This window comes from Wolffia australiana, chromosome 15 (genome assembly GCF_029677425.1).
Source record: "Wolffia australiana isolate 7733 chromosome 15, ASM2967742v1".
Classification (NCBI taxonomy): domain Eukaryota; kingdom Viridiplantae; phylum Streptophyta; class Magnoliopsida; order Alismatales; family Araceae; genus Wolffia; species Wolffia australiana.
The window spans coordinates 7,612,908-7,684,996 of NC_135849.1; the positions used below are offsets into that span (position 1 = coordinate 7,612,908).

Below are 72,089 nucleotides of genomic sequence, written 5' to 3' on the forward strand. Positions count from 1 at the left end.
CTGCGTACGTAGTATCAAATTGCTGTACCTTCTTTGGAGGTTTAAGTGCATCAACATGCGTTGATGTATGAACCAATCGTTGATAACCAAATTGTGCTTCTAAAAACCATGAAACCGTCTAGAGGTTGTGCCCCGCCCCAAGACTACTCTGGGGTAGGAGCCAACTATCCTGAAGGTACCAACGTGGGAACATCTCATGCCGTACAGAGTCAAACTCGTTTGAACCGTTCAGTCATCATTGAGTACTTATAACACATTGGTGATGGGTACTACACATGCTAACTGTGCCGTGAGAAGAATCCGCACAGTAAGAAAAAAGCAATCAAGTGGCAAGCTGACAAGAGCACCAATGTATTTTGGAGACATTTCCAAGCTTGTCATCATGCTCGTCATGTAGAGATAAAGGGCTTGGTGGTGGTAGACCATGATTAACCGCATATAACACATGCAATGCATGACCAAAAACAGGGAGAGCCAAGCCGATGAGGACCTATAGGCGGCCGCACGCTTGATGAGACGAAGAATGTCATTGCACGATACATATGTTTGACGGATTTACCGTGGAGTATCGTTCAGAATGTCACATTCAGGGAGTTGTGGTGCTACACAATACAGTTGGACTTGGATCCCCCCTCTGCAAACGTCATGAAGCAGTGGACAATCCAAAAGCATGGACACATACTGGAAGAGGCAAAGAAGCTATGGGAGAATGTGGACCAAGTGTCCCTCACTATGAACACGTGGACCGTGGAGAATGGCACTGGACTTCTAGGTATCACCGTTCATTGGGTGGACAAGAAACGGGTGTACTGAGAGTAAGTACATGCCATGTAAGAGATCGTTGACAAGCATGATGGGGACACCATGGCGTCCATCGTTCTCCAGGTCTTGGAAGAATTCTGCCTGCAAACAAAAGTCATCATTCAACATCAAACTGCTCTTCGTAATTTAAACATTTTATTTTATATGTGACCTGTGTTTATGCAGGTTTATGCTCTGACTACTGATAACGGCTCTATGAATAAGAGGATGTTGTCAGTGATTGCGAAGAAGATAAAGAGTGTCAACTCGACATTTAGCGCCAGAAGACATGTCCCATGTGTTGCACACCTTCTGAACATTGTCGTCCAAGAAGCAATTAAAAGCTTCGGCATTCCTTCGGCCTAAGTAGCAAAGACCAATAAAGACGATGTGAGCAGGACAACAGAACAATATGACAACGATGAGGCGAACGTGCATGGAGATATATACTCTGCATCTGAAGACAATGATGGAGCACGTCATCTGTTATATTTGGGTGATGTTGTTGCGATAGTGCGGACATTAGTGCGCAGTATTTGGAGCTCTGCTCAATGGAGAGAGGAGTATGCGAAGGCCTGTGAAAATGACCCCGAAGTGGAAGATTCTAACTTCGTCGTGTTGGACTACCCGACCCGCTAGAACAACACTTATGCTATGTTATTTGCTGTCGTGAAGAAACATGATGTGTTTCATGAAGTGTCAAAGAATTTTGGCCAGAAGGGGAAGTCGACGAAGATGTCGAAGGACGAGTGGGAGTTGTTGAAAGAATTATAACGCATCCTTGGGCGGTTTGATGTATCCATCAATCAAGTTTCCAAGATGGTGATGCAGACCATATGTGATGTATTATTTCTTATAGATGGTCTCATGCGTCACACGGAGGAGGTGGTCCAAAAAAGGCTCTTTATTCATCTTTGTACGGCGGTTGCATGAAGGAGATCATTCTAACATGGCGCAAGCTTGTAATGCGATGCATGGCAAGCTAGCGCAGTATGCAGAAATCTTGTGGGAAAAAGATGCAATTACCGGTCCAGCATTGATGGACCCATTCCACAAAGGGTCAATGCTCTGTGAGGGCGTCAGAGAGGCAATCATTGTATATGTTTGGTCTTTTTTACCATGTGACTCGCCGAGGCATGCAACGGGTGGGCACTTTGAAACTACGCACCCAAAAGGTAGTGAGTTGGACTCTTGGCTGTAGAGAACGATGCAAAATGTCCAACCGGTACTTGTGTTGATGAGGTCGACACTAGAAGTTCAACCAATACCTAACAGAGGTTGTGCATAATGAGGGAGTGTTCACCCCACTATCTTGGTGGGCCAACACAGGGGCGAAACATTTCCCCTTGCCTCCATTAAAAGGGAGCTATTGTCCATATATGCAAAAAATGCTCTTGTTGAGCGCATGTTCTCGGCGAGCAACGCTATTGTCACGTACAAGAGAGCACGTATGTCATTGATAAGCAATGAAACACTCATCATTGTGAAGTGTTTTTTGTGTTTAGACAACAAAGGATGATACAATGATGTGGAGCTGGATTTGGATGGCGAGGATGGCCAATATGGGGTAGTCGCATCTGCTCGAGGTACACATCCCTTACATTGTCTATCTTATAATGCACATGGTGATTTATTTGTTCTCTTTCACTATACAAGTGATGACCAAGTAAGCACAAACCGTTGACAGAGCCATGGGGAAATTCTAACGGGAAGGGCGAATTTTGACCGTCAAATATTACAGAAGTAGTCAATTTTGTTGCACAATTTTTTTAAATTTTTTTTCAAGATTTCTCTAACAATTTCTAGATTTTTTCAACGTTAAAAATGTGTAATTACCTATTGTAGATCCTGAAAAATTACTAATATAAATATTTAAAATTTGCACTTAATTCACTAATATAAATATTGGGTATTTAAATCATGTTTAAGATCAAGATAATATGGGCATTATTGCAGAATTTTCAAGATTTCCCTAAAATTTTTTAGATTTTTCCAATAATAAAAAATTTACAAATACCCATTGAAGATCAAACAAACTTACTAATATAAATATTTAAAATTTGTACTTAATTCACTAATATAAATATTGGGTATTTAAATCATGTTTAATTGCAGAATTTTTAAGATTTTCCTAAAATTTTCTAGATTTTTCCAACATTGAAAATTTACAATTACCCATTATAGATTCTGAAAAATTACTAATATAAATATTTAAAATTTATACTTAATTCACTAATACAAATATTGGGTATTTAAATCATGTTTAAGATCAAGATAGTATGGGTATTAATTGCAGAATTTTCAATATTTACCTAAAAATTTCTAGATTTCTCCAACATTTAAAATTTATAATTACCCATTGTAGATCCTGAAAAATTACTAATTTAAATATTTAAAATTTGCAATTAATTCACTAATATAATTGTTGGCTATATTGTGTGTATGTATTTATTTAAATCATGTTTAAGATCAACATAGTGTGGGCATTAATTTCAGAATTTTCAACATTTCCCTAAACAGTTCAAGATTTTTACAACGTAGTAAATATTTAATTATAGAATGTTCAACATAGTGTGGGCATTAATTGTAGAATTTTCAACATTTCCCAAAATGTTTCTTCATTTTATCAGGGATTTATTGGTGGATAAGGAGACATCTTCCACATACATGATATAACTTTAATAATAATAAGCTTCTAGTTTAATTCCTAATTTTGAGAAAAATATTTTAAATATTCCTTAGTCCCCTTTAAAAAATTAGGTTACACGTTGAACTATTATGAATCCAAATAAATTATTTATAGGAGCTTAATGAATAAATTTTGATTTTGGTATAGCTTTCCTAGTCAAATTTGGAGAATATAAAGTCGGAGGGGCATTTCTCTAATAATGTCACAGGCATCATTTGTTTGTGCGCGCAACATAATAAAGGGGTTTATATGAAAAATGGTTGGACAATATTTAAACCTTAAAAATCTTCCATATATGGGATTGCAACAGTTTTGAAAAATATATTAGGATATCGTTTTCGATATCCGGAGACTGATAACCGATATCCGGTATCCGAGATCTGTCTCGTCCTTAGACAACCGATATTCGTCACCGATATCAGCCCACACCTCAAAGACGGATATCAACGGGATATTCGTCACCAAACAAACAATGGGTTCGTTAGTGTTGGAAGGAAGATAACATTTTTTAACATCCCCAGAAGAGGAGGCCTTCACTTCTGTCTCTCTCTCTCTCTATATATATATATCTCTGTCTCTTTCTCAGCAGTAATATGTCAATCAGTCAATCGATTTCCATTATTGGGGAATATGAGAAAAAGAGGGAGAAAGAAGAGAAGAGAAGAGAAACACTATTCGATAGCGTTGGAAGGAAGATAACTTTTTTACCATCCCCTGAAGAGGAGGCCTTCACTTCTCTCTCTCTCTCTCTCTCTCTCTCTCTCTCTCTCTCTCTCTCTCTCTCTCTCTCTCTCTCTCTCTCTCTCTCTCTCTCTATATATATATATATATATATATATATATATACATTATATATAATATATATCTCCATATAGATATAATATATATATCTATATATTTAATATATATTATATCTATATGGAGATATAATATATCTATATATAATATATATTATATATAGACATAATATATATATATATATATATATATATATATATATATATATATATATATATATATATATATGTCTCTTTCTCAGCCATAATATGTCAATCAGTCAATCAATCTCCATTATTGGGGAATATGAGACAAGAGGAAGAAAGAAGAGAAGAGAAGAGAAGAGAAAAGCTCAGGCGGAGAGCTCAACGGGCGCGACGACGACGCCGTCGCGGTCGGCGCAGAGCCACTCGCCGTCGCGTACGACGGCGCCGCCGACGCTGACGGCGACGTGGCGCTCGCCGCCGCCCTTCTTCCCGGACTTGACGGGGCAGGAACCGAGCGCGCGGACGCCCACGTGGCAGGCGTTGATCTCGTCCACGTCGCGCACACACCCAACAACGACGATCCCTTCCCAGCCCTTGGCGGCGGCGAGCGCGGCCAAGTTGCCGCCGAGCAGAGCGCAGCGCGCGCTGCCGCCGCCGTCGACGAGGAGGACGCGGCCGGCGCCGGCGGAGGCGTCGAGCAGCGCGCGCAGGAGGACGTTGTCGTCGAAGAGCTTGACGGTCTCCACCACGCCGGCGAAGCGCGAGCGCGCGCCGTAGGCTTGGAAGATGGGCGGCAGAACGCGCAGTTCGCCGCTGCTCAGCTTCTCCGCGTGCGCGTCGCAGATGTCCGCCGTCGCCGGCGGCCCCGCCATCCCCTCCTCCGCCTACCTCTCTGTCTGGCTTGGAGATTGGATGGCTGGGTAGATAGTTGGATAGAGCGACAGAAAGATTGCTGGATAGATGGCAGCGAGAGAGAAACAGAGAAATAAAGAGAAATAGCGAGCGAGCGAGAGCGAGAGAGAGAGAGAGAGAGAAATAGAGAAATAGAGGGAGAGAGAGAGAAATAGAGAGAGAGAGAGAGAGAGAAATAAAGAAATAGAGAGAGACAGAGAGAGAGAGATAGAGAAATAGCGAGAGAGAGAGAAATAGATAAATAGAGAGAGACAGAGAGAGAGAGAGAGAGAAATAGAGCGAGAGACAGAGAGAGAGAGAAATATAGAAATAGAGAGAGAAATAGAGAGAGAGAGAGAGAGTGAGAGAGAGAGAGAGAGAGAGGAAGAGGGAGAGGGAGAGAGAGGAAATTTATGGGGTGGGAAGGATAAGGTGAGGAATGGGCTGGGGGGAAAGAAACAAGATTTTTAGTTAATTGCCTCGGAAATCGGAATTGGCGTTTACTGATTTATTTTTTGCCGGTCTGATATTTGACAGATGGGATATCGGGTATCAGGATGGATATCAACAACCCATCAGATATCGGATATCAGGCTGGCTATCATAGGCCTCCAGACATGGCAAATGCCAGTACCGGATATCTAATCTGATGTCAGATATATTTATATTCATATGTCAAATATAAAAAAAACTCATATCTAACAAGGATATCTGATATCATCATCCAACCCTTGAGAAGAAGACAGATGCTGATGTCAGGAGTAGGATAGGGTGAGGAATGGGCTAAGGGGAAAGAAACAAGATTTTTAGTTGTACTAGACGTTGTCTAGGAATTGTTTACTGATTATGTGACCTATTTGTGCGTTTGGCTTAGGAACATAACTGACATCCAAATTTCCTTTCGTGTTAAAAAGGATGGCCATGCATAGAATGAAAAAAAGGTGAGAAATCAAAAGTGACAAGAACAAAGCTAGTAAACATAAAAAGGTAAAGAAAGCTACAACATGGTAATTTATTTTGTATTTTGGTATGAAAACAATATCACATTTGGATTTAATAATCTGAGTTGTATTTTGGGATGACAAGAAGAGGAATATTGAAAATGTTGGGAGCTAAGAATACATTGAGAGTCTCCTAGAGGATTGCGTACAATGAGTGCCGTTGAATGACTTTAAATTTCACATTTTTGATCCTGGGAAAATTTTTCTGCAAAGTAAATCTAAATATTAAACTTGTGAAGGAGTTGGAGGAACATGAAAGAAGGTCATCTAAGAATACTGTTGATTTGAGCTCATTGTGAATTGAGATTTTGTGGATTTAATTTGAGAAGCTGAAATAGGGTGACTTTTATATGACAGACCTGAAATGAAATGACTTATTAAAAGTGGTCATTATTATCGAATGAATTAAAACCACTTTATTTTAGGATAAATAGACATTGTTGATTTGCCATAAGTAGAGGGTTCAATTGTGTTTTTTCTTTAATTTGATGTTGATTAAAATGTAGCAGTTCTAAATAGAATTGGAACATCTAGATTCATGATATATTGAATTGAGATCAAGTTGATAATTATATGAAGTTGGAATATTAAGTGTTGAGATAAAAATATCATATTTGAGAACGAATTGGCATTGTTGGTATTCAATTATATTGAGACCAGATTAAGGGATTGAGAGTATATTGACACTGACATATATAGATGGAATGATTTCATATTATATTATGGAATTCAAGTTTTTTTACAAAAAACATTTATCTCAATTAGATAATCTTCCTCAAAGGCTAAGGAGGTTAATCTACTTCAACTATGGAAGCTTTGGTCAGGGACAAGAAAAATATTTGCTCAGAGGTGTGTTTGTAATTTCTATTGAATCAGTTTTAATTTTCCTTATTTACATTATAATGGATTTGTATTCTACACTATTGGTAAGTTATTTGTAGGAAGAAAATGTAGTATATGAGAATACCCAAGACAGGAGAAGGGGCTCCATTAAATATGTTAAAATATAAAAGTCTTCCTTTTATTCTAATAAAATTTCATAGATAGTTATTTTTTTATTTATTTGTTTAAGGTGTAATAATAGTATACTAAGTATACTTTAAATACCTCATCCAGCTATTATATTTAGTATATTTCCAAGTTATGTCAATCCTGGCCCACCTTTTTGAAATGTTCATTTACATTTTTTATTGTATGCGCGCTATCACATTTTACCTAATTATTAGGGATTCATAAGACCTCAATTTTAATGTATGTCCAGAGGTCTATATTCACGAATATGAAAATTATTTGTTTACATATCTAATGAGTGAATCGTTCATTAGTATCAACTTAAAAAAATGCCACTTGGGGCGGGGTAAGAACCCCAAGTGAAAATTATTTATTATTTCACTCCAAATAGAAATATCCATATCTCAAAAGGTGTGAACCATAGTAAAAAAAACTCAAAACATATTTGCTAATAATTTAGACATTTTAAATCATAAAGGGACCCATTAGTTGAACCAAATGCAGACCATTTAGGTTAACAAAAGTATTCTAATTTCACTTTCTTTATCAAGTATGTACTGGAAAGGTAAAAGATGGATAAGAAAAATCAAGTTAATGGAAGGCTGTCGCTTCGGGATCATTCACACACTTATTGTATATGCAATGAGGTAAAATTTGGGAGAAGTTCCTGATGAACTCAAAATTTTGTTGTTTAATTATTCATTGATAATTGAGTTGATTTAAATAAGACCTTGAACACTAAAAATACTATTGAAAAGTGATGAGTGAAAATAGTGAAAGAAATTATGGTTAGATCAGAAGATAGTAAATAATAATAAATATTATCAATATATGGGAAAAGATGGAGAATATAGAGAGAGTAGAGACACGAGGGATAAAATACAGAAATTTGAAGGGATGAGAAGGATGATAAATACTGATGATAAGTAGAGCCCCTCCTGTTCTTTTTTCACTTCTAACTTCTATCAATGACTTACACTTGATGGATCTCAAATACACTTTCTTAAACTCATCCTACCAATGTAACAGAAAAATCATAGACATAATGAATAGGTATTCTATAGGCAGATAAATATTCCCTAATAATTTCAAGCCAAAACTCCTTATGGCATCACATTTTTAAAGTTGGAACCTTCTGAGACATTTTGATTTATCTCTCCTCATTGATCCACGTGTCAGATTGCCAATGAATTTTCTAAAATGTGTCCTTGTTTTGTAATATGTGGTTGCCCCCATTACACTACATATACAGATATTTTTGGGGACTTGGAGATGCATGTATAGAAATCTGAATCACCAAATTTTGTGACGCTGACATTTGTCCTGACCTTCTTGTTGCATATGGAAATTTTAGTCATTGAATTTTGTGAGGCTCAACGTTTCCTCATTTTCCATAGCAGTTATTAAAAATTGAATCAAGTATTTTATTATGATGCCATGTGTCCCTGCACATTAATAAAATAAATTACCAGAAAAGACTGACTTATCGGGGCACAGAGAATAGTGATCCCATGAGGGTAACTTTCACTATGATTGGGGGACCAATGATTGGCTGCAACTGATGATTGACTGTGATTAATCATATTCCAAAGTTTGGCAAATTAAAAAAAACCAAAAAAATACTAAAACCCCTTTATTAATCTAATAAAACTCCATAAAAACCATAATATTATTCAAATAATAACTTTGATCATTTTTATCATGATGACCCACATGTATGATCATGCAAATGTCAATAAGCATGCAAGATAAATGATAAAAAGTAATTTATGTGTTGTAGTAATTCTATTTTAAATTTCAAATGAAAATAATATAATTATGGATTGTCCAACCGATATCCGTCCGATATCCTGTATTGGACATTCGATATCCGATATCCAGAAAAAAAACAAGATGGTGTCGGATATTGGATATCAAACAATATCCGACTGATAGGTGAAAACAGGTATCGGAGATGGATATCGAATGGGTAAGGATGAGACGGATATCGGAATCCGATATCTGGATATCAGAACCGGAACCGGTATACGGATATTGATATCCAGTATCTAGTGAAAAAATAATATTGATCACAAGTTTAAATGATTTATGTTAACAACGCGACAAGTTTTAATTTACATTCTACCTCGTTTATTATATACCTCTCAAACTTTTTGTTTTCTTCCATATGGAATAACAGGATTCAGAGTTTAACATTAAACTCTGAATCCATTGTCCCATACGGAAGAAAACAGAAATTTTGAGCTGTATATATTGAACGAGGTAGGATATATTAAATGATTTAATAATATTTTAATAAATAATTACTATATTACCTACTCGTTTAATAAATAATAAAGATATATTTAATATATCACTATCTCGTTCAATAAATACACCTCAAAATTTCTTTTTCTTCCATATGAGACAATAGGCTGCGAAGTTTAATGTGAAACTCCAAATCCTGTTATCCCATATGGAAGAAAACAAAAAGTTTGAGATGTATATATTAAACGGGCTACTTATGTAATTTAGAAAGCTCTCTGCTAAACTGCTGGCCCACATAAATCCTCTCCAAACTGTTGCATTGTGATAGTTAAATTATATTTTTACACAGCCCTTGTAATTTGGATATCAAAATCCGATATCCAACTCTGATATCCGATATCGTCATCCTCCTCGAGAGACGGAGGCAGATGACGACATCGAGACGGATACTGATATCGGATATTAGTACTGTAGCAACAGATATCCGATATCGTTATCAGCTCTCCGGATATCGAAAAAATGGATACTGAAAATTTGATTTTCGGTATGCAGTACAGCATCTGTCCCGATACCGTAATCCGATACCAGTAAAGGGAAGGGCTATCCCTAAATATAATATTGAAGTAAATACTATCGACACAGATTTAGGTCAATACGATGCAATGAATCAATCATGTTATGCATAACAAGTCATTATTTGAAATAATCATTGAATGAAAATTATATATTGCTAAACAAAATAAAGTATATTTAAACTAGTTATTAGTATTTTTTCATCAAATTGGGAGGTTTAAAGGATTTTATTTCATGATGTTTTTTTCCGATTTCAAAATGTTTTAGAATTATATTTGTGGGGGGAAAATGGAAAATAAAAGAAAATAGATAAGAAACTGGCCTGGTATGCATGAAGAAGGGCTCATCAAAGACAAGCCCATGCTGAGGATGAACTAAGGCACTTGCTCCATCACAACGATTTCATTAAATGTATGATTTCGTTAATGATGCGTTTTTATTATTATTATAAGTTAGTCATGATTTTATAGTATATGTTTATTGTTTTCCAACACTCGGCATACTACATTCGCTTCTCCTATGATTTTGAAAAAGGGAAAATATTGTAGTGATTAAAACCTAAGATGTTTAGCTAAAAGTTATTGTAATTTTATTGATGTGTGAAGTTCAAAGTTTCTTTAAATTTTAGATGAGTTCAGCTCTTGAGGTGAGATGGAAAAATCTGTCCTAAATCCTCTCTTCCAAGTGGAAAAAACTAATGCTTATAGAAGACAAATTAGAAAGTTGTGACAAAGCTATAATGAATCATGCGATGAAGCACAGTACATACATATTTTTTATGTTTAAATGACCATAACAATAAAATGACTAATGCAGCTGATGGACCATTGTTGATAAGAAAGTATGATATTTAATCTTTAATCTCATGGAGAATGTGGATGAGAATCACTCTCCTCATGACCTTGTCCTGAAAGAGCCAACTCATGCAGCTAACCGGATGAGAACTTCTAGATGCCAAGGCTTTGAAATCAACAATGTTGATGGATAAGATTGATAGGTAACAGCATTAATCTTAGGTAGAGAGTGTCTCTCAATTGGAATGTACATACAGGTCAACCTCTTGCATTTATGCTAAGCTCTTTAGCATGCAGAAATAAATTGCCTTCTCTAGAGAGAGATTGCCATAAAGGGTAGTCAATATAGATATCAAGTGAGGGTTACAGAGGAGGAACAAATACTCTAAAAATTATAATAATAATATAAATATAACCTATCTTGGAGAGTTTAGAGGCAACCAAGAAAAATTGTAAAATTTGTATCCAGTATTTTCTTATCTTCCAAAAAAATAGCCTTCCTAAAAATGTGTTTTAAGGTTAGATTAACCTTCTCAAGGGGTATAATCAGAATTTTTGGGGACACTATATCTTTTGCACAAATTTTCTGATCAAATATAAGTGATCAATGGGAAAACTCATTCACTTGGTATCATTCTGCTGTGTGATTTTGGCCCGCATTTGTCACTTCACCACTATAGCAACCACAACGAAGACATGGAGTGATTTGTCAATATATAACCATATTTCATAATACAACCAACAAGACGACTAGAATTCCCAAATTAAGATTGGGTATTGTTAGATTTTGAAAGCTTGACGGGGAGCTATTTCTATTCCCAGCTCTTTTATTTCTTTTTTCCATATGTAACCCCCTTGTAGGATTATTTTGACATATACCCCTGTAACATTTCTTATTTTTTACTGTTGTAAATGGGTTCAATTTTAAAGATCCGAACCCAATATGTATCTCTATAAAAGGGGTCTCTCCCCTATCAAATAATGCAACGGGAATTTTCTCTTTACTTCCTCTTCCTCCAAGTCTTTCTCGTTCTTCCTCTTGCTCTTTGATGCCCTAACCAAGCACGCCTGGAAAAGCTTTGGGAGAGAGATCCAAGGGACACAGGAAAAACTACATGGTATCAGAGCGACATACATGTGCTACCTCTCTTATCCCTCTGTGCTGAGTGTATATTGCCCGTACGATCCTTGTGAGACTGGTGGCGCCCATCTTGCAAACTGCCAGTTTTCTCGATTGTCTAAGGGAGAGCTCCTTTTAGAGCCATAACCCTCCTTTAATTTGTGGGGAGAGCTACTGGATAGAGCTGTATTCCTTATTTTGTGGGAAGAACTCCTGGATAGAGTCATTACCCAGTTTAGCACTTCACCTATTGTTGGAATATTCATTAGAAATATCACTCTTTTGTGTGTCGGTAGTTACCGACCAGCATTTTGCTCATCAAATGGCCTTCGACCTACCCATCCTTTCTCCTGTTCCAGTCCTCTCTTCATCTGAATATACAAAAAATGTTTCCGAACTTCCAAAAATTCCAGAGCTTTACAAGTTAAAAGGCCCAAACCTTCTAGAATGGGCTGACTATGTCAAGATGATATTACTTGGATGGCGCAAGCTTAAACATCTTTCTGATGATCCTCAAAACCCTTCTAATCCTCTACACGAAGGCTGGTTAGAAGCTGATGCATTGATTAAGGGATGGATGTTGGATACAAAAGACACCACTATAGGCCGTCACCTCCTAAGGCTTCCTTCAGTCAAGGATTTATGGTACAGAGTAGATCAAATGCATTCTAAAAGAGATGATAAATCCCACATTGCATACCTAGTGATGAAGTCTATCAGTCTTACTCAAGGTGATATGAGTGTAGTCGAATATGCCTCTACCTTGGAGTCGATATGGAATGAGTTAGACTATTATCGCCCTGTCAAAAACCCAGAATCCGAAGAGCGGTCTCATGTGCTAGAATACCGAGTTCACAAATTCATTGCTGCCCTCAACGCCCAATTTGATACTTGAAGACTATGTTACTGAATAGAGAGATTACACCTACCTTTACTAGAGGAGAGTCGACTGAAATCGTTAGGAGGACATGACCTCAGCACGACGACCACTGCTTTTGGATCCCGGTCCATCAGTCAGAATTCTGCCAATCTGGCTCAGACTGTCTACTGGAGGGGGAACATCCCAAGCTCATCAGAATGCTACGGGAACTGTCAACTAAATAGATGATCCCAAGGCAAAACTTTGGTGTTCATATTGCCAAAAACCCAGACATGTTCACGAGACATGTTGGAAACTACATGGGAAACCTCAATTCAACCCAAGGAATGCCTTCATCAACCCAATTGGAGATAATCCAGCTTGGCACTTTGCTCACAACCAAGGCCTGCTTCCTGGGCCGGTCTCTGATGAAACTGCTTCGGTACAAGGTAAGTCAGCTGCTCCTTCCGTAGCGAGACCAGCCTCAACTACATCAACAGAAGACGTGGAAAAATTGCGCAGGGAACTGGAACAACTTTGACAACTTTTAACTGCCACGTCCATTGCAACTCCATCTGGTAAACTCTCTGCTTGCCTTCATATTTCATCTATTAAAGTACCAGTAGAGAATGTAAATAAGTGCTCATTGCAAGTCAAACAAACCAAATATTGTACTAAACCTGCGGCTTTTACAAGTTTCGATTTTATATCTCCTGCTAGTAATATCGGTCAGTGGATTTTGGATTCTGGTGCGACCAACCATATGACAACCCATAGACAGTTATTCATTGATTATAAACCATTTACTTCGGATAAGAGTGCCCTTAAAGCTAATGGAAATTGAGCTCCTATTACTGGTCTAGGTACCATACTTGTTCCCAGAATCAGGAAATTAGAAAATGTACTTCATGTACCGTGTTTAGCGAACGGCACGTCCGGGACGTGATGCCCCAGACATGACGGAACAGATGACGGAACGTGACGGACGGTGACGTGATGAAATTGTCGTCCCGTCACGCATCCCAGCATATGCAAAAATTCCATCACATTACGTCACACGTCCCTCTGTTGGGCGTCCAGTCACGTCCACGTCACCATGACGGCATCACCATCACTGGTGACATGAGAGAACCCTCCCTCTATTGCTCCTCTCTCTCCTCTCATTCCTCTCTCCCAGTGATGTGCGATTATGTGGGATTTCGGCGACTCTCTCTCCTTCCTCTCTTGCACACTTCTCTCTGTGTCTCTCTCGTTCCTCTCTCTTCAGTCTCTCCCTCTTTCTCTCTTGTCCTTTGTTCTTCTCTCTCTCTCTAGTTCTTCTATCTCCGTCTTTCTTTCTCTCTGCATCTTTCTCTCTCGTTCCTCACTCTTCTCTCTCCCTCTTTCTCTCTCGTTCCTTGTTCTTCTCTCTCTCTCTCTCCCTCTTTCTCTCTCGTTCCTCGTTCTTCTCTCTCTCTCCCTCTTTCTCTCTCGTTCCTCGTTCTTCTCTCTCTCTCCCTCTTTCTCTATCGTTCCTCGTTCTTCTCTCTCTCTCCCTCTTTCTCTCTCGTTCCTCGTTCTTCTCTCTCTCTCCCTCTTTCTCTCTTGTTCCTCGTTCTTCTCTCCTCTCCCTCTTTCTCTCTCATTCCTCGTTCTTCTCTCTCTCTCCTCGCTCTTGTCTCTCTCGTTCCTCTCTCCCTCTCTCTCTCTCTGTGTCTCGTTCCTCTCTCCCTCTTTCTTGTTTCTCTCTCTCTCTCTTGTTTCTCTCTCTGGCATTCTTCTGTAGCTTTCTTGTTCCTCTCTATGGTGCTCTTCTGTAGCTCTCTCGTACCTCTCTGGCGCTCTTGTGTAGCTCTCGTTCCTCTCTCTCCCTCTTTCTCTCTGATGCTCTTCTCTCGCTCTCTCGTTCCTCTCTCTCCCTCTTTCTCTCTCGTGCTATCTTCTCTGTCTCTCGTTCGTCTCACTATTGCTCCTCTTTCTCTCCGGCGCTCTTCTCTTGCTCTCTCGTTCCTCTCTCTCCCTCTTTCTCTCTCGTGCTATCCTCTCTATCTCTTGTTCCTCTCTCTATTGCTCCTCTTTCTCTCCGGCACTCTTCACTCGCTCTATCGGTCCTCTTGTTGAAGATCCTCCATGACTCAGCAGAACTCAGCAGAGGACAAGACGGAATATAGAGAATATAGAACAGGAAGCAGTAGAGATAGGAGGAGCAAGAGGAAAGGGGAAGAAGCTTAAGCTTATAGGAAGCTAGCTGGTCGGTCTTTTTCCCTCGCTCTCTCTCTCTGTTTGTCTCCCTCTCATGATCCTCTCGCTAGTGGCTATGTGTGCCCTTTCGTCTTTCTCTTTTCTATCTTTGTCTATCCTTCCTCTCTCTGTCTATCTATCTCTCTCTCTCGATATTTTGTTCTATCTCTCTCTCCACAAACTCACTCACTCACTCACTCTCTCTCTCTCTCTCTCTCTCTCTCCGTTTGTTGATCTCTCTATATCTCTTTCTATCTTTCTCTTTTAAATTTATTTAGAAATTTAACGTTACGGCCATCATCCGTGACGGCCGTTCCGTCACGTCACGCATCCAGGGCATCTCGCTACTGTCATGTCACCGTCACGTAAACCTCGTCACGCGTCATCATCACCGTCACTACCTCTGAATTCCGTCACCGTCACCGTCACGTCATCCCTCACGTTTCCGTCACAGTGATGTGTGACGTGGCGGATGACTATTGCCGTTCCCTAACCGTGTTTATCTGCTAACCTCATCTCCCTTAGTCGCCTACGAAAGTCCCTTACACATGATTTACTCATCAGAAAGCATGGGTGTTTTCTGGTGAATAAGACGAGAGGGTGGCAGATTGGACTCCTCGCTGAAGAACGACATGGCTTATACTATATCGTGGAGCAGCCACCGGAGAAAGCTATTCCAGTGATTCCGACAGCTCTCCACAGCAACACCACACAGACACACAAGACCATTTTACTTCATCGCTGTCTGGGAGTGTCCATGTTGCGACTTCTATTTCCCCATTTATCTCATGTTCTAAATAGACCTCATTTGGTTTGTGATGCATGTCAAAGGGCTAAGCATACACATGCTAGTTACCCATCTAGTTTTCATCTTTCTCCCTTACCTTTTATGTTAATTCATAGTGACATTTGGCCCATCTCCAACCTCTACTTGTGGTGGGAAGCGTTGGTTCATCACTTTTATCAATGATTGTACAAGGATGACCTGGGTATATCTAATGGCCCATAAGACAGAATCAACCCAAATTATCATTAATTTCTTCCAAATGGTTAAGGTTCAGTTCAACAAAGGGATATTGTGCTTGAGATCAGACAATGCAAAGGATTATACAAATAACAATCTTAAATCATTTGTTGCAACTCAAAGAGTAATCCAAGAGATGACATGTGTCAACACACCCCAGCAGAACGGGGTGGCAGAGAGGAAAAATCGTCATCTTTTAGATGTTGCTAGGGCTCTGATGCTTCAAAGTAATTTACCATAATTCTTATGGGGAGAAGCCTTATTGACAGGTACTCAATTAATCAGTGGCCTACTAAGATCCTGAATGTGGGAAGTCCCATTCAAGAACTTGGGAAACATGTTCCCACAATCCGAATACAATCTGAGTTACCTCTCAGGGTATTTGGATGTGTGGCATATGTACACTTATTCCCCGCCACGAAATTATCTCCACGTGCACTGAGGTGTGTAGTTCTAGGTTACTCACTCACCCAGGAAGGATATATGAGCTATGACCCCCTCGGGAATAAATATTATGTTACAAAAGATGTCACATTCTATGAACAACAATACTATTTATGGATTAACTGGACATAACTATGGAGGTCCCATCGAGATTGGAGCAATTGAGGGTAACTCATCACTTGAGGGGGAGCGTAGCTTGGATCGAATTCCTTCTACACTACAGAGTGCCCCTTGTGATACAGGGACAATCCAAAAAACCCTTGAACTCATCCAACCTACAGTCAAGATCTAGGGCAAGGTATGGACAAATGTATTTGAGGAAAAGGCCACAACTTAGCACAATGAATGTGCCTCCGGCTGATCCTCCTTTAACAGTGACTCCTAACAAATCTTATGCCCTTCTCAACCAACTTGTGGGTGACAGAGGAAAATCACCCTATCCCCTTCACAAATATGTTTCTCTACAGAACTTGTCGACTCTGTATCAAGCATACATCTCCAAAGTGGGGTCCATTAGGATTTCTACAAATGTATCAGAGGTGAGTCAAGATCCAAATTGGAAAGCTGCAATGGACACAGAAATGTGAAATGAAGCTCTAACTAAGAATGGAACGTGGACCATAGTTCCATTACCCGCAGGAAAGAGACATGTAGGTTGTCGTTGGATTTTCACAGTAAAATATCAATAGAATGGAGATATAGAACGATACAAAGCCAGGCTAGTAGCTAAAGGATATACACAACAATATGGGATTGACAGTGAGGAAACCTTTGCACTTGTGGCCACAATGACTACAGTACGAATGTTAAGGGATGGAACCTGCACCAGCTTGTCGTCAAAAAGCCTTTCTCCATGGAAATCTGGAGGACATCTATGTGCAAATCCCACCGGGATTCAAGAATGAACAAAATCAGAATTTAGTCTGTAAATTGAACAAAACCTTGTACGGACTTAAACAGTCTCCAGGAGCCTGGTTTGGCGAATTAACAAAAACTATGAAATCCATGAATTATCAACAGAGTAATGGGGACCATTCACTATTTGTAAAACATTCTCCAAAGGGCATTGCTTTATTACTTGTATATGTAGATGGCATGATCTTGACTAGAGATGATACTGCAGAAATTCAGCAATTGGATGAATGACTCTCCATGGATTTTGAGATCAAGAGACTGGGTAGATTAAAATACTTCTTAGGAATGGAGGTTGCTTACTCCCCGCAAGGCATTGTACTCTCTCAATTAAGATATCTACTAGACCTATTGCAAGAAACTGGCTTATTGGGTTGTAAACCAGCCCTTACACCTGTTGACCCCTATCATAAACTTGATATGGCAAAGGACAGTCCACCAGTAGATATAGAACACTATCGAAGAATGGTCGGTAAATTACTCTACCTAACCCACACTCAACCTGATATTTCATTTGCAGTCGAATTTGTTAGTCAATTTATGCAAGACCCAAGGGAAGTCCATGACAGAGCTTTTCATAGCATACTTAGATACCTGAAGGGTTCCCCGGGACTTGGCATATTTTTAAAATCAAATACTACTATTGACATTGAGGTTTACACTGATGCTGACTATGCAGGTAACATTGTCGATCGACGATCCACGTCAAGGTATTGTGCTTTCCTTGGGGGTAACCTTATAACATGGAAAAGCAAAAAGCAAGCGGTCATCTCTAGATCACGTGCAGAAGCAGAACTTCAGGCCTTAGCTTTGGGAATTTGTGAAGCATTGTGGATCAAACATGTACTGGATGACCTGCCAATTCATCGGACCAAGCCCATAATGCTGATGTGTGATAATCAGTCGGCAATAGTGATCGCTCACAATCCAGTTCATCATGCACGCACCAAGCATGTTGACGTCGACCGACACTTTATCCAAGAAAAATTAGAAGGCGGGATCATCAGCACTTCTCATGTCAAGTCTAGAGAACAATGTGCTGATCTTCTTACAAAAGGGATACATAGCCTGTTGATGAAGAAACTTCTTTTCAAGGTCGGAATGATAAACATTCATTCCCAGCTTGAAGGGGAGTGTTAGATTTCAAAAGCTTGAGGGGGAGCTATTTCTTTTCCCAGCTCTTTTATTTCTTTTTTCCATATGTAATCCCCTTGTAGGATTATTTTGACATACGCCCCTGTAATGTCTCTTATTTTTGACGTTGTAAAGGGGTTCGATTTTAAAGATCCGAACCCAATATGTATCTCTATAAAAAGGGTCTCTCCCATATCAAATAATGCAACGGGAATTTTCTCTTTACTTCCTCTTCCTCCAAGTCTTTCTCGTCCTTCCTCTTGCTCTTTGATGCCCTAACCAAGCACGCCTGGAAAAGCTTTGGGAGAGAGATCCAAGGGACGCAGGAAAAACTACAGGTTTTGATCCAATCTGACCAATTACCATCGCTCAACAATTGAGCAGCTCTGCTTTTTGTTTTTTGAAACAAGTATTGAGCAGCTCTGCTAATAGGCTTCCAATGCCATCATCCTCTTTCTCTGTCTCTGTTCGTCTCCCGTATTTCTTAATTAGATTATGATGCCAAGTTATCTCAGGCGCATTTGTCATGAGGAGTCAAACCAAATGGTCGAGTTTTGAAGGGTATAATGTAAGGAAAGTAAGTTAAAAAGTACCTTGAACAAATTATGCCTATACTTTCTCAATATGTGCACAAGGCAGCTTTAGGTTCCAAAAAATGAAAACTATACACAGGTTTTTCACTTCATTACAGTATGTGATTATTAACAAGATGTGGCAAAAGTTTTCATTGCTGTTGACTCCAGAAAAATTGTCACCCCAACGAAAGCTAGCTTGGTAAACAAGCATACAGTATTCCCTTTTGTTCCACTATTTCAGAAAAAATGAAGCTTCACATTCATTCATTCTTTGTGCACAGCTTTAGAAGAAGCCCATAAAGTAGTTGGAAACAAAGACGAAATGTTATTTTCCCGAAGGGTGTACGTCGCAAACAAGTGGGTGTCATTTTTTGTTATTTCTTTAGACATGAAATATATCTCAACGAAATTGATGGTATATATGTATTAAAGTCTATCTAAAATATATCAAAAAGGATATAACAAAAAAGTATCTTACTTTTTATAATTGTCCCTCACTTGAGAGGTTTGTTCTTTTCTATCTCAGCTCTCAGAAAAGAGAATGTGTTTCCCGAGGCTCTAAGACCTGCATGATAAAAAAAGTGCTTGCGGTTCTCTCCATTTTTCCAATAAAAGAGAAACTACGAGCAAGGTTCGTCAGGAAAATAACCTGCATGTTTGGCCATCATGATTTTACATTTGTGCAATCTTGTTGCACATTGCTTGAAAAAGCAATCCAAAGAGTTCCAGCCACTCCACGTCGGAGGACAAGTCTGAAAGGCAACCCATAGAACTTTAATTAGGACATCATATTTTATTTAGAACGTGATGTTCCTTTTGAAAGAGTGGTACCCTTGAGCAAAAATACAAAAATAACCCTCTGGATGACAGAAACGATGGAAATACTCCTGAGGGGAGGTTCTAGGGTCTTATCAAGTTTCAAAACCTGCAGACTTTAGACCAAGCGCAAATTAAAGAAAAGAAAAATATACGCACCTCACAGCCTATTTATAACCTAATTCCTTCAGCAGATGTCGGTAGCTCCGTCCTCGTATAAGTCGGTGCCACTTGAACATCATCTTCTCAAGAAATCCCATCTTTAACTTCTCTTGGACGAGCCTAGAGTATGGCAAATAACCTTAGCAAATAAAATTAAAATGTATCAATTCAACGGGCAAAGCTTTGAACACTTTACCATCGGACCAAGCACCTCTGGATTCCTCGACTGACTGGGCGAACGAATGAAGGATCTCGTTGCATGTATAATAAACCAACCTAAAAAGATGAAAGTTCAGATATGATGGTCCATGATGTAAAGTTATCAATTTAATCGCGACCAAATGATAGGACCAAATATGGTACCTCCAGCATGGCTATGGCAGATGGGTCATCCAGTATTTCAAGGCTAGAGTCCGCGAGATAATTCAGCTACACGTGGAAAAAGAATACAGAATAAACTTGATTATCTGGTGAAATCAAAATGCAATAGATTTCAGAAGGAATGTCAGCTTTCATTAAGAGTATTACCCCAAACTGGGCGTTAACCAGGGACTGGACGAAGTCCATGAGATTGATCTTAGCCCATCGCAATGATTTGATGGGATCACTTGAACGAGGAGGATGCCTCCAGGGAGCTCCAAAGTGGAGCCTGCAGTCTGCAACCTTCCCATTGCGCACGTCTTCAGCAAACTTCTTGAGAATATCCAAGGCCGATTCCATAGCCGAGTTGACTACAGTCACCTGAGAATACCCTCGAAAGGAAGAAATGAAACAGACTCAACTGGAACCATGACTTTTACTCATCTCAAGCTAGTAGATTGACCTACCTGCAGATGGGCCAAATATGCGTCTACAAGGTCTTCAAAGTTGCTCCCACTCTCACCTGTCACTCTGAACGTTCGCAGTAAACAGTGCACGGTCATGCACCCAGTCACATTGTGTTAAAACACAAATGTTTCATAAAAAACTGCAGTACAAAATGTTCAAGCCTCCACATATTCAGATTCTGGAGAAGAATCACTCTGACATCGATTGGGTTCAAATATTTGGATATATTCCGATGGTTATCTATTTGAATCGAAGGGAATTCGTGGGAAAAGAAAGCTGATGTGAGATAGAGGAAGAAAATACGACCTCAAACGAATTTGACTCAAGTAATCTAATAACCATATCCAGATCAAGAAAAGAAAACTGCTACAATTATTTGGAAGACTTATCATTATGAAGGAAATGAACCACTCCCATGCCAAAACTGGGTCCGGATTACCATTGGGCCAGGCCCAGCCTAACAACCATAGAGTGCCTCTCTCTCTCTCTCTCTCTCTCTCTCTCTCTCTCTCTCTCTCTCTCTCTCTCTCTCTCTCTCTCTCTCTCTCTCTCTCTCTCTCTCTCTCTCTCTCTCTCTCTCTCTCTCTCTCTCTCTCTCTCCTCGGGGTTTCGCTAAGAGTGCCATGTAATTGACGACTAAGGTTTCCTTGTCAAGATTTTGGTTGTTTTCTGGATCTCTTTCCAACGATAAGAATGTGGGTTGTATCTACATTCTTATTGTGTCTTCTTTGATTGGTCCTCAAGAAATGATTAAGACTATGCACCGTCTTTAGGGCCAGCCATACAGATCCATCTGCCACATTCATAGATCACATTCATAGATCACATTCATAGATCACATTCATAGATCCTTTATTAATAGAAAGAGCATGAAAATGGAGAACAGCACTTACTCCAAGGAAGAACTTTGTTGCATTAGCGCGTGCAGTTCTGAAAGATGGCGTGGATTCGGACCAATTACTTCATCTATTACTTTCCACTAGAAAAAAAGAGAGAATTTCATTCCAAGGGATAAAAACTTGAGAAGATAAAAAATTGGAAAAAAAACAAAATAGTGTAAAACAAGTCCAACCTCGGATTGGCTGAAAAACTGAGGAACCATATGGAGTTTAGCTTCCTGAGGGGTCCAGCCAAATGTCTACACATACTTGGGCAGAGAAAGAATCAAATGAATGAATTACACAGTGAATCATGAACATTGATATGTAAAGATAGACAAGAAAAGTTACAATCCTTCAAAACAGTGATTGAAATAATATTCAGCATCAAAAGAAAGAAGATATAAAACGAATTAAAATATCTTACCTCACGAGATATGAAGACATTAGAATATCCGAAATCAACATAGGCTTGACAGGAGTAATAACTGAAGACATCAGAACGGTCATTAGCTTTTATAAGTAGAAAAGAGAAGATGAAAACATCCACCTGAAGCCACAAAAAATAGAAATGTTTGAAGAAGTCTTGTCCTAAAGAAGCTCATATTGATCTTTTAAGAATAAAGCTAAAATGATCACAGATCTCCGGCTACTTCATACAAAGCGACAATAATGCACATCTATTCTAAAACATTGATGGAAAATTCATGTCTCTAGGTAAAAAAACTAGCGAAAATTCGTGCCATTGGGCCTAGAATATCTAAATTCAATATCCACTTCAGGAGAGAAGTTAATATTCACGAGAAAAGTTAGAGAGGAAAACCTCATCAATAACCAAAGATTAACCGGTGAAATGAATAAAAAACCAATCCTTACCTAGAAGAACGAATATGTTATATAACACAACGGCCTCTGAACTTTGCATATTTTCAGAACGTGAAGAACACAAATCTGTATATAAGGAAGAAATCTTCACAAAGTACTTCGAATAAAAAATATGCCTATCAGAAGTGATAAAAATCTGTATAAAAATTCCCCCCCTTCTATTTCATCATAAAAGTGATAAAAATAGAGGTGGATTCAAATTAAGAACTTGCCTATCAGAAGTTATCAGTATAACGGGTATAGACTTTTCATTAACACCCAAAGCTATTAATCTCCACAGAAAGCTGTCATGGTACATTGGGGCAGAAACAGTTGAGTCATCATCCAATGCTGCCTGGCGCAATACCTCAATGTTATTAATGATCAACTTTGGCTGCAACAAAAAGCGAACACAAATTAGATCCTCAATCAAGAACTAATTACCCATACCATTTTTTTCCCTACATCCAACAGCTTGATGCACTCAAGACTTAAGAATCTACAGTCCAGCATTGGAAACTTAAATAATCATGAAGTTGATAGCGACAGAGGATTTGCCTCCATATATTATGCCTTTCCATCAGATAATTTGTTAGAGTCCTGATGTGATAACCAATTCTTGAAAATCGTAGGTTTAAAAATACCCTCTTGTAAGGTCATTAGATAACCTTTTTGATGAATGATCATTTTGTGGTTTCTTGGTATGAATAGCTGTATCTGGCTGTCGTGAGGGCAAGAAGTCCCGATTCGGAGGTTCTTAGGGGTTTGTTCACCTATAACTCTCTCTTATTCTCTCTTACCTCTTCCATCTTTCCCATTGTCCTCTCTCTCCATCGCCCCCTTTCTTAATTTCGTTAGATCTCCATGGGGATCGTAACATACTTCCAGAGAGATCAAGGGTTATAGTTGCACAATAGTCTTTCTATATCACCAAATGGCAAACTAAAGAAGACTTCCGACAAAAAAAAATGTGATCACGTTTTCTTTCCCAAAAACGAGATACGGAAACCGAAGAAAAATAACTCCTACCACTGTTTGAACTTCAAATTTCTAAACTGCCGGAATGGAAAGAGAAAAAAAACCAAAATGTAATTCCAATTACTTCGAGTACAACATCTGAGAGTAGCAGCATACCTGAAAGTGGTCGACTTCAGCAGCATTAGACAAGAGCTCGATCAGGATGCAGGGCCAGTCTGTGGCAGATCTGGCTAGAGACATCGAGTACCTTCCTGTGCGGTTCAAGTGACGAACAGCCTCTCCACGCCATTGCTGATGGAGTCTGACGATCTCCTTGGCCAACTTCAGGGATAGAACAGCCTCTCTGATATAAGAAATCTCCTCCACAGTATTGCCCGAATTACCAATCAGAGAATCCCCAATGCAAGCGTCGACCTCCCGCCCATCAATTTTCGAAGAAACCGCGAGAACAGCCCTAGACCAGAGCGCAGAAATCGACATCTTCTCATCGCGCCGGCCAATCACGCGGCAGAGCGCGGAGCGAAGGCCGTGCCACTTGTTGAGCGTGGAGAACACGTCTCGCCCGCCGATGCAGCCGAGGCGAACTCCCCGCTCCACCAAACTCTCCAACGCGGACTCCAGATCGGTGGAAACTGAAGTTAGGGTTCGAGGATCGCCGGAAGATGACCAGGAAGCCCAGGGCTTGGGCAATGGCGGATCGGAGCGGGCGAAATCGAGGTAAGCGGCGAGGTGAGGGCCATGGTTCCACTCTCGGAGAAGACCTGGAAGAATCAAGAATCAACAATGGCGGAGATCGAGGGAGGAGGAGGAGAAGGGAGACGACTGACGGTGGAGGAGAAGGGAGGATTTGCCGACGCCGCGGGGGCCGTGGAGGAAGAGGGGTTGGTGGACGCGGTGGCGCTGGGCGTGGTTGTTGAGCACGGTCTCGAGCAGCGGCCTCGGCACGATCTTCCACGCCGGCTTCCCCATCCTCGCTGCTCCTCCGCCCCGAGCTCCGCGACCTCGTTCATGGCGGACGCTCTCCTCCGCTTCTCAGGGTATTTATACTGATCCTGAGCTTGATGGTTGACGGAACGGTTGACTAATACATGGATGACGATACGAGTAAACCGTAACGGTTGACGAAAGGGATGACGCAACGAGTAAACGGAACAGTTGACGAAATGGATGACGGAATGAGTTAACGCAACGGTTGACAAAAGGGATGACGCAACGAGTAAACGGAACAGTTGACGAAAGGGATGACGGAATGTGTAACGGAACAGTTGACGAAAGGGATGTCGGAACGAGTTAACGCGTGGTTGACGAAATGGATGACTGAATGAGAACATAACGGTTGACGAAAAGGATGAGGGAACGAGTTAACAACCAGTTGACAAAATGGATGATGGCATGAGTTAATAACTGGTTGACAAAATGGATGACGAAACGAGTTGACGCAACGGTTGACGAAAGGGATGACGGAACGAGTTGACGGAATGGTTGACGAAAGGGATGACAGAACGAGTTTAAGGAACAGTGAGGAAAAGGATGACGGTACGAGTTTACTAAATGATGACGAAATGGATGAAACCATATCCTATTTATACTTCTTGGGTATTTTCATAGAACCTTCGAACTGTAAGTATATCTTATAACATCCAAAAAATCATTTGTGCTTATAAGGCTATGTATCAATCTAGTGAATGACTCCAATAATCTAATAAACTTTTTTGGCCTTTCAAATTAATTAAATATATCATTATATAGATTAATTAGTGACATATAGATTTAATCTGATCTATAGGTGTCGAGTCTATAGCATGTGGGGTGCTAAGCTACACTTCATACTTTAGAAGATACAAAGGAGTGTGTTTTGATGCACTTATGGAACATGTTTGTCATTGATTACATGTGCATATAGTCCATCATCCATTGGACACTCCTATGATAGCTTAGTGTATGGTCAACTATTAAACATGATCGATCATCCGAGTTAGCACTGATGTGTCCAGAAATCATTAGAGAACTATTCTTTGACAGTTTACTATCTTGCCTAAGGACTTCATTGCATCATGTTTCTTGAAGTTTCTCCTCTTATACCGACGGCAAATGATCCTAATCTGACCACTTGATCATCTTCGTAAACTTTTTGATGCACCCAACTAGTGTTGTTTAGAATTTCATGATTAAGAGCTCATAGGTCATAGCCAAAGTGATATAGAATGACAGCCAGGATCGAACGACGTTCTGGCAACAATTTGACGGGAGAATGTTGTTAGAAATGCAAATGCTAATGCGACGAGAAGAGACAATGAGAAGTAAAAAAGTTGAGAGTCGAAGGACACCAACGACCCCAGAGTCACATCACGAGAGGCCCGGGAATGCCACTAGGCTACTAATCCAATGACTCAGTCGCCGGGTTGAAGGCCGACATCGCAAGCATGACTACTGTTGCTAGAGTGTGCAACCTTGATGAGTACAACCGAGGATGTACTGATAAAAGTACTACCTCTCAGTGCAAAATTCCCACCTACGTCTACCTTAATCCCAAGGTGGAGACATGTTCAAGAGGTACTGAAAGAAATACAAGAACACTTAAAAGCGTCAGCCATGCACGTACCTGTGGGCTGAAGCCCGATTGGTCGTGACGATGACAGCTAGAGTCCAGCATGCAATTCTGACACCATCAGCAGCGTCGTGGTCAAGCGCAAAGGCAAAAATCAGGCAGCCAGTTCAGCGGGCGGTGGCTAGGGTAGCAATGCGAACGGCGGCCAAACAGTAGTGTGGACAACACAGCTGGTGGTGTGTGGGCAGCGGCGTAGGTGGCGCACGGGGGACAGTCTGAGCGACATGGGTAGTGGCAAAGACTACGGAGAGGCAGTAGAGCGATCAGTGGCGCGGGTGGTGGTGCAGGCTAAGCACGAGTGGCGACAAGGTTAGTGAGCGGTTGGTATGAGAGATGGTTTTTTATGATTTATGCGTGAGTGGTGGCGCAACTGGTGATGGCACAAACGTTGGCGTGATCAGTGGTCACTTTCTCTAGCAGCACGCGCGATGGTGCAGCGCGATCAACGATGCTATCTTCTCCTAGCATGGGATGGCGGCGATTGAGTCTCTGCAATGTGGCACCCTTGCGTCAGGTCAGCAACGGTGTTGGATCCCATTGGCGATGCAGCACTAGAGGCTAGTGACGTGGTGACTACACGAAAACAGAACAAATGGTTGGCTCCCTAGTAGCTTGGCAAGCTTGGCACGAATGACGGTGTGCTCAGCAATAGAGGAGGCGCGATACAAGGATGTGCAGCAGCCTGCAGTTCGTCAAAACTTTGACGATAGGAGTTCGGTGGCATGGTGGTTTTGCACTATTGGCGGCAACCCTTACGCTTGGTGATGTGGGATTGCCAGCACGATCTGCTCCTCACAAAGGGTGGCTATTGTTGAGTCTCGGTGGTGCCCTCCATCAGGTCGACGACAATGCCACACTAGAGGCTAGTGGCATGGCAGCAACGTGGATGGTTGGCTCCGCGGTGGTGCAGCGAGCTTGACATGAACAACGCCGTGCTTGGCAATGGAGGTGGCAAGGTACCGGGCTGCACAACAGCTTGTAGTTTGTGGGGACTCAAGCAATAGAAGTTCTGATGGCGCACGCCATCTCGACCCAACGAAGGCATCATCCGAGCCGCCCCCATCATTGTCGACTGCCCGCTGATACGCGTCCAGCCGACCGGCATGCCAAGGTGCCAATGAAGACACCCGACGCCAACAGCCAAGGTGAATTATGCTCGCTTTTATCGTGTTTTGATTTCTTTAGTGTTCTTTGTTAGTCGCGCTTCTGTTTTCTCGATCTCGTCCAGTCGTTTCGTCGAGTCGACAACCATCCATCGTTTTGTCCATTGTGTCTTTGTCGTTATGTTGGGAAGGGTCCGTAGTCGTTTGGACCCCCCTCCCCCCTTTCCCCTTCTTTTTATGTTTTATTTTCTCTTGTTTTTGTAATGGGGGGGCCATTATATGAGGGCACCTCTATTTGGATTACCCCTTCCACCCCACCCCCCTCTTAAGGACCCATTAGGGTGCATTAATTTCCCTAATTAAGGGAAGAGTGGCACCCTAATGCACTCAGACCAGGAAGTATCGAATGATTGTTTTTTTTTGTTCTTCTTGGTCTCACCCTTGAGAGAAAGAAAGAGGGAAGAAGAGGAGGGACGACGAGGAGAAGAATTGTGGGAGGTAGGAGAGAAAATTGACTAGGGGAAAGGTGAAGTCCTGTCCTCTCGTGGTCTAAATTAGCTCTCTCGATCCCCCCCTCCATCGCCGCAGGAGTCACACTTTCAGTTTCACCATCCGCGCGTCTACGCCAGGTGATGGGTTAATCGTGATTGCGCATGCGGCTGTCACATCAGGGGAATAGGTGATGCTCCCAACCTTGTCGAGGTCAACCCCGGTGGTTACTACAGAGGCTAAGACTGCGGCAGCTGCCAGGACTCAGCATGCCAAGTTTGGCACGGTGGTTCCTTGGTCGAGGATTCTGCCACCGCACGACTCCGACTAGAAATGCTCGCTAGTCGGCGAGAATAACCGTCCTCGACCAATTGGCTCGAGCGGAGTGCATCTCCAACCCCAGCTATTTGATTGAGGAGGTTTGTTGCTCGATGGGTCAGCTTCCCGTTGCTCTGACGGGCCTCAGTCGCCATTCCTGGCGAGGTCAACTGACCATTGCTAGGGACCCTCGCCCAGGCAAGTGGAATCCCGTTGAGTTCTCCTAGTTCCCACCCTTCCCCTTGTAAGTGGCCAGGATCGATCTGTGGAATCCCGCGTCCAGCCAGGTGGAGCCCTGTTGAAGAACGTCTGTTTTTCCCACCCATTCCCCTTTGGGTGGCCAAATCTGACATTTGGGACCCCTCGCACGGCCTGGTGGAGATGTTCCATGGCTAGTGCAGTAACCTACTTGGGTGTGCGCCAAAACCCACGGCCACACTACTGTTGTTGTTGGAACCCGCACCAATTTGCCGCTCTAGCATTGTTGCCTGAGCCTACCTCGGACATTGTCCCACGCCGGCATACCCGAGGATGTGCCCAATTGGAACGGCAAAGTGCTTGGCGATTATTTGCACCTCTCTCTCTTCCCCCAACCACTCCCGTGCCACACCGGCGTGGCCGGTCGAGCTACGACGTTCCTCTCTGGCACCTCTCCTCCTCACCTGCGCCGGTTGCCACAACTGACGAAGACTTTGCACACGAGCCACGCGTCGACGAGGTACGTCGTCCTCCACTGCTCGTTATATTATTCCTTATAGTATATTTTCATATTGGCTCCACCGCGTTCGGACTAGATAGGTGAGAGAGAATTGAGAGATAACTACGAGAATTTGAGTGTCTTTGCCTGTATGGACGAGCCCGTCCGTTATGTGTGGACCCCCATACGGATTGATTCCGTTCGGCGCCATAGTCGCCTTCGTCCCCTCTAACGAGGCTTGAGAGGCCACCGTCGCCATCACCCGGTGACCCCTTCAGAGCTCAGAGTTTGGCACTCTCCCTTGAGTCGGGGCCTGCAAGTACGACACATAGGCGCATCATTTCATTGTAGTTACATTACCCATTAGGGTTATCCATCGAACAATGACAATGTCGACGTCTGACATCACTATCTCAATATCCGAGCATCCACTCGGCACCGATAGGACGATGTCCTAGGTGACGTTCGGCATCAAGTTCCAACAGCATGGTGGCTTTCGACAATCATGGCGGCGCTAGTGGCATTAGGTTTCTTGACAAAAGGGCTAACAGGGAAAATGGCAAAAGGGGAAAATGGTAAAAAATAGGCATTCATCTTTTTAGATGTTCTTCGTCGATATTTTTCTCTCTTTTCAAAGGGAATACCCCTCCCTTACTTCCCAACCCAAGAGGAAAAAAGGGAGAAGGCCCACATATAGGGTCTTGTGGACCCCTAGAAGATAGATGCCCACACATAGGCCCATACACATTGGCCCAAACACAGGAACACATGGGTCCAAACACGTTAACAAATACAAAACACACAAACACCTTGGCCCGTATACAAGGCCTACAAACAAAGTCCCAAAATTATGAATGAAGATAACATCAACCTCCAAGGGTGATGTCGGATGCCGTCGATGGCGTTGTCCGACGGGTAAATTCACTTGAGTAAATGTAACTACGTGGATGAGTATGTCCAAAATAGAGTGTATGTGCAGCGCCGATGAGTGGGAATTCACCGAGCTCTGAGCTCCGATTCGGCAGCCAGTAACGATGAAGATGACCTTCTGATCCTCGTCGGAGCGATGATGGTGACTACGGCGCTGAACGGAGTAATTCCGTAGGGCTCACACGTAATGAACAGGCTCGGCCTGTACCTAGAAAGACGCTCAACACGTAATTTCTTGATAATTTTCTCTCACCTATTTCTAACCCGAGCGCAGAAGAGTGTAGTCGAAAATATACTGTAAGACGTAATTTAACTGACGAGCGAAGGGACGGTGTACCTCATTTGTGGCATCACTCGTCGTCGAAGTCTTTGTCACGTATTGGCACAGGCAGATGCAGTGAGAGGGAGAGTGTCGGAGGAGGGTGATAATAGCTCGATGGTTGGCGATGGCGCAACGTAGGAGCAGGCGACGGAGGCTGGAGGCAAGGAGAAGTGCAACGATTGAGCAGATCAAGCGAAGAAAGTGTGGTGCGTCCGGTGTGACAGCCTGGATGGCGTGTATGGTGCCAAAGGATGCACGTGCAGAACAAGAACGGAGTAGCACGACACGGAAGCAATTGACATAGAAATGGCAAGTATCGTGCAAGATGCCAGTGCAGTTGATCGGGTGACGGATAGTCAAGCAAACAGCCAGACAGCCAAGCTAACACCACACCTATCAAGCTGTTACATGACCAATGCGACTGGTTGTGCGGGAATCCTGACGCTCTTGAGCGACGAAAACTCGGTCACGCTTAACGCCTGGTGTACGGCACGCTTCGATCGTCCTGGCACAAATTCATGCCTGAGTTGGGTCAACGATATTCGGCGATCCACGTTGAGTGAGATGGATCCACAGAGTTCCATGAGCGGTGAACCACAGTCGGCAATGATGCAAATTTGTGCTCGAGTTGGGTCAACGACATCCGGCAATCCACTTTTTGCGAGACGGATCCATAGAGTCCTACTGAATGGTGAACCACAGTCGGTGGTGAAGCGGGTCACCCAATCATCCGATAGGTAGAACGTGCGAGCAACGATCAGATACTTGAGGGTTGTGCCGATCGTCCTTTCTCAAAGGGACGGCGTGGTCTGATGCAAAAATAAAATGCCCACGGTTTGACCGCACGCGCGCAACAGCATACCGACGGTCTAACCTTGGTTGTAGCGAGCGGTATTCCCTTTTCCCTCTTCTCCTTCTTCTTCTCTTTCCTCTTCTTCCTCTTATCCTTCCTTCTCCTTTCCTTTCTTCTCTTGGGTGAGACCAGGTACACGAAGTGTAACTGCAACCAACTTGTAAATTCTAGATCTAAGATTGAACGTGGGGCCATCATGGCCTTATATAGGGCCATGATGGGCCCCTTACAATGGGTCCAACACGGGAAGTCCAATAAGAGACCCCCCTTTTAAAACACAAATAAAGGACATAGGAGATGAAATGACGTGAAAATAAAACAATACAAATGAAGACGAAAACACAATGATACGAGCGCGCACGTGCTCTACCCGGGGTATTTAAACCCGGGCGTCTTCACGGATGCTTTGGTGTGCTGGTCGGGCTGGGCACAGACTGTCGGTGATGCTGATGTCGATGAAGACGGCTTCGATGACGTGTTGTCGATGACACTTAGGCGCGCTCCATCAAATGGCCCGTCAACTAGGCTGAATACTTGAAGCCCAGGTCTTTCACCCATGCCTTATCTCCTTGAACTGGTTGAGACCAGATCTTCGGAGCTAGATGGTCTCCATCACAAAGTATAATTTTCCATCCACAAGATGTCTTTGGTGTCTTAGGTCTAAAAACCACTTACACAATTGTGACGTGAATCAATCTGATTGACAGTTCAGTAAGGGATCGGTACGGATCAATTTAGTGAACACTTTCCACTAAAGAGCACCCACTGTTCATCTTTAGTGTCTCCACACTAACAGCTAGAGGACTGGTCATACTAACCATATGAGTGAGACTATATAGTGTTATTCTCTCTAAATATTTTGTTATCCTTCTCGAGTATCTTTCAAAAATGAATAATTAGAATATATGCTTAAATAATAGTGATCTCTGTAGTAAAATTGCATCATAATTCACTAAGTATGATGGCATACTCAGAGACTTCATTATAAGGATTTCAAGTGCACTATACTACATACATTGTATTAATGAACATGTAATGAGATATTGAACATGTAATTGGCTTGACAGTCACATATATTTTCCTCCATGTGATGTTCATCATCAAAGGTCTCCAAGGGCACATGGACAATGTAGTTTAACAGATCCAAGAGGGAATATTTTTCTCATATGTTAGGCATTTTTGTGAAGGAGATCGCTCTAATATGGCTATTGCATGCAAAGTGGTGCAATGCAAGCTGGCACAATACGTAGACCTCTTGTGGGCAAACAAAGCAATCATTGTAATGGCATTAATGGAATCATTCCATAAAGGCTCCATCCTTAGTGGGAGGATCAAGAAGATAAAAATCACCTATATCAAATCTCTTTCCACATGAATCATGAGCAGATGTTATGCCTCACTTTATTGAATCTGAGAACTTTGAAGTATGTGAGTTGGACTCTTCGCTATGGTGCACTATGTCATAAGTCCATTGTGCATAGACTTCTATGAGATCAAGAATGTAGGGGTTTTATTACATATCCTACAAAATTCATGCCTGGTGTGGAAATTTTTATGCCACTATCTTGCTGAACACGCGTAAGAGAGAAACACCCCCCCTTACTTGCTTTTATTACAATATAACTATAATTTGTTTTTACGATGAGTGCTCATGTGGAATGAATTTTCTCTACGGGAACAAGCTATCATCACATACAAGAGAGTATGCTTATTGCCAGTAATCATTCAAAAATTCATAACGGTGAAATCTCAGCGTCGTACGCATAATAAGCACTAGTACATTGATGTCAACATGGGCATTGATGGCAAGGATGACAAAATGGTGCCACTGCATATTGTCAATGTTTAATCTCTTATAAGCCTAGCCATGCAATGTATTTTTTAATAACCGTCCTTTTTTTTCGTTATCCTTGACTGCGCAATTGGTGACCTATTCAGTAAAAATCTTTGATAGACTGGTCTTGGAATCATTGAAACTCAACAGCAACGGTTAATAGTATTTGGCATGAGGAATGTGGAAGAAGCATTTATTTCTGCCAAAACAATTGTTGTCAAAATCATGAGTATGATGATAAATTATACTTATTTCTACTCCTCCAACAAACAAATTATTCCTGATTGAATTGATTATATAAAATCAATAAAATATCCAGTGGATAAATCAATTGGGTAAAATGACAAAATTTTAAAGTGAATGAGCATCATTGGTATAACAACTACAATATCGAGAAAATGAATCTAACAGGTCAAATTAAAAACTAACATGTGAATGAATCAATCGAGTAAAATTCCTAAATGATCAAGTGAATAAATCAATTGGGTAAATTTCAAGTGAATGAATTAATTGGGTAAATTAATTAAAATATGAAATGAATGAAGCCACTGGGTAAATTTACTATAATTCATTCACTCGATAATTATAAATTACTACCTTTTAATAAATACTAACGCATGAAATAAATCCATTCACTCGAATATCCATCATAATTAGTGTTTAATAAATACTAACACACATAAGTAATGAATTCACTTGATGATTAACAATCATTAGTTTTTAAAATACAAATTCATATATTGCTAGGGGACAGGATATATAATTAGATGATTTTTTTTGCTTAATCACAATATGAAAATGATGAAAACAAGTCTGGGATGGACTACATTTATAGTTTCAAGTGACTTTAGTTTCAGTGATGTAAATAAAAACAACACTATGATTTCAATTATGACACAGACCAATGCGTGTTTGTATGGTGATATCTAAATTAAAAAGATTGCAAATATTTTTAATCCAATGAAAGTTTATCAGAGATATTCATTGTAAATCTTTAAATGGGTAAAATTAGAGAATTAAGCAACTCATTCTGTTGAAGCAATTTAACAAATACTCACATGTTGAATTAATTTATCAACATGAAATTATCAATTAATAGTTTTTATCATACAAATCCCTTGTCAACTAAGAAACAAAAAATCTAAATATGATACTAATTTTTTAGCTCAATCACATTATGGAGATGATGATAAAAAGTCCGAGATGGACCATATTTAGAGGAAACACAAAATATAAAAAATAATTTAGTAGAATCAATATTTTATAATGATAAATAATTTAGTAAAATATAGATAAATATAATATATTATTGTATTACATTAATAGTAAAATTATGTGTCAAATTATGGCCCAAAAAACACAACCCATTACCGAGGTAAGTCTAGACCTGAGGTCAACATCTACGGGAGACTCAAAGATACAAACCCAGCATTGAGCTTAAATGGACATTGCACACCAAAGTTTATGGAGTACATGGTAGTAGGTATTAGACATGCATTTCAAAAAGTTAACAAATTCGCATGACTTATACAAACCCTGTTTTTTTTCTTCCATATGGGACAATGTATCACGAGACAAAGCAACTGATATCCGGCTCTCGAATATCGATATCGGGCTATTGGATACCAAAGATGGTACCAGAGTCCCCCCGGTCCGTAGGCTGACGATATCTGTCCCGATATCTGATATCACGCAGGTTTCCGGTATCTGTCCGATATCCGATAACTGGTATCTGAAACCAGCCTGAATACTATCATTAGCTCTTATTGCACTTGAGGTTTTCCTCTTATCCGCTCCCCAAAATTGCCTTTCTCGTTCAGTGATTTCGGCTTAAACAATGGACTTTCTGATTAAAAATAGTACCAAAATTTGAGAAAGAAAATCATTAATTCGTCACGACCCCTTCATGAAAAAACGTCCCGTCCGCGTCTCGTCATAGTCATCATAACGAGGATGAAAAAGATGGACTTTTATCGTCATCCGGGTCCGTAGTACGTGGCAGATTTGTAATCTTCCACGTCATACTCAATGATTATCTATATAAAGAGCCGTTCATCGTAAGCGGGAAGTGGGAACTGTCATGCCATTTGTTCGATTAATCTGGGTTTAAGGCGGGGCACGGGCTGGAGATCTTCACTAGTTATTAGAAGGTATGATTTCTTTGTCTAGTTTGTGCAATGATCTTCGTTGCTACGATCCTCATGGTATTTTCATGAAATCGGATGTTTACTCTACTTCTGCTCTGTGGATTTCTCCATTACTTTCTCGGGATTGTTGGGAATTCGGTCTATTCCTTTCGTCGTTGTTGCTGAAATAATCGAGTAGCAGCATTTTGAGGACATTCCTTTAGGAAATTGGTCCGGTTTTGAAATTAATGATAATAGGGGATGGCACTACCGTTTTTTCTTTTTTCGTTACCTTGTAGATTTTCGGGATCCAGATCTCGTCGGGCACTCGCAATCTGATCGGTGAATTTGAAGTCTTAAGCGACGTTGGATAGAGAAAAAAATACGAAATTACAGTGCTCCGTAAAATTGCGCTCTTTGGAAAATGCCTTAAAGCTAACGACTCCGTGAAAAATAACCTCGTGGAGGGAATGTGAGGAAGAACAGGGTGGAACTGTTTCAAAGTTCATGCCATTTTTTGTCGTTTGTTCGCGTTGTCTAACATTGGAGGATAGTTTTTCCCAATTTCAATTCCCCCCCGATATGTTTTCCTTTAGACTTTCTATTCGATGTATCCAGTTCTCGTTTATTTTCTCATTGTCCCACAAGTTAGGATCAAGGAGTTATTCCTTCCAATGAATCAGGAATTGAACAACATTTTGTGGTTACTTGATGAATATTCATGTTCCTATTCATTCATCAATTATTTCCTTTAGTTCTTACAAAATATTTGGGCCTATTTTAATTCATCCTTCTTCCAACCAACAGTGACTGGAGCATGGGTGCAAGAGGAACTGTCGGAGATAAATGGTCACAAAGAATATTATGGTTTTCTGCTATCGGAACAGCAATTAGTAATTTCCTGGGAAAATTAAATTTACTTCATCTACTTCAGTTTTCTCATGCAGATTCTGTCTCGGTGATCTATGTCTCTTGGGAAAATTAAATTGCTAATTTGTTCTATTTATTTACAAAGAATACTTCCACAGGTCTTTTTTTTTTTCCTGAAAGAAATACTTCCACAGGTCTTTACATGGTTGCTGTTGAGAGGCAAGCACAGAATAGAGCGCGCGCTATGTCTGAAGGTTTGATGGGGGAAACAACATCTGGTGAAGAAGTTTAAAGGTTTTATTTTGTTAAGAGATCATTGAATATTGAATGCTCAGCATCTAATTCTTCATTAAGTTGCTACTGTACATTTTTACTGCACCTCTGGCCAGTCAAGAACATTAATCTTGGTAGAACAAAATGAAAAGCTTAGTTTTACAATTTTGGACGAAAGAGGGGTGAGATGACACTGTGTATAGCTTCATTTGCTTAAAACTTTATTTGAAATGGAGTTATAGGACTAGAATGAGCGAATGGTATTACCAAATGGGGAAGAACTTGTGTTGTGAATTGATTTTGGAAAAGACTTGCAGAGATCAAAGTTTATGGAGTGCCTTGTTGATTTTTGAAAAAAGCAGTGAAGTGTATCTATTAGCGCCGGATTGGGCAGAACTGAGAGATGGTCATGACACAATCTAGTGAGTGGGCTTAATGGTTGTTACAAATTAAGTCAATGACCAATTTAGACGTTTGTAACTATTTTTAATGTCGATGATTATTCATTCAAGGATAGTCAGTGGTAATTATAAAATTGAGAGCTATTTGGACTTGAGGAGTGCGTCCAACTTGAAGAAATTAGAAATGAAGAAGGGACGAACTCGGACAAATATAATTAGAAATGAAGGGGGAAGATGAAAAAAGAAATGTGTAGGGTAAAATTCCTCCGAGGGGAGCAAAAGTGTTGGATAGTATCCTTTGATATTTCTAGCATTTGGAATAGGATACTAAAAGGATTTCGATGTTCCTTGAATATAGTTCAGATGAAACTTGATTTTAAATTGAAGCTTATGGAGTTAGACCAATTCTCACTTCAGTTTATACTCTTGGCCGACAGAATAGCTAGTGTTACTAGCAGAATAGTTTGTTTCCTGGTTATTAAGATGGCTGATTTGGAGAGTGTTCTTAGTTGTCAACTATGAGAAATCTTGATGAAATATTTCATACGGGCTGAGCACCTATGGTGATGACCAATTCTGAATCTATTTGACCTTCCCTACTTTAATTTCAAATTACTTTCTGAATTTTTTCTTCAAAAAATTTAATGAATGTCAAAATCGAGAAATTATTGACATGACATCTTTCGCCACTTGTGAGAGGATCTTTTTTTATCTAAAAATATCCAATTTTAATCTAATTCACTTCATAAAATGAATCATTTTGTTTGAAGAAGTTCCCTGTTTATCCTATTAAAGTTTATGGAGTGCATTTAAATTAAGGAGTTATTCCCCTTAATTTGGGGGGGGGCGGGGAAAGGGTGGCAATCGTGGCACGCCGTTCTCCCTTCCTTCCCTTTTTCCCTCTTCTTTCTGCCTCTCTCTTCTCCTACGCGGGTAGGAGAGCGGCGGCAGTGGGAGGGGCTCACGGGCGCCAAGAAGTGGCGGGAGACAGACAGGAGAAAAGAAGGTTGACGCGGCTTTCAACAGTATACAATACGGTCGATACTTATTCTACTATGAGCGGATGTATGGTTGTCAGCCACTTAGATAAGTTGTTTCATGTACGTTTGGTGATAAATGAGACAAGGAATCTGCTAGATCTTCAAATTTGGTTCTATTTTCCGACCCTGAACCAGTTTACTGGAGATTCATAAACCTTTCACATAAGGATTTTGAAGATAATTTGTACCTCTTTTCGAAGTGCTCTCTGAAGATCACCCAATGCTCCATTCCAAAATTCTCTTCAACGTAGATAAACCACCCTTGGGCAGGGCCTTCCATATGTAAAGAAACTCCACGACTATAACCACTACTCCTATATTGCAATTACCTGATTTATCTTACCGTTTTCAATAGAGATCAACGCTTCAGGACAAGCAATGGAATCAATGCTAGTTCTATTGGCATATCCGATCGCCTATTTTAGTAGAATATTATCAGATCATAAAAAATTTAAATCCGCCTACGAAAGATAATTAATTGCGGTAGTATGGCCCGTTCAAAAGTGGAAACACTACCTGGTGTTCCGGAAATTCTTCATCTTTACAGATCAGTTTAGTCTGCATCTCCTGGCAGACCAAAAGGAAATACCACTACATTACCACAAATGGCTAACTAAACTCCTGGGTTTTGATTTTGCAATTCATTACACGGCGGGAAAAAGGAATGTGGTGGCTGACGCTCTTGCCGGATCAGGATCAGAACAAATTACTGGCAGCTGTAATTTGTTGACCACTACACACTGGCTCGATCGTATAACCATTAACAGAGGGATTTCAGAAGACCCTACATTGAAGAAAATCAAGGACTCCATAACACTTTACCCGTCCACACATCCTAATTTCTCCATCAATCAAAGAATGTTATATCACAAAAGGCGCATTGTGCTGACTGCCAGTTTCAGCCTCATCCCACGGGTGCTCAGTGAATTCCATGACTCCGCCATCGAGGGTCATGGGGGTTTTCAACGGACTTGTAACCATATATCTCGACAAATTTTCTAGAAGGATATGAAGAAGATGATAAAAAGCTCATATCAATCAATGTGCTATAGGCCAACAAGACAAAGTGTCCAACCTGTTGCCTTCAGGATTACTTCAACCATTACTCATTCCGAGTCAAATTTGGGAAGATATCACTATGGATTTCATTGAGGGCCTTCCAAAAGCAAACGGTTACGATTCCATTCTGGTCATCGTGGACAGATTAAGTAAATATGCTCACTATTTTGCAGTTAAAAATCCTTTTTCAGCAACCAGCATTGCAGCATTATTTTTTAAAGAAGTGGTCAAATTGCATGGTGTACCAACTCCATTATCTATGACAGAGGCAACATCTTGAAAAGCCATTTTTGAAGAGAGCTGCACAAGCTACAAGGAGTGCAACTAAAATTCAGTTCTTCCTATCATCCAGAGACAGATGGTCAAACAGAGGTTACCAATCAAGGGTTAGAATGTTATTTGCGATGTTTCTCCACCGAAATTCCTGCCAAATGGAACCAATGGCTTCACTCGGCCGAGTACAATCACATTACTTCTTTCCATACTTCCATCAAAACCTCGCCTTTTAAAGCAGGTTATGGCAGAGATCCACACTCCTTGTTGCAGTATGGCTCCCCACCTCCACCTTTTGACTCTACTGACAAACTTTTGCAAGAGCGAGATCTCATGCTCACTACCCTCAACTCTTTTGGCACACGCCCAATTCCAAATGAAACAACAGGCGGACAGATGGAGCGCGCCTAAACGACATCGATGGAACATCATTGCAGCCATCCTTGCCGTCAACAACATCACCGCCGGTCCGTGTGCAGCCCGACTGGCACGCCAAAGCATCCGTGAAGACACCCGGGTTTAAATAACCTGGGTAATGCACGTCCGCGTACGTGCTTGTGTTTTAATTATCTGCTTTTCGTTTGTCCGATTTCATGTTTCGTGTTTGTCACGGCAAGTACACCGTACTCGTCGTGGCGTGTCTGTATCGTTATATTTTTCTATGTCCGTATCTGCCCGTATCATTTATTTTCACATCATTTTAATTATCTAGTTGTATCTATGTTGTAAAAGGGTGGGGGTCATCTAATGGGCCTCCCTAATGGACTCCTTGTAAGGAGCCTATCATGGCCCTATATAAGGCCATGATGGGCACCACGTTCTTTGGAGATCTGAATTTTTTTTATCGTTGGCAGTTACCATCGTCCAAGGTCTCACCAAGAAGAAGAAGAAATGAGGAGGAAGGAGGAGAGGAAAAGAGAAGGGAGAGGAGGAGGAAGGCTTGGAAGGTTACTCAGATTCCTTCTACCCCGACAACCCTGCCATAATCCGTTGTCATACGGTCACCGTTGAGCATTGGAATATCGCGAATCTGCCCGTCGCGAATCTTCCTGCGATGATCGCATACGCTTCATTGGCTGATCGTGGAAGCAATGCCGATTCTCAACTTCACATGAACTTTCACTCCATCGACAGCCTTTCGCTAGATCAACGACTCCCGTCAGAGTCACCAGGGCGACGCCCTCGCATGTGCATTTTTCATCGATGGTTCAGCGACCCCATCCAATACCATTGCCACTACACCGTGGGTTTCTGACGCCTCATGCTGCATTGACAAAGGCTGCCCGTCGGGTGTCTTTTTGCACAACCATACTGCTTATCCACAACCCTCCCATTAACCACCCCTAAGGTTGCTTCTGTTTGAACTGACTCCTCCACAAGTCGGAATACAGAATCATTGTGAGAGTACCGCCAATGGATGCCATATCCGACTGCCAAATAATCAGTTTGGGTCACACTCGTTCACCGAACTGGTGTAGCTACATCCCCTCTCATCCAAGGCGCTTGAGGCCGCCAGTCACCATGGCTTCAAGAGGGACATACACTATCACTCTAGTTAAATTTCTTGGTTGTTTAGTGACTCTCTGGTGACATCTCCAGCGATTGTGGTAACACCTAAGAGTGTTGTGCACACCATTCCCATCACTATTATGCTACCTGGGATCGTGCTGCCAAGAACAACTGGGAGCTAGAGCTGTTCAATGCGACTCTCAGTCTCTCTCTCCTCCTCGCCTCTGACCTCCAACGACGCTCCTGCGCCATTACATTGCCGTCAGGCGAGCTTCGTCGTGCCCTTCTCCAATGTCACCTCTCCACCTACCTGCCTGCACTGGCTCATGCATCTCCATAGAGACCGACGACGAATACCGTCACCGACGAGGTACATCGTTCCCTTTGCTCATCCGTTATATTACTTCTTTCAGTATATTTTCGATTGCCCTCCACCGCGCTCGGGCTAGTTTAGGTGAGAGATTCCTATTGAGAAAATTACGTCACGAGTGATTTCCCTGGGTACGGGTCGAGCCCGTCCATTACGTGTGAGCCCCTACGGAATTATTACGTTCGGCGCCGTAGTCACCATCGTCACTCCGACGAGGGTCAAAAGGTCACCGTCATCATCATCGGCAAGTCGGACCTGCACGTACATTTCACTTAGGTCACGTCATCACGTAGTTACTCATTTACTTCACCGAATTACCTGTCGGACGACGACATCGACAACGTCCGACATCATGGACAAGCACTGGCGTGAGGAAATATTTGAAGAAAGAGATCGGGTTTATCTCAAAATTCGACCCTATAGTATGAAATCATTGGCAAGGCGATCATTTGAAAAATTAGGACCCAATTATTTTGGCCCTTTCACTATCCCACAGAAAAATGGCCCCGTCGCATATCGTTTGGATCTCCCTCAACATTCGTCATTACATCGTGTTTTCCATGTTTCTCTACTCAAAAGAGCTATTGGCACAAATGACAAACAGCAACCTCTTTCGAATGTTCTAACATCAGAACAGGAATGGCAGGTTACACTGAAAGACATCCTCCAGGTACGAGGCTCCTCTCAAGGGCCCGAGGCACTGGTTAAATGGCGTGATCTTCCACATTATGAAGCTACATGGGAACAAGTTGATCGTCTACAGCGAGCTTTCCCTCAATTCAAGCTTGAGGACAAGCTGCGTCACCATGGGGGGAGTATTGATACAAGCCATTTCTTATCCAAGAAGTATCAACATAAGAAGCAGAAACATCAGGTGTGAAGAGCTCACATGCGAACAAGAGCACCACATGTGCAAAAAGCTTAAATAACAGAAGCGTGGAGCAATAAGGGATTCGACGTTTCAGGCGTTTAGTCCCAGAGGCAGTTGCAACAGCAACTGAAGGCTTGAAGTGGAGCAGGCCATGACCAGAGGGAGAGCCCTAATTTGAATGTTCTTCCACCATCTATCCTTTCCCACTCTCTGTCTTTCTCCTTTCAATCCCTATCATCTATCGTGGATCAGACTATTTTGGTTGCATACCCACGGCCTCTGTTAGCAGTCCCTTGTAGTTTTTTGAAACGATTATCTTCTCTCGGTGCTTCAACAAGTTAAGAGAGGGTATCGGATTATTATACTTGATCTCTTATTAAGAACATTTTAGAATTAGATTTATTTCACTCAGTTAAAGTTTGAATTGAAGATTTAGGGTAGCCTCTTTGATGCATTTTATCAAACAACTATCATTCATCTAAAGTCCTCTTCAATTTTCTCTCATTTATTCAAAAAATATATTCTAAAAGATTCCATAAATTGCTTAATATATAATTCAATATTCGTATTATTTTATTAAGTAAACTACCCTCTTATACTCTATTATTATACATAGTTAACTCTTAATGTGCCCTTAAAGTGATTTATTACCATCCATCTCTTTGTATCTAATTTCATATATTTTCTTAAAAATCAAAATGAAATTTCTCATTTTTTATCTTGATCTCAAAATCCTATGAGGTATATATTCTACCTTCCCTCCATTAATAAATATACATATAATTAATTAATATATTGTTCCAATCTATCTTATCCATATTCACTCTCCTCTCAATTATTCCTCTGATAATTTATTAAAAAATGAATATACATATTCTTTGTCGGGCCAATCTTAATCTTCTTTATGCATATCTAGCTTTCCCCTCTTAGATATAACTTAACTATCAACTGAAATAAATATCATACTAAATAAATCCTTCATTAAGTATGTTCTCTTTACATATCCTGATTAAAATTTAAAAATAACTTTTCAACTAGCTATCTTTATCATTCCTTTCATTATAAAACTGTATATTTATGTTTCATCACCCTACATATTTACTACCTCCAATATATGTAAATATATAGATATATAATAACTTATATTATGAACAATTTTATTTTACCTTTCTGTTTTTTCTATAATCTACTTATAATAACTCATTATTATATCATTTTAATTTCTACATAACTCTAGTTACCTATTTCTAATTTTGACCTGTACCATCACTTTTCAGTATCCTCTTTATTATTAGTTCATCCCTACCTTTATTTCATTATACAACTAATTACTCTTATCATCCATATTATCACCTTATTCTTCCTAATTCTAACTTGAGCATTAGATCCATCTCTAAAGGCCCATCCCTTTGGAGATGACCTCACCACTAGACATACCTGAGTTAGTTAAGATAATTATAGATTTTATTTGATCAAGGTGACTTAGATTTACAACAGAATTAAAATAAACAACCTAAATTTCCTTTGTCAATAATGTGAAGTGTAGTGGAGATATATTCATGGATAACAATGAGTTTAATAATACCATAATGCTCTGAAAAATATTAGTCTGTTAGGTGAGAAATTTGAATACCCATCAAAAAGACCAATCTTAATTTAATGGCCTGCATTTTATTTATCTCATATTATATATAAAATATTAGCTTCATTTCAAAAGTGTAAATAAAATAAAAATCACAATATAATAGTATTGATGAACTAATTTTTTTACCTTTATTATTTGAAGATTATTTTATAAAAATAAAATATCCATAAGTTGTTAGCATTTTTATCAACCTATTTTATATTTATAAAAATATATTGAGAGCTTTTTTATAAACAAAGTTAAAATTTAAATTTATCTACAGGATAAAAATATAAAAGTGAAATTTCAAAAATAAATATTTAATTGATATGATACGAATTTAGTTTTGATTGATATGCTATGATGAGATATCATTTATAAAAGTCAAAATATATATTTGTAAATTTTTATGAATTAATATCTAGTGTTCTGAATTATTTAATGGCTCATTGAATTTTTCAGACTTCTAAAATTGGTGAAGGGAGAAATTGTAGGAGAGAGAAAATTAGAGGGCCGAGAATGATCCAAATTCAAATTGTGATATTTGACTATTGATAAGCCTAAAATTGGTATGTAAAATATGTCATTATTTTCGTTTTTATAAATATGCAATAAAATTTATAATAGCCCTCAATCAGTAAATACTATGTATAGAGCAAGCAAGGGGTCCAACCATAGGGAGACACTCTATAAGAATTTTTATCCTATTTCAAATGAATTCATTTAAGAATGAATTAATTTTGCATTTAATGGGCATTAATTGTGTTTAACTGTTTTTGTAATTAATGAAAATTAAGCAAAATCTAAATTTTGATCTGAATATTTTCAGTCAAGACACTCTAGATAGGATAATTTTGATAATTATATCATATTTTCGGATTACCAGTATTCCAATGAAGATGGTTTATGAAGCCAATTTTTTATATCATATTTTTGGATGACCAATATTCAAATCAAGATGGTTTATTTTCGGATTAAAATTTGAATCAGAATCAACAAATTTTTCCGAAACAATATAACAAGGAAAATTTACTAAAACCCATTCGACTCACTTCGTCTCTCTAGCTTCGGGTTCCCTCCTCCGAAGACTTTTAATGCCTGATTTGAAATTTTAATAAGAATCAACAAATCTTTCTAGAACAAAATAATGAAGGGAATTTAGTAAAAACTATTCGGATCAGTTTCTCTCTCTATATTTCTGTTCCCTCATCTGATTGCTTTTAATGACTGATTTTAAACCCTATTAAAAAAACAAATATTTCAAAACGAAATAACAATGAAAATTTTACTGAAATACATTCGACTTACTTTCTCTTTCTAGCTTTGGATTCCCTCATCTAAATATTTTTAATGTCTGATTTAAAATTCTAATCAAACCAACAAATATTTCTGAAATGCAATAATAAAGAAAATTGACTAAAACCCATTCCTCTCACTTTCTCTCTTTACCTTGGAATTTCCCCATAAGAATAATTGTAATGCCTAATTTCAAATTTTGAATAAGAATCAACAATCTTTAAAAAAGAAAATAACAAAGAAAATTACTAAATACCATTCAGCTCACTTTCTCTCTCGAGCTTTGGATTCCCTTATCCGAAGGCTTTTAATGCCTAATTTAGAATTCTTATCAGAATCAATAAAAATTTCAATCAGATATAGCAATAAAATTTACTAAAACCCATTCATTTCACTTTCTCTCTCTAGCTTTGTGTTTCCTCATCCGAAGACTTTAATGAGTGACTTAAAATTCTAATGAGAATAAACAAATCCTACTAAAATGAAATGAAAATGAAAATTTCCTAAACTTTGTTTGGCGAACATTCTCACTCTAGCTTTGGGTGCCTCATATAAAGACTTTTCATGCCTAATTTAAAATTCTAATCAGAGCCAACAAATCTTTTTGAAACACAATAACAAAAAAATATTAGTAAAACTTATTCTGCTCACTTTCTCTCTCTACCTTTGGGTTTCCTCATCAAAAGAATATTAATGCCTGATTTAAAATTCAAATCAGAATCATTTTTTTTTTGAAACACAATAACAAACAAAATTATCAAAACCCATTCCTCTCACTTTCTCTCTCTACTTTTGGGTTATCCATCAGAAGACTTTTAATGCCTGATTTAACATTCGAATACTAATAATAAAATCTTCCTAAAATAAAATAACAAAGAAAAATTACTAAAACCCATTCGGCGTACTTCCTCTCTCTACCTTTGGGTTCCCTCATCTGAAGACCAAGAATGCCTCATTTTTATTCTAAAATTTACTAAAACCCATTTGGATCACTTTGTCTCTCTAGCATTAGGTTCCCTTATCCAAAGACTTTTAATGCTTGATTTAACGTTTGAATCTGAATTTACAAATACTTTTGAAAAAAATATGAAGAAAATTTACTAAAACCCATTCGGCTTACTTTCTCTCTCTAACTTTGGGTTCCCTCATTCGAACACTTTTAATGCTTGATTTAAACATTGAATCATAATCAATTTATCTTTTTGAAACAAAAATAACACAAATATTTACTAAAATCCATTCGGGTCAAGTTCTTTTTATACATTACTGTTCACTTATCCAAACACTTTAAATGATTTCAAATTCTAATGAGAACAAATATTTCCAAAACGAAATAGCAAAGAAATTTACTAAAACCCGTTTGGCGCACTTTCTCTCTCTTCCTTTGGGTTCCCTCATCAGAAAACTTTTAATGCCTGATTTAAAATTCTAATCAGAATCAACAAATGATTTTGAAACGCAATAACAAAGAAAATTTAGAATAACACATTCCTCTCACTTTATCTCTCTACTCTTGGGTTCTTCATTAGATTTATAACACTGAGAATGCCTCATTTAAAATTCTAATGAAAATCAACAAATCTTTTTAAATGGAAATAGCAAAATAATGTTATTAAAACCCATTCCACGCACTTACGCTTTCTAAATTCCTATTCCCTCACCCAAACACATTTAATGATGATTTAAAAATATTTCAAAATGAATAAAAAAATATTTCAAAATGAAATAATAATGAAAATTTATTGAAACGCATACGACTTACTTTCTTGCTCTAGCTTTGCGTTCCCTTATCTGAAGCATTTTAATAAATGACTTAAAGTTTGAATCAGAATCAAGAAATCAGTTTGAAACAGAAAACAAAGAAAATTTACCCAAACCCATTTGGCTCACTTTCTATTACTAGATTTGGATTCCCTCATCTGAGGACTTTAATGTCTGATTTATATTCTAATCAGAATCAAAAAATCTTTCTGAAACCAAATAACAAAAAAATTACTAAAATCCATTGGACTCCCATTCTCTTTTTAGCTTTAAGTTTCTTCATCAGAAGACTTTAAATGCCTAATTTAAAATTCTGATCAGAATCAACAAATCTTTTTGAAATGCAATAACAAAGAAAATTTACTAAAACCCATTTGGCTCACTTTCTTTAACTACGTTTGGGTTCCTTCACCTGAAGACTTTTGGTGTCTGACTTTAAATTCGAATGAAAATTAACAAATATTTCTTTAATGACATAAGAAAGAAAAGTTACTAAAACCCATTTGGCTCACTTTCTCTCAACTTTGGGTTCCCTCATCTGAAGATATTTAATGCCTGACTTAAAATTCTAATGAAAATCAACAAATCCTACTAAAATGAAATGAAAATGAAAATTTACTAAAACCCATTTCACAAAATTTCTCTCTCTAGCTTTGGGTTCCCTCATCTAAGGACTTTTCATGCCTAATTTAAAATTCTAATTAGAACCAACAAATCTTTTTGAAACACAATAGCAAAGAAAAATCACTAAACCTAATTCCGCTCACTTTCTCTCTCTACCTTTGGGTTCCCACATCATAACACTTTTAATTCCTGATTTAAAATTCTAAGCAGAATCAACAAATCTTTTTGAAATGCAATAACTGAGAAAATTATTAAAACCCATTCCTCTCACTTTCTCTCTCTACTTTTGGGTTATCCATCAAAAGACTTTTCATGCCTAATTTAAAATTTGAATAAGAATCAACAAATGTATCTAAAATAAAATAACAAAGAAATTTTACTAAAACCTACTCCACCTACTTTCTCTCTCTACCTTTGGGTTCCCTCATTCGAAGATTTTTAATGCTTGATTTTTAATTCGAATAATAATCAACAAATTTTTTATAACAAAAAAAAAGAAAATTTACTAAAAACAATTCCGCTCACTTTCTTACTCTAATTTTGGGCTCCCTATCCAAAGAATGCCTGATTTTTAGTTCGAACCAGAATAAAAAATCTTTCCAAACAAAAAAAAAATAAAAAAATTTCTTAAATCCATTCGGGTCACTTTGTCTCTCTAGCTTTAGGTTCTGATGTAACACGACTGTCAGAATTGACACTTCGTGTTATGTTTGGTGAGTAAATTTTAAATGCGATGTTAATGATGAGGATTCATACATATGATTTGAGTAAATAATGATGAGAAGTAATTCAGTCGCCTAGTGACCCGAGACGCAGCTCAATTGGACTACACGTGACAGGTTTTGTCAGGATCAAGCTCCCAATGACCCGCGTGATCGGCTAGAAAGGTCGATGTGATGGGGGACGATCTTCGTCCACTGGGGTCCACACGGTCGACGTGAACGAGCTGATCTGATACGGCCAAAGGAAATTCTCTATCACGATCAGGTGGCTAACCATTTACTCACGTTTAAAATATCTCGTAGCAGAGGAACAGTCATAAACTAGTACTGAAATATGTAATCAACATAGTAAAGAGAGGAGAGGGTAGAACCTTGGGTTAGAGTGCCGTCGAAGGACAAGGTACCTGTGGATCAAAGTGTCCAGAGGCTCAGACTGTTGTATTTACGCCAATGAAATCTCTGGACGTCGGTACGGAGATCGTTCTATGACTTGGATCCAATTCATTGGACGAATGTGATCGGGGGTATCGGTAGAGTTGAAGCAATTCTAGAAGCGGCCGGTCAGAATCGTCCCAAGGGAAATAGCCGATTGATGGAAGTCATAAGGGACGGATTAATATCCAAGAGGGAAAATCACAAAAGGGATCGACGACTTTGTAGTTGGGTCAGCAGCGTCAATCAGAGCCATCGTGATCTTCTTCAAATCATCGACACAAAGGTATTCAACGTTGCCACAGTCCAAGCGAGGAACAAGTTGGTCAGATGGTCGTAATAATGGAGTTTCTAACTCCATTCACACTCCTCGCCCCGTTCAAGCCCGAGTCAAACCGTTGGATGACCAGATATGAACCAATAGGAATTAATATAACAACTAGCCTAGTAAATAAAGCCACGTACCCCTATACTCGTTAGAGAAATAGTGAATAGGATGAAATATAGGTCGACACATAGATAGGATAAAATATAGTTGTTAGGATCAAATATAGCCGTTAGATCAAATATAGCCATTAGGATGAAATGTAGCTGTTAGGATCAACGGCCAGGGCTGTTTATATTATAGCCGTTATAATTTGTTATAACGGCTATGATTAAACATAGAAATAAACTATATTCCGACTATTATCTTACAGTATAAATACAAACCCACTGTTAAACAACATTTTTATGGATTAACAAAGATATTCGACTACACTGTGTCTCTTCTCCTCTTCTCCTTCTCCTCTACCCCCGTTCTTGTTGCTGCGCGAGAAGTTCATTTCTCTTCATGGTATCAGAGCCAGGGCGGGCTGCTGACATGACTGGAGCACACTCGTCCACCATTTTCCTTTCTGCTTACGCTGCATCGGCTTCAAGGGAACTCAGCTCGACAAGCATGGGAAAAGTCCCAATTGTTATTCCAATTGGAGCCATGGTGCTCAACAAGCTCAATGAGAGCAATTTCGTCATATGGAAGAGTGCAATGATTCCATTACTTCACGGGTATGAACTCATGAGGTTTATTCAAGATTTTCCTCCTGTTTCAATAAATGAAGAGCTGGGAAATGCCATTGAGAATCCATCATTCAAGATTTGGTGGAGAACTGATCAACATGTCCTCGAATTCCTCCATCAAACAATTTCTGAGTCAGTAGCTCCTTACATCAGTAAGGCAAGATCTACAAAAGAGGCTTGGGAAAGGCTCGAAGAAGTATTTGCTGGGTGGGATCAATCTCGAATTATGGATCTGCAGATATGATTTCACAACATGAGAAAAGGTACTATGAGTATCGATGAATATGTTAAATATTTCAGATCTGTTGTGGAAGGACTAGAAGCTGCTGGACAACCACCCTACTCTTCCGGCATAGCAAGCACATTCTTGCGAGGCCTAGGCGCAGATTATGAATCATTTGTGGTGAGCACAAATGCAAATCTCGGGCACCTTAAGTTCGATGAGATTGTGGCCAATCTCAAAACACATGATGCCTTCATGGCCTTCTCACGAGAAGACAATAGTCATATATTCCCTCCAACAGCCAATCTCACTCAGGGTCAGAAAATCCAAGGATCAAATTATAACTCAAGAAGGGAATACAATCAGAATCAAAGGAACTATCAAGGGAACTATCAATGTTGTGATCAAGGCAGAGGAAAAGGTCAAAAATACCAACCTCGGTGTCAACTATGTTCCTAGTTTGGACACAGAGCGAGAGAATGCCCTGAACTCTAGAAGAGTTTTCAGAATTGGAAAACTTCATTTAGGAGAGCAGAAGCACACACATCACAAACAACACAAACAATAGAGCATCAAGCCTGGTATCCTGACAGTGGTGCAACCCACCACATTACTTCAAATCAGCAGAATCTTACAAAAAGCCAGGAGTATCAAGGCAACGATACACTCTAGATCGGTAATGGAACAGGTTTGAAAATCCTTTCCGTTGGCTCATCAAAAATTTCTACTTCTAATTGTATTTTACATTAGAAAGATATTCTTCATGTGCCAGGCATTACTAAAAATATGCTATCCATACATAAATTGACCACTGATAACAATGTATATGTCGAATTTCATAATACTTTTTGCCTTGTGAAGGACAAAATCACACACCAGACAATCCTGAGAGGAACCGTTAGAGATCTACTACCTTCTGCCACAATCTTCACACAAAGCTGCATTTACTGGAGAAAAGGCGTTTGTGGAAACCTGGCACTACAGACTTGGCCATCCCCAAATGAGAGTTGTAAACTCTATCGTTCAAAAATTTGGATTAACCATTTTTCCTTCGAATAAACACTATGTGTTTGACTCCTGTAACACCTCCAAATCGCATAAGCTTCCATTTTGTTCCACAAATCATCACTCTTCCACGCCACTAGAAATAATTCACTCAGATCTTTGGGGCCCAGCACCCATCCTTTCACACTCTGGTCACTCATACTATGTGATCTTTATTGATGATTTTAGCAGATACACATGGCTGTATCATATGAAGAAGAAAAATGATCTTCTTCAAGTCTTTATTGATTTCCAAACCAGAGTTGAAAATCAATTGAACTCAAAAATTCTATATTTTCAGTCCAATTGGGGTGGAGAATATCAAGGTCTTCACTCCTACCTTAAAACTAAAGGTATAGTTCATTGAATTTCTTGTCCACACACCCCAGAGCAAAACGGAACTGCAGAGAGAAAGCACAGGCACTTGGTAGAGACTGCTTTACACCTTCAAAGTTCTGGGATGAAGGGGTCTCTACTGCAGCCTTTCTCATAAATTGAATGATTACTCCTGTTCTTAAAAATAAATCACCTTATGAAGTAATGTTTAAACTGCCTCCAGATTACAATTTCTTGAGAACATTTGGCTACCTGTGTTATCCATATTTACGTCCATATTATGTGAATAAGCTTGAATCCAGATCCAAGAAATCCGTCTTCCTGGGTTACAGTCACCTACATGTGGGGTACAGATGTTTCTCTCTTGAATCAGGTAAGTTTTTCATTTCACGTCATGTGATTTTTTATGAACAAATATTTCCATTTCAAAACACTGCTAAAACTGAGGACAAAGGCATTTTGGGAGCACATCCAACAAATTTCTCTCTCCCTGATAATGGAAATAACTCTCATGTTCAAGAATTGTGAGTTGTCAACCAGGGAATAGAATCATCCGATTCAGAAGACTCAAAAGAATTCCTAGATAACCTGCATTGATCCCCTTCAGGTAATTACTCAGATGACTCGCACAACTCATCCAGGTTAGTCCCTACCACTCCATCTATTATTCAACTTGACTTAGAAGAATTACTTGAGAAGTTTCCTGAACTTATTTCTACTCTCGATCAGACACCTGACCCATGGGTTGTTATGAAGGCAAAATCCCTTCATAAAATCTATCAGTCAGATGACTCGATCCAAACTAAGCCCCAGTTTTCCTCTGCACTCTCAATTCAACATCCTCTTCCACAATGCTTTGTGTCAAGTGTCTCTGAGCTCATTGAACCTACTTCCTATACTACTGCATCCAAAAGCTCCAATAGGATGAAAGCAATGGAAGTAAAATATAAGGCACTAATTGATAATAATACTTGGACTTTGATACCTCGAAATAGTAATTTCCATGTTATTGGGTGTAAATGGGTGTATAAGCTCAAGTATAAGCCGTCTGGAGAAATAGATAAATATAAAGCTCGGTTGGTTGCAAAAGGATACAACCAACAAGAGGGTTTTGACTTCCATGAGACTTTTAGTCCAGTAGTCAAGCATACCACCATTCGCCTACTGCTCTCTTTAACTATTAGTCAAAATTGGAATATTCATCAATTAGATGTGTCAAACGCATTCTTATGTGGTGATTTGCAAGAGCAAATATATATGGAACAACCCCCTAGATTCAAGAATAAACTTCACCCAACTCATGTTTGTTGCCTGCATAAATCTTTATATGGTCTTAAACAGGCTCCTCGAGCTTGGTTTACTAAACTGACTGAGTGTTTATCAGATCTTGGATTTATTGCTTCTAAAACAGATACCTCTTTGTTTTTTCAGCTAGAACCTGTACCTCTATTCATTCTCATATATGTTGATGATATCTTAATAATCTGCCCTAAAACTTCTAAAATTTCTCACTTAGTAACTCGTCTCAATGCTAAATTTGCTATAAAGGACCTCGGTCCTGCACATTTTTTTCTTGGGATCGAATTGATCAAACATCAAGATGGTTTCATTCTGTCCCAATCTAAATACATTTCCTCCATTTTATATCGAGCCAACATGGCACATTGTAAACCATCCTCAACTCCATGTGTTGTGTATCCTACTCAAGTTAATGATCCATCCCCCCATGATACTATCCTATATCAACAACTGGTTGGGTCTCTCCAATACTTGACACTTACTCGACCAGACATCACATTTGCGGTTAACAAAGCGTGTCAAAAAATGCATTCATCTTCACAAGGTGATTGGCAACATCTGAAACATCTCCTTCGGTATTTAAAGGGAAGCATTCTTTATGGCCTACAAATCCATCGTGATTCCAATTTTACTATATATGCATTTAGCGACGCAGATTGGTCAGGCGACAAAGCTGATCGTCGATCTACTGAAGCATTTCTTGTGTATATCGGTAAAAATTTGGTGTCTTGGAGCTCCAGGAAACAGCCCACAGTTGCCCGTTCAAGCACAGAGGCTGAGTACAAAGAGTTGGCAAATGGTGCTTCTGAAGTAATCTGGATCCAATCTCTCCAGAAAGAAATTCACCAAGAATCATCGACAAATCCTCTTCTCTGGTGCGACAATATTGGAGCCACGTATCTCGCCGCTAATCCTGTGTTTCACGCGCGCACAAAACACATCGAGATAGACTTCCACTTCGTTCGGGAACAAGTTGCAAGCAAGAATTTGTGTATTCGCTTCATGGGGAGTGACGGCCAGCTTGCTGACGCGCTCACAAAGCCTCTTCCCAAAGGACGATTTCTACACCTACGGAGCAAGCTCAACATCGTCGACACCCCTCCGATGAGCTTGAAGGGGGGTAATAACGGAGTTTCTAACTCCGTTCACACTCCTCGCCCCGTTCAAGCCCGAGTCAAACCATTGGATGACCAGGTATGAATCAATAGGAATTAATATAACAACTAGCCTAGTAAATAAAGCCACGTACCCCTATACTCATTAGAGAAATAGTGAATAGGATGAAATATAGGTCGACACATAGATAGGATGAAATATAGTTGTTCGGATCAAATATAGCCGTTAGATCAAATATAGCCATTAGGATGAAATGTAGCTGTTAGGATCAACGGCCAGGGCTGTTTATATTATAGCCGTTATAATTTGTTATAACGGCTATGATTAAACATAGAAATAAACTATATTCCGACTATTATCTTACAGTATAAATACAAACCCACTGTTAAACAACATTTTTATGGATTAACAAAGATATTCGACTACACTGTCTCTTCTCCTCTTCTCCTTCTCCTCTACCCCCGTTCTTGTTGCTGCGCGAGAAGTTCGTTTCTCTTCAGGTCGGTCTCCGATGATGTTCCATCGGCAGAGATAGCACGGAATTGACAATCGTGCTATTATCGATGCAAGCAATAGACAATCGGGACCCTTTCGACCTGCCTGTGGATACCCGTTGACAATTCAGCCGCAAATCTCCTGCGGAGGAGATTGAATATACAAGCAACGTAGTCGATCTTATTTTCTTTTCCTTTTTTCAACAACAACAGATCTATCTCCGTCGAGTTTCAGCGGCCGTTCATAGCGGTTGAGCAACAAATCTGTTGAGGATGATCTCAGGGTAGACCAGGCACGATAGAAAGGAAATGGCACTGCTCAGGATGGCAGAACCGCGTGGAAACGGGATCAAACAGGCATCCGGGATGACTCTGATCAACAGTGCCTCAAGTCAACCTACAACGCCAAGCGATTCCAACTTGGCAACTTGGCAGGAGATGAATTCGTAACCCAAGAAGAGCTACGACGACAATTTTCTTCTTCTATTCTTCTTCAATGCCCAACATAACGATGAACCAACATAAATGACGGGATGAAGTAATTGAGCGCTCTCTTCCACCGTGGTGATATCGAAATCAAACCAGGAGAATGAGGAGTCGTCTTCTTGTTCTTCTACTTTCGCAGATCCTTTCTTCTTCTTTCAGACAAAACAAGCACGATGAACAACAAAAGTAACTGCCAAAAGTAAATTAAGATCTGGGATTTCTTTCAAATTGATCAAGTCTTCCCCCCACGTTCACCCTCCCCCTTTTCTTATAGTGAGTGGAAAAGGGGCGACGGTTATGGGTCCATGATGGGCCTCTCTTAAGGGGAAGCTTATTGGGATTCCCCTTAAGAAGATCCTTTAGGGAGAAAAAGGAAGTCCATCTAGGCTTCCTCCACCCCCCCACCACAAAGGTGTAGATCAACAATGAACAACATAGACACAAATGTATATGGGGGAGGCCCGTACATGCGCAGGTGGGAGCCTCCCTACAGTCAAGGACGACGATGAAAGGTAGAACGAAAAAAATGAAGAGACGACGAGCCCATACACAAGGAATAGGCTGTCAAGAACATAAAAGAACACGACGCATAACAAGACGAAACGACTGCAAATTTTCAAACTTGGTAGTGGAAGTGGGGTTCTTCACGTCGGCTTGGGCTCGGCAAAGGGATTGATGACGCGTCTGGACGTGCTCGCTCGGATGGTCCTCCATCATGTTCCCTCATCTGAAGACTTTTAATGCTTGATTTAAAATTCATATCTGACTTTACAAATTTTTTTGAACAAAATAATCAAGGAAATTTACTAAAACCCATTCGGCTTACTTTCTCTGTCCAACTTTTTGCTCCCTCATCCCAAGACATTTAATGCTTGATTTAAGCATCAAATCATATCAATAAATCTTTTCGAACAAAAAATAACATAGAAATTTACTAAAATTTATTTAGGTCCATTTCTCTTTCTACATTTCTGTTCCCTTATCTGAACACTTTGAACGCTTGATAAAAATTCTAATGAGAATCAACAAATCTTTCTAAAATGAAATAGCCAAGAAATTTACTAAACCCACTTGGCTCACTTTCTCTCTCTACCTTTGGGTTCCCTCATCAGAAAAAATTTAATGCCTGATTTAAGATTATAATCAGAATCAACAAATATTTTTGAAACACAATTACAAAGAAAAATTACTAAAATAAATTACTCTCTCTTTCTCTCTCTACTTTTTGGACTATCCATCAGAAGACTTCTAATGACTAATTTAATTTTGAATAAGAATCAACCAATATTACTAAAATAAAATAACAAATAAAAAATACTAAAACCCATTCCGTGTACTTTCTCTCTCTACCTTTCAGTTTCCTCATCTGAAGACTTTTAATGGCTGGCTTTAAATTCGAATAAGGATCAAGAAATCTTTCTACAAAAAAATAACAAAGAAAATTTACTATAAACGATTCCACTCACTTTCTAACTCTAATTTTGGGTTCTCACATCCAAAGACTTTAAATGCCTGATTTCTAGTTCGAATCAGAATCAATAAATCTTTCTAAAACGTAATAACAAAGAACATTTACTACGATTCATTCGACCTCACTTTGTCTACCTACCGTCAGGTTCCCTCATTCGAAGACTTTTAATGCAGGATTTAAAATTCGACTCTGAATTGACACATATTTTTTAACAAAATAACGAAGAAAATTTACTAAAACCCATTTGGCTTATTTTCTCTATCTAACTTTGGGTTCCCTCATCCAAAGACTTTCATTGATTGATTTAAACATCGATTCATAATAATAAATATTTTCAAAACCAAAATAGCACAGAAATTTACGAAAATCAATTTGGGTCACTTTCTCTTTCTACATTTAAGTTCCCTTATCCAAACACTTTGAATGCCTGGTTTAAAATTCTAACAAGAATTAACAAATCCTCCTAAAATGAAATAGCAAAGAAATTTACTAAAACCCATTTGACTCACTTTCTCTCTATACCTTTGAATTCCCTCATCAAAAGACTTTTAATGCTTGATTTAAAAATCTAACCAGAATCAACAAATCTTTTTGAAGCTAATAACAAACAAAATTTATTAAAGAAAATTCCCCTCACTCGTTCTCTCTACCTATGGGTTATCCATTAGAAGACTTTTATTGCAGGTTTAATATTTGAATAAGAACCAAAAAATCTTCCTAAAATAAAATAACAAATAAAATTTCACTTTCACTTTCTACCTTTCGGTTCCCTCATATATCTGCTTTTCAATTCGAATAAGAAGCAACAAATCTTTCTACAACAAAAATAACAATGAAAATTTACTAAAAATGATTCCGCACACATTCTCACTCTAATTTTGGGTTCCCTCATCTGAAGACTTTCAATGACAGCGTTTTAATTTGAACCAGAATCAACAAATCTTTATGAAATGCAATAACAAAGGAAATTTTCTAAAACCCATTAGGCTCACTTTTTCTATCAACCTTTGGTTTCCCTCATTCCAAGACTTTTAATACCAGATTTAAAATTAAAATATGAATTAACAAATATTTTTAAACAAAATAATGAAGAAAGTTGACTAAAACCCATTCGGCTTACTTTCTCTCCCTAACTTTGAATTTTCCGTCATCCGAAGACTTTTAATGCTTGATTATAACATCGAATCAGATTCAATTAATCTTTTCAAAACAAAAATAACATAGAAATTTTACTAAAACCCATTTGGGTCAATTTCTCTTTCTAGATTTGTATTCCTTTATCCAAACATCGGTAATCCCAGACTTAAAAGTCTAATGAGAATCAACAAATATGCCAGATTTAAAAGTCTAATGAGAATCAACAAATATTTTTTTAACAAGATAGCAAATAATTTACTAAAACCCAGTTTGAAAAATTACTCCTAAATTTCTATTCCCTCACCAGAACACATTTAATGTGCGAATTAAAAATATAATCAGAATCAACAATTATTTTGAAATGAAATAATTATGTAAAGTTATTGAAATGCATACAGCTTACTTTCTCGCTCTAGCTTTGGGTTCCCTCATCTGAAGACTTTTAATGTCTAATTTAAAGTTTGAATCAGAATCAACAATTCTTTTCTGAAAAAAAATAACAAAGAAAATTTACTCTAACCCATTTGGCTCACTTTCTCTTAATAGCTTTGTGTTCCCTCATCTGACGACTTTTAATGACTGATTTAAATTTCTGATCAGAATCAACAATCCTTTCTGAAACCCAATTACAAAAAAAAATTACTAAAACCCATTTGGATCACAGTCTTTCTTTAGCTTTAAGTTTCTTCATCGGAAGACTTTAAATGCCTAATTTAAAATTCGAATCAGAATCCACAATATTTTTGAAACGCAATAACAAAGAATATTTACGAAATCCCAATGGGCTCACTTTCTCTCTCTACATTTGGATTCCCTCATTCGAAGATTTTTAATGCCTGACTTTAAATTTGAATGAAAATCAACAAATCATTCTACAATGAAATGAGAAAAAAAATTGCTAAACCCCATTCGAATCCAGAACAAGGCATATTCCAGAATCCAAGTTGTTCAACTTGCTTAATGTAAGTTTATTGTTGTCTCTTAGTCCGATCTCTTGTTCGCATTGAAAAAAGCCTGATCCTGGAAATATATAAGGATTAAGACTTTAGAGGAAGCATTGAGTGCTCATTAAACTTGCATCGAGGTTTTAGGAACCTAGATTTATATTTTCATATCATTATCCATCCATTTACCCTAAAATCCATCATTTTCTCACATTAAATACTCATTTTCTCTACTTCCTTTCTCTAGAACCAAATATTTCTCTCTCCAGACCTTCATCCACATCCGTAGTTCATTCCCTAAAAATATAATAAAACATATCCTTCATTTACACATTCAAATTCCCTCTCAAACTCTCTATACATCATTTATTTAATTTCTCTCTCTATCTCCTCATTTCAGTCATGTTTCTCTCCAAACTTATTTATTTCTCTCTCTAAAATACATTCCTATATGTCCCAAGATCCTCTATCATTCCTATTTCAAATCCAAAAATAAATCCCATTAAAAAATATGTTTCATTCTTTAAAAAACTCATCTTCCCACCTTGTGGCTGCCGCCGCCGTGCGCTGCGATGCGGTGCTTGTGTGGCACTTGTGCATCAGGGAAACCCCTCTGCCCACTAGTCCACGCGTGGCCAGCACACGCGAATGCAGGGTACATGAGTGCCCTGTGCAGCACTTAGCCAAATTGGTTAAGTCCTGACCCTATTGGGTCAAGCCCAATAGGGCTAACCCACATGGCTAAGTTCTAACATAGCCAAATTGGCCTGATCCTTAGGGGGCTGACCCACTAAGGCCAGCCCTGTATGGCCCACACCAGGGCCACCGACCCATTCAGTCTGCCGTTGCCCCTGCCGCCGCCGATGACTGGAGCCTGTAAATTCTCTATTTTTTAGCATTTAATAATTAAAAAATACCAAAAATCAAAACAAAATTAGGAAAAATAATTTTCTGCATCCAAAATGCCAAACAAAAAGGAAAAGCCCCAAAATTAATATAATCAATTCCACAAAAATATTAAAAAATCTCTAACTCTCAATTATAATATATCTAGTGGTTTTTTGGGAAAATTACAGTCCATAAAGTTCTAAAAATATTTTTTATTTTTGTTGTTACTTAAAATTAGGAAATTGTGGTAAAAGTTTTGAAGTGTTTTTCTTTGTTTTCCTGCTTTTATTTAAATCATAGGAAATTATTTAAATTAACTAAAAATCAGAAAATTTAGAAATTGTGTGTTTCACTTTTTAACTCATCGTCTTCATTCCAATCATGAGAAATTTAACTCATGCATTATCAGTCTTCAAATTAGGGCATAGAAATCTAGAGAGAGAAATTGAGCTTAATTATTTTATCAAGTTTTAGGGATATTCAATTTTGGAATGTATTTTTATTTAAATTGGCAATTTAAATCAGGCATTGAGAGTCGTCAAATTAAGTAACAGGAATCTAGAGGTACATAATGACACTTATCACTTTTATCAAGTTTTAGTGATGTTCAGTTTTGAAATGAATTTTTTTATATTGGCAATTTAAATCAGGCATTATCAGTCTTCAAATTAGGGCATAGAAATCTAGAGAGAGAAAGTGAGCTTAATTATTTTATCAAGTTCTAGGGATATTCAATTTTGGAATGTATTTTCATTTCGATTGGGAATTTAAATCAGGCATTGAGAGTCCTGAAATTAAGTAACATAAATCTAGAGAGAGATAACGAGGCTTATCACTTTTATCTAACTTTAGTGATCTTCAGTTTTGAAATGTATTTTTTTATTGGAAATTTAAATCACGCATTATCTGTGTTTTGACTAGGGGACCGAAATCTAGAGAGAGAAAGTGAGTTTAATTTTTTTTCTCACATTTTAGTGATACTCAATTTTGGAATGTGATTTTATTTCGATTGGCAATTTAAATCAGGCATTGAGAGTCGTCAAATTAAGTAACAGAAATCTGGAGAGAGATAATGAGGCTTATCGCTTTTATCAAACTTTAGTGATCTTCAGTTTTGAAATGATTTTTTTTTTATTGGAAGTTTAAATCAGTCATTATCAGTCATTAAATTAGGGCATGCAAATCTCGAGAGAGAAAGTAAGCTTAATTATTCTCATCAAGTTTAAGTGATATTCAATTTTGGATTGTAATTTTATTTGGATTGGCAATTTAAATCAGGCATTGAGAGTCGTCAAATTAAGTAACAAAATCTAGAGATAGAGAATAAAGATTTTCGGGTTTATCAGACTTTCATGATCTTCAGATTTGAAATGTATTTTTTTTATTGGATATATAAATCTGGCATAATCTGTCTTCGGAGTGGGGCATAGAAATCTAGAGAGAGAAAGTGAGCTTAATCATTTTTATGAAATTTTAGTGATATGGGGTTTAAAAATTTTCTTTATTTTTTTTATATTTCAATCAGGCATTAAGTGTCTTACAATTAGAGATGGACATCTAGAGAGAGAAAGTGAGCCCAATAAATCATATCAAACTCTAGTTGTGTCAAAATTTGAAATGTATTTATAGTTTGATTCACGATTTTATTCAGACATTAAGAGTCTTCAAATTACGGCATAAAAATCTATAGAGAGAGAGTGAGCTTAACTATTTTTATCAAGTCTAAGTGATATTCAATTTTGGAATGTATTTTTATTTCGATTGGCAATTGAAATCAGGCATTGAGAGTCGTCAGATTAGGTAACAGAAATCTTGATATAGATAATGAGGCTTATCGCTTTTAAAAAACTTTAGTGCTCTTCAGTTTTGAAATGTATTTTTTTTATTGAAAATTTAAATAAGGCATTATCAGTCATTAAATTAGGGCATGCAAATCTCAAGAGAGAAAGTGAGCTTAATTATTTTTATCAAATTTAAGTGATATACAATTTTGGAATGTATTTTTATTTGGATTGTTAATTTAAATCAGGCATTGAGAGTCGTCAAACTAAGTAACAGAAATGTAGAGAGAGATAATGGACTTGTGGCTTTTATCAAACTTTAGTGATCTTCAGTTTTGAAATGTATTTCTTTTTTTGGAAATTTTAATTAAGCATTATCTGTCTTCGGAATAGCGCATGGAAATCTAGAGAGAGAAATTCAGATTAATTATTTTTATCAAATTTAAGTGATATTCAATTTTGGAATGTATTTTTATTTCGATTGGCAATTGAAATCAGGCATTGAGAGTCGTCAAATTAAATAACAGAAATCTTGAGTGAGATTATGAGGCTTATCGCTTTTATCAAAATTTAGTGATCTTCATTTTTGAAATGTATTTTTTGATTGGAAATTTAAATAAGGCATTATGACTCTTCGAATTAGGGCATAGAAACCTAGAGAGAGAAAGTGAGCTTCATTATTTTTATCAGGTTTTAGTGACATTAAGTTGTGTAATGTATTTTTATTTTGATTGGGAATAGAAATCAGGCATTGAGAGTCGTCAAATTAGGTAACAGAAATCTTGAGTGAGATAATGGACTTGTGGCTTTTATCAAACTTTAGTGATCTTCAGTTTTGAAATGTATTTCTTTTTTGGAAATTTTAATTAAGCATTATCTGTCTTCGGAATAGCGCACGGAAATCTAGAGAGAGAAAGTCAGCTTAATTATTTTTATCAAATTTAAGTGATATTCAATTTTGGAATGTATTTTTATTTCGATTGGCAATTGAAATCAGGCATTGAGAGTCGTCAAATTAAATAACAGAAATCTTGAGTGAGATTATGAGGCTTACCGCTTTTATCAAAATTTAGTGATCTTCATTTTTGAAATGTATTTCTTTTTTTGGAAATTTTAATTAAGCATTATCTGTCTTCGGAATAGCGCACGGAAATCTAGAGAGAGAAAGTCAGCTTAATTATTTTTATCAAATTTAAGTGATATTCAATTTTGGAATGTATTTTTATTTCGATTGGCAATTGAAATTAGGCATTGAGAGTCGTCAAATTAAATAACAGAAATCTTGAGTGAGATTATGAGGCTTACCGCTTTTATCAAACTTTAGTGATCTTCATTTTTGAAATGTATTTCTTTTTTTGGAAATTTTAATTAAGCATTATCTGTCTTCGGAATAGCGCACGGAAATCTAGAGAGAGAAAGTCAGCTTAATTATTTTTATCAAATTTAAGTGATATTCAATTTTGGAATGTATTTTTATTTCGATTGGCAATAGAAATCAGGCATTGAGAGTCGTCAAAGTAAGTAACAGAAATCTAGAGATACATTATAAGGCTTATCGCTTTTATCAAACATTAGTAATCTTTAGTTTTGAAATGCATTTTTTTATTGGAAATTTAAATCAGGCATTATCTGTGTTCGGAGTAGGGCACAGAAATCTAGAGAGAGAAAATGAGTTTAATTTTTTTTCTCACATTTTAGTGATATTCAATTTTGGAATGTATTTTTATTTCGATTGGGAATTTAAATCAGGCATTGAGAGTGGTCACAAATGAAGTAACAAAAATCTAGAGATAGATAAGGAGGCTTATCGCTTTTATCAAACCCAATGATCTTCAGTTTTGAAATGACTTTTTTTATTGGAAATTTACATCAGGCATTATCTGTGTCCGGAGTAGGGCACGAAAATCTAGAAAGAGAAAGTGAGCTTAATCATTTTTATCAAAATTTAGTGTTACGTGGTTTTGAAATGTCCTTTGTTTTTTTGAAAATAAAATCAGGCATTAAAAGTCTCAAAATTAGGGCATAGAAATCTAGAGAGAGAAAGTGAGCTTAATTATATTTTTTCAAGTTTTAGTGATTCTCAGTTTTGAAATGTATTTTTTTTTCGATTGGCAATTTAAATCAGGCATTGAATCGTCAAATTAAGTAACAGAAATTGAGAGATAGATAATGACGCTTATCGCTTTTATCAAACTTTAGTGATTTTCAGTTTTAACTGTTTTTTTTTATTGGAAATTTAAATCAGGCATTATCTGTGTTCAGAGTAGGGAACGTAAATCTAGAGAGAGAAAGTGAGCTTAATTATTTTTATCAAGTTTTAGTGATATTCAATTTTGGAATGTATTTTTATTTCGATTGGCAATTTAAATCGAGCATTGAGAGTCGTCAAATTAAGTAACAGAAATCTAGAGATAGAAAATGAGGGTTATCAGTCTTATCGAACTTTAGTGATCTTCAGTTTTGAGATGTATTTTTCATTGGATATATAAATCAGGCATAATCTGTGTTCGGAGTAGGGCACTGAAATCTAGAGAGATAAAGTGACCGTAATCCTTTTTATCAAGTTTTAGTGATACCTGTTTTTGATATGTGTTTTGTTTTTTTTGAAATTTAAATCAGGCATTAAGAGTCTTAAAATTAGGGCGTAGAAATCTAGAGAGAGAAAGTGAGCCTAATCAGTCATATCAAACTTTGTGGTGTCAGAAATAGAAATATATTTTTATTTTAATTCACAATTTTAATAAGGCATTATGAGTCTTCAAATTAGGGCATCCTAGAGAGAGAAATGAGCTTAACTATTTTTATCAAGTTTTAGTTATATTTAATTTTGGATTGTATTTTTATTTCGCTTGGGAATTTAAATCAGGCATTCAGAGTTGTCAAATTAAGTAACAGAAATGGAGAGAGAGATAATGAGACTTATGGCTTTTATTAAACTTTAGTTATCTTCTGCTTTGAAATGTATTTATTTTATTAATAATTTAATTAAGGGATTATTAGTCTTCAAATTAGGGCATACAAATGTAGAGAGAGAAAGTGAGCTTAATTATTTTTATCAAATTTTGGTGATATTCAATTTTAGAATGTAATTTTATTTCAATTGGGAATTTAAATCAGGCATTGAGAGTTGTCAAATTAAGTAACAAAAATCTAGAGAGAGATAATGAGGCTTATGGCTTTTATCAACCTTTAGTGATCTTTAGTTTTGAAATGTATTTTTGTTTATTGAAAATTTAAATAAGGCATTATCAGTCATTAAATTAGGGCATGCAAATCTCAAGAGAGAAAGTGAGCTAAATTATTTTTATCAAGTTTAAGTGATATACAATTTTGGAATGTATTTTTATTTGGATTGGGAATAAAAATCAGGCATTGAGAGTCGTCAAATTAAATAACAGAAATCTTGAGTGAGATTATGAGGCTTACCGCTTTTATCAAACTTTAGTGATCTTCATTTTTGAAATGTATTTCTTTTTTTGGAAATTTTAATTAAGCATTATCTGTCTTCGGAATAGCGCACGGAAATCTCGAGAGAGAAAGTCAGCTTAATTATTTTTATCAAATTTAAGTGATATTCAATTTTGGAATGTATTTTTATTTCGATTGGCAATTGAAATTAGGCATTGAGAGTCGTCAAATTAAATAACAGAAATCTTGAGTGAGATTATGAGGCTTACCGCTTTTATCAAACTTTAGTGATCTTCATTTTTGAAATGTATTTCTTTTTTTGGAAATTTTAATTAAGCATTATCTGTCTTCGGAATAGCGCACGGAAATCTAGAGAGAGAAAGTCAGCTTAATTATTTTTATCAAATTTAAGTGATATTCAATTTTGGAATGTATTTTTATTTCGATTGGCAATTGAAATTAGGCATTGAGAGTCGTCAAATTAAATAACAGAAATCTTGAGTGAGATTATGAGGCTTACCGCTTTTATCAAACTTTAGTGATCTTCATTTTTGAAATGTATTTCTTTTTTTGGAAATTTTAATTAAGCATTATCTGTCTTCGGAATAGCGCACGGAAATCTAGAGAGAGAAAGTCAGCTTAATTATTTTTATTGGATTTTATTGATATTAAAATTTTAAATGTATTTCAGTTTTGATGGGCAATTGACGTCAGGCCCCGAGAGTTGTTAAATTCAATAACAAAAATCTAGAGATAGAAAATGAGGGTTATCGTTTTTATCAAACTTTAGTGATCTTCAGTTTTGAAATGTATTTTTTTATTGAAAATTTAAATCAGGCATTATCATTCTTCAAACTAGGGCATAGAAATCTTGAGAGAGAATGTGAACTTAATTATTTTTATGTAATTTTAGTGATGTTAAATTGTGTTGTGTATTTTTATTTCGATTAAGAATTCATATTAGGCATTGAGAGTCGTCAAATTAAGTAACAGAAATCTAGAGATAGAAAATGAGGCTTATCCGGTTTATCAAACTTTAGTGATCTTCAGTTTTGAAATGTATTTATTTTAATTAGATTTTTAAATAAGGCATTATCTTTCATATGAGTAGGGCACGGAAAAGTAGAGAGAGAAATTGAGCTTAATTATTTTTATCAAATTATAGTGATGTTCAATTTTGGAATGTATTTTTATTTCTATTGGCAATTTAAATCAGCCATTGAGAGTCGTTAAATTGAGTAAAAGAAATCTAAAATAGAAAACGAGGGTTATCGTTTTTATCAAACTTTAGTAATCTTCAGTTTGGAAAGTATTTTTTTATTCCCTCAATGGAGAATCAATATCAAGAAGGGGTAGGATTTCTTTCCATCTATTTCTTCACTTAGGTATTGATCCTTTCAAGAGGGTCACTCCCTAAACACTAAAATCATTCTCATCATTCATTCAGGTGATCTGAATCTTCAGGAGAAGGTTCAAATTGCTTGATACCCTTCTCACATTTGGCATCATCTCTCTATTTATTAGACATTCCATTAGTTCATGCAATTTCTAGCTCCTAGAACCATAAAATAGATTCAGATTTTAAGTACAGTTGCCTCCCTGTTGATCAACCCCTTTCTCATTCTATACTTTCTATATTTTGAAAAATGGAACTTTATATATTTATTGCATAAGCTTAAATCCAAACGACAAAATTAAAATTGCATTTAATCACACCATTTTTAGGCTTACCAATTTTAAAGTCATGACTCTTAATGAGGGCTGGGCTTGTAAAACTTCTCATGAAAAAAATGCATCTCAGGCAAACAGCCTCTTTACTGATCACCAAGTTTGAAGGTTGCTGTGGCGTACAGCTCAAGGTTTTAATGGGAGATAATGTTTGTCGATTCGGATCCCCATATTGGATGCCGATACTGGGACAAATGTAGTCCTAGATATCAGTAATGGGAAAATTTGATATCCAGGTTTACCGATATCTAGATCTCGGATGACGATAGCTGATGTAAACAGTCTTGATATATAATATCGTTATATGTCCCAATATTAGAACCCAATTTAGTCTCAAGGGTTGGGAGATGATATTGTGTATCAGTGTCGGTTATTATCTGACGTATAAATTGAAATATTATTTTTAAAAATATTGGTATGAAAAACAAATAAAATCTGTAACTAAGTTATTTGATCTTCTTCTCCATATGAATAAAATTAATCATTGTTAAGTTAGTTGTTTAATATTCAATGACCACCCATTCTCAACAGGAATAGGAAAAATCTGCGATAAAAGAAGGAATGTACCATAACCCCAGGGGCTTGGGGGTCATCCTTTTACAAATCTTAGTACCCACTTTTTGTCTTGCTATCAGGTGCATCAAGCTTACCAGATTTCATAATCATGTGAATCAAACCCCACTTGGAATTATTGAATTATATACCGCAGCTAATCTAGCGGACTGGATAAGGGTGAGTTTACTGGACTCTAGAACTTCTAGATCTTGCTTAGATAGGAAGATTCAAGCTCAGCTAAATTCCCCGAAACATAGATTTTAAAAACCATGAAGCAACAAGATTAGGATATTATCAATGTAAAATTAAAAAATTTTGTGGGCCTTTTTAGGCGTTGTGGGCCTTTTCTATTTATCTCACAATTCTTGTCTTCCCTAAAAATAGGGAAAGATAAGAACATCCACAATGAGCCTCTTTGTGTTGTTTTTGCTCTTTCTTGGGTCCAAGGGTTGGGGGGTTCCTCCCGTTGCCTTGTCTATGTCCTGCTATCTCATTTGAATTATTATCAGAGTGAGGATTTTCAGTTTTTGGGGGGTTAACAAGAAGTAAGATCTTAGGGCCAAAGTTTTCAGATAGGTAGAAGGCTGTGATTATGGGGTCAAAGAAACACAAGAGCCCACAGTTCCAAAATTTATTGTCAAAAAAAAAAACATATGCCAAAGGTTAGAGCCTAAAACGAAATGGGCTTCTTGAGGAATGAGACATGGCTCTAAATTACAAAAATACAATATCCATATCTAGGCGAAAAGAGAAAACTTATACCTAAAGTACGGCCTGGTCTCCATGCCGCGAAGGACCTATTTGGTCCAGTCTAAGTCCAGTCAGAGTCCAAGAAGAAATGCAAAAATCATGGTTTGGTTCAGTCTGACCAAATTTCAGTCAGATACTGCCGTTCTCTATCCGTAAGTTAGAGCATTGAGATTTCAAGTAATCAATTAGTATTTATACGGTTTCTTAACAGATATAATAAACCTAAATATAGCAAAAAAGATGATACTTCAAATAGACGATAAAAAATATAAAGCTGAGTTCCATACTCATTACAATTCAAAAATTCTAAATTCTTTAAAGATTGCTGATGGATGAGATAGACATGCAAACCTATTGACATAAAACTTATCCTAAGCGCATGTCATCATCTCTTCCTTCCCTCTTGTGCACAAGTGGTTTTACCCCCTCTCTCCCCCTCACTCGCCAGAGATATCTCCTAAACTTTACAGGCTCTCTTCTTTTGTGTCCAAAGTATCATCTCTCTCCTTGACGATACTTGTAGTGCTGTCTTCCCCAAAATGTAGGTGGTCCACTACAGTTTACGATGGGAGCTTGGTACCTTGTAAGTGGAGATCTTATTTGGATTTGGCCTTATGTGGGAAGTATTTTATGTGGATATGGCTTTACTTGATTGGGCATTAATAAAAAACATTGAGAGGAAGTTGAACGTAGAATGACGGGCAGTGAATAATGCGAGTTAATATTCGTATTGGAGTTCATTGTCACTGGAATTGTGGATCCTGAATTGGTTTGAGCATTGTTTTATGCTCTTCCATCATTGTCTTCCAATGGATTAAGGAGAAATCTTCGGGAGATAACTGGGCCTTGTATCTATATCACTAGAAGAATGAAATGGTAACTTTCAGACGTAAACGGCTGAAAAAAACTTTCAATCTGAATGAATGAAGACTATGTGATAAGTTTGATACAATTTGGCAACGGTTTCCCTTTATTCGTATCGTGGCAACTTTATTAGAGATCTAAGACTTGTTTAAAAACCGCGAAAGTAAACATGTTGACAAGTTCTCCTTAATATGCGAATGCCATCAGAATCAATCTTTACGATATAGAAATATATATGTATACTGGGCCACTTGTTTTTTCTTCGATCTCCACAATGACGACGAAAGTGAGAGAAGTCTCTCTCTAGCTTCTCTCCCCCCTTAAGGAGTTCAACACCAACTCAATTATGGCACGTCAGACATTACTCCAACCGATATGAACTTTAATAAGAGTAGATCAGTAAGAATAGGACACGTACCATTATACTCGTTATGAGATTAGGGATCAGGATTCAATATATGTTTAAGCATAGATAGGATCAAATATAGACGACAAGGATTACACAAAGACAGGATCAATTACAGACAGTAGGATTTAAGATAGGAGCCCTCATAAGATAGCAATAGCTCGTTAATAAATACAAAGTTATATTTACAGCATAAATATGAACCAATATGTACGATGTAACCAATGTTATATTTACGATGTAATTTGCTGATTCAAGGTGTCTTAACGTACTCTATCATTCTCTCTTCGTTCTTCTTCTCGTTCTTCTCCTCCATCCCACTTCCTCGTTCTTGCACTTCTTTACACTCCCTTCTCTCTAAGTGGAGATGGAGAGCTGAAAAAGTAAGGTTTTTGGTGCAGTTGTTCAACAAAAAAGGAGGAAAATATGTTATTTCTACAACGATGGATGAGTCATTTTAATTATTTTTCACGGGCGATGCAACTCTGCAGCTCGTCCTGTTCTTCCGTTTAGCTGCTCTCTCAAATTCTCTAAGTAGGTTTTGACAATCTTCCCTCTGTAGGTTTTGCACTTGCCCCGGCGCTTCTACTGGTTCGTTTCTTTGATATATTTCAATGAAGACGGTTTGACTTCGAGGACAGGAGCTTTGTTTGGAGATCCTATATTCGTCCGTGCCCATTAAATATAATCAATACCTGATTTAAAGAAAAGAAATCGTATTATGTAAGCGGCAGGGAGAACAATTGTCTTATCTGATGAAGAGAAAAACAGTTGGGTTATCTTTTTTTCGGCGGTGTGGAAGAAAATTCATTTCATCTCTGCTTCCGCAGTCCATCCGTTGTCTTATCGCTCTGCCCCCAACGTACCTTTTTAGATTGCCATTGTATCTGGCTCTCTCTCTCTCTCTCTCTTCTCTCTCTCTCTCTCACTCACTCTCTCATGTATTTAATATACAGTAACTACGCACAGAAAACTATGCAGCTGATCCGCCAGATTTAACGAAAGCTGACGTTCCTGGCTTTAGTTAATGTTGTAAAAATCGACAGGATGAGGACGAAATGAAGATTGTGTTATTGAGAAAATTATCGTTTTAATCATACGTCATGTTTGCTAGGACTAATCTTTATTCCGGGCATGATCCGTAAAGATAGTGTGCAAAGTTGCTTGTTTTTTCCACCTCTCACCGGTAGATTCCCAAGTTCCCATAATTAGAAATGGGAGAAATGCGTACAAGGAGAAAAAAAACGGAGCTGATGAAGAGCTAAAATAAGTCAAAATGCCGGGTCGTACAAAATCTATCATAGATCTTACCAACCCTAAAAATGATGTGATTGGCTTTGCATAGGGATGCCTAGAATGATAATCATATCAGGATGCGAAAAGTCATATTAATCAGATGTGAAAAGGTTATCGCTTTTTTTCATAAATTCAGGATTTAAATGCTAAGAGATGATGCGAGATCTAGAAATATTAAATCCATTCATCGCATCGTTTAATCCTGTCAAATGATGAATTAAACGCTTGACGCTTCCATTAAACTAAAAAATCAATATGACTTGCGAAATAATTTTCGACTGATATTATGAGTGCGGTTATTCTATACGGATTAAAAATATGGATAACCGATGAGTGTTATTCCGGCTGTTGCATGGAGGATAGACGATTGCGGCGATACTTCCGCTCGATGTTGGACAACTACATGAGATTATGAGAGCATTACGAATATATTTCTTAAAGCAGATGAACACCGGAAACCTAAAAGGAAAAAAGTTTCACCTAAGCGAATCGTAGGGTGAGAGAAGTCGTCGCTCATGATACGGTTCTAGTATTCGAATGACCTTACTTCGACCCCTAGTTTTGTACGTTCATACCTGTGAATAAGGAATATTTTGAGAAAACTAGAGAAAAAACGTATACCTAACGACAGAGCGAAGTTATCATAGCGATACCATTCTAGTCTTGGATTGACCTTACCTGAAGCCCTAGTCTTTTACGTCCATCCATTAAATAAGGAATATTTTGAGAAATTTCTAGGAAGAAAGTTATATGAAACGAAGTCATCGCTCATGATACGGTTCTAGTCTTCCACCGACTTAACCTCAAAATCGTGGTTCTTTACGTCCAGACGAGAAAATAAGGAATATTTTGAGAAAACTAAAGCTGGGCAAGTTTTATGAGAGCCGTCAACTCGAGGCGGATAGTCTTGAGATTCAGCAAGGAGACTGGGGCAGCTACGTTTAGCCTCTCTGTATATGCTGGCTGCCCTTTGGAGCTTGAGCAGCTCTGCACGCCTTTCTGCAGGCTGAGGCTCCGCTGGTCAACTGGAGCAAGTAGCCGATAAGTCAGGTCGAGTAATTGCAAAGTCAGAAAAGAACACCAACACATCTGTGTCACATGTTCAATGGTGAGGTCTTGTTCTCGGCGGAAAGATTTCTGGGTGAAATTTAGATGCCGATTCTTTATGCGCTTAGAATTTCAAACTATAACATATTTTGGTACGTCTTACGTTTGTCTAGAATAGTTGGTAAATATCCTATTGAGAGAGAGAGAGCAAGAGAGAGAGAGAGAGATGGAGAGATGGACTCATGGGTCGATCTAAACCAGACATTCTTCGAGATCCACAGTTTCCTTGACCCTTTTCAAAAGCGGGTGTACGGCATGGTCGATTAGGATTGTATCCATGGGAGGCGAGAGAGAAAAAGATGGCAGTGGCAGGTAAGAAGAAGACTAAGGGCCAAGGGTTCCTTAACCCTTTATAAAAGTTGGGTCTACAACAGGGACGAGAGGGAGAGAGAGAGAGAGAGAGAGAGAGAGAGAGAGAGAGAGAGAGACCAGGGATCCTAAGGTACCCTTTTGCGTCATCTCCCTCTCTGGGGTTCCTAAAGAAGAAGACCAGTACTGGCATGGGGATTTGTTTTTTACAAAGAAAAAATACGTTCCTAATATGGCGTCAATCAAGATTTTCTTTTAAGTCTCACATTTCATGTCGGTTCTCTAGATTTCAACACACTCTCCCTAATTTCACGTCCCCAAAACTTACCCCAACGTCACTCTTTCCGCAACGCTCTTTCTCTCTCTAAACGTAGCGAGAATCTTCCATAAAACTTCTAATGGAAGCTACAGGACAGCTCAACCTGAGTTCGAGTGTCGATACCAGAGACCGAAAGTCAGTTGTATATCTACTACACTGTTGAAATAGATACTCCCCCATCTTTTCTCCATTTTCCGGGTCGTTCCTCGCCTTGTTCCTCTTCTCTCAACGCCTTGTCTTCTACTGTCCCGAAGAGAGAGCACGTGACATCGAGAAAGAGGGATAAACAGACAGAAAAACGGAGAGAGGGAAATAGAGAGGGAGAGAATATAATAGTGAGTTAGAGAGGGAGAGGGGGAGGGATAAATGAGAGAGAGTTAGAGAGAGAAGCGTGACGCCGATGCTGAGCCGTTTATAGTATTACATTGATCGGGGGGGAGTGCGTTCTGAAATGGACTATCGATTGAAGCATATGATCTCTGTCTCCTTGGTGCCTGCAATATTCCTTTTGCTTCGCTTCGGTCTGTGAGAAGATGCCCTGATTTCCCGTTGATGTGAGAGCACGGCAAGGGGTTTGATGCTTTGAACGCTAGCGGCGGCTAGATTTTCCGGTGCAACGCTTCCTCTTGCCGTCATCCTCCGAACCCCTCTTTACTGCCACTGTAAAAGGCAAAAGGTTTTGGAGACTGAGAGAGACGGGGGACAGAGAGGAGGTTGCGAGAGGCTGGAGAAGCCTCATCAATGAAGATCCCGGAACGAGACAAATCAGAGGATGGTTGGGGGCCCCCTACCCCGCCATTAAAAGCTTTGCGTGTGTGGCTCATTCTTGAGTGAAGAAACCCACAGATAGATAGAGATGGAGCAATTGAGAGAGAGCGAGACAGAAAAGAGATAGAGGGAGACTAGAGAGAGATAGCGCAATTGAGAGAAAGAGATAGAGCAGTAGAGAGAGAGTTTTGAGATAGGGATAGATAGAGTAGTAGAGAGAGAGAATAGAGATAGAGATAAAGCAATAGAGAGAGATAGAGAGAGCAGAGAGAGAGATAGAGAGAGCAGAGAGAGAGATAAAGCGATAGAGA

The 72,089-nt window shown here is 38.4% G+C and overlaps 1 protein-coding gene, 1 long non-coding RNA gene and 1 pseudogene across 3 annotated transcripts; 1 reads left to right on the forward strand and 2 right to left on the reverse strand.

The window, feature by feature from the left end:
* Positions 1-4,537: 4,537 nt before the first annotated feature.
* Positions 4,538-5,413, reverse strand: LOC144713178 (putative 4-hydroxy-4-methyl-2-oxoglutarate aldolase 3 pseudogene; annotated as a pseudogene).
* Positions 5,414-19,455: 14,042 nt separating this feature from the next.
* On the reverse strand, positions 19,456-24,594 carry LOC144713170 (uncharacterized). 2 transcript variants are annotated; one of them, XR_013583972.1, is made up of 13 exons: positions 24,413-24,594; positions 23,742-24,346; positions 22,841-23,001; positions 22,171-22,231; positions 21,938-22,003; positions 21,759-21,844; positions 20,865-20,928; positions 20,566-20,778; positions 20,401-20,466; positions 20,234-20,313; positions 20,035-20,157; positions 19,709-19,811; positions 19,456-19,624 (listed from the first exon to the last, which is right to left on the reverse strand). XR_013583972.1 is itself a non-coding variant. In XM_078587678.1 (12 exons), exons 1-11 carry the CDS (start codon positions 24,552-24,554, stop codon positions 20,043-20,045), a joined length of 1,659 nt encoding a protein of 552 aa, XP_078443804.1. In that variant the 5' UTR covers positions 24,555-24,594; the 3' UTR covers positions 19,630-19,811; positions 20,035-20,042. The 2 variants fall into 2 exon arrangements, 1 of the variants encoding a protein (XP_078443804.1); XM_078587678.1 differs by lacking the exon at positions 19,456-19,624 and having other exon boundaries at positions 19,630-19,811.
* An 11,090-nt stretch (positions 24,595-35,684) lies between these two features.
* On the forward strand, positions 35,685-36,113 carry LOC144713330 (uncharacterized). The gene is made up of 2 exons (XR_013584019.1): positions 35,685-35,823; positions 35,930-36,113. It is a non-coding gene; the product is annotated as an uncharacterized LOC144713330 (long non-coding RNA).
* Positions 36,114-72,089: the final 35,976 nt, after the last annotated feature.

Excerpts from the sequence above, each read along its gene's own strand:
- LOC144713170 (XM_078587678.1), bottom strand. The coding sequence starts at position 24,554 with ATGGGGAAGCCGGCGTGGAAGATCGTGCCGAGGCCGCTGCTCGAGACC. Across the intron at positions 23,002-23,741 it reads CTGAAGTCGACCACTTTCAG|CCAAAGTTGATCATTAATAA; the intron begins GTATGCTGCTAC and ends TTTTTGTTGCAG. Across the intron at positions 20,779-20,864 it reads CATATTTGGCCCATCTGCAG|GTGACTGTAGTCAACTCGGC; the intron begins GTAGGTCAATCT and ends GGGTATTCTCAG.